Source organism: Rhagoletis zephyria, unplaced genomic scaffold (genome assembly GCF_001687245.7).
Source record: "Rhagoletis zephyria isolate East Lansing unplaced genomic scaffold, Rhagoletis_zephyria_1.1 Rzeph_scaffold_00161, whole genome shotgun sequence".
NCBI classification, from domain to species: domain Eukaryota; kingdom Metazoa; phylum Arthropoda; class Insecta; order Diptera; family Tephritidae; genus Rhagoletis; species Rhagoletis zephyria.
The window spans coordinates 359,655-431,743 of record NW_016157245.1 but is presented as its reverse complement, the minus strand read 5'-3'; the positions used below and the strand labels follow the sequence as shown (position 1 = coordinate 431,743).

Genomic DNA, 72,089 nt, shown 5'->3' with positions numbered 1-72,089 from the left:
GTTTGATGCTCTATATACCTACTTGTAGGTACATAAATATTTCAGCGGGCAACAAAAGTGATTTACTACCAATTGTTGGATGAGCGTCAAAACGGCTAGTCAGTCGCTAGTAACTTACACGTATCTATGTATAAGACCACAAGTTTCTGGTTGTCTAACAGTTGGTCTGTCTATTTGTTGATGTGTGCTACAAACCTAAGCATCAACGATCAACGATCAACGAGTTTATATCCATCGATTGCTCGTCAGATGGCATTTTGCAACTTGAACTGGAGCTGAGCAAACGTAAAACAACCGCAATTTACCGTCAATTACAAATCGCAACCAACGACTATTAAAAGCAGGTAGCCGCCTAACTATTTGCTGTGTACGTGCAGAGCGGTATCCGGCGTGCATCGCCGTACATTTTCGTAATTGTGTTTACATCCATACATATGTATGTATGCAAGCGAAACCCAACCACCACTCGACAATGGCTCATCAAATGTCTCCCTTAAAGCTGTTCCTGTCGCTGCTTCTAGTGTGGTTTACTGTCCGCCGCTCCACTGAGTCTGATTTGTGGTCCATTGTATTGGCAACGATGGCGGCTAGTGCAGGGCTTATAAAAGTGGGTGCTGCAGGTGGCCGCCATTACGGTGGTGGAGATGGTGTGGGTGTTGGCGTAACGACTAATGTAAATGATTGTTTCGAGACATATTTGCAGCAGAGTCGCAATGCGAGTAACACCTATGCAACGGCATACAGAGATTGCCATGTTTTTGATGTGGACAAACGTCTACTTTATGCCGAGGAGCAGCAACCTACGCGAGAAGGTGTAACGAAGGCAGTGGACGAGATGTGCACAGCTTTTCGCGATTGTGCGGAACGTGAAAGTGATTTGGCTTTCTTTCAATGCAATAGGAACAATGTGAGTGATTAAAAGAAAGTCTTTATACAATTTAGTGCATTCATGTGTATGTGTGGTCGAGTTTTTAGGCAAACAAAGAGAGTATCGATTAACCAAGTATGGAGCATGCAAAAGTAATTTCAGAACTCTGAGTTTACTAGAAAAAATTAGAATTTCCAAAGAAAATCAGCAGTTGATTTTCAGCCACATATTTTAAGTTTTTTAAATTAGTTTTTTAGCGTTCCTTGCTTGCTGAAAACCCGACCACCAACTAAATAATTTCAATTTTACTTACTGACACAAGTGCTGCTAAAACTGTTTCATTTTTATAATTTCCCTTTCAAAATACCATCAATAGTCGTACAAAAATATATACACACTAATGAACGTATATTTAAATTCATCGGCTGCCATTGTGGAATTGGAGAAAAAATACCAGGAAGCGGAAAAGGAAATGCTGTTGTGCTTCATTGCTGCAGACAAGCAATATCTCAATTCCACAGCAAAAGCGTATGTGCAGCTTTCGAGATGCTTGAAGGGCGGCTGAAGATTTTGTTGCTAATGTTTTAATTTCGGGTACACATAAGTGAAGTTGTTTAATTTTTAAGTAAGTTTAGCTTAGTTTTGTTTTTTAACTAGTGCCCAGCCACCCTTATATTAAGTACTAATATTATGAATGTAAAAGTTTGTATGTTTGAATGTTTGTTACTCAATCACGCAAAAACGGCTGAACGGTTTGGAATGCAACTTGGCACGCAGATAGCCTATTATTTGGATTAATATGCAGGTTACCTCCTCCGATAGCTGGAACAGAAACTGCTCTACTCGAAAAATCATAGTTATGGTCCGATTTGCTTGAAATTACTCGTTCATTAGAGTAGCCAAAAATGCAACGTGTTCAATTTGGGATAAAGAAAAAAATCTGGATATATGTAGCGTGAGAAAGCCATGCGGTTTAGACTTAAAGTCCAAAAATCTACCAAAAAATTGTAAATAGCATTAAAGACCAATATCTCTTAAGTATGTAAATATTTATTTGAAGCGCAAATTATACACATTTTTATGTTAAATGGGAGTGTTTCTCTCATATAAACTCTTGGCCTACAAGTTTCCATTCTTGGGATATTAAGTGGTCGATTTAAAATTTTTCAAAAGTGATTTTCTAATAATGGCTAAAATAAATATTTAAAAAACAGTGAATTATATAAGCTTCACAACGTTTAATAAGCTGTTTCATCCAAATAAGATTTTAGTTAATATGCCTTTTTAAAGCCGCGGGAGAATCTTAAAGTGAACAAAAGCACGAATTTATTTATTTTTTTCTTAGAAAACTATGAAAATTAACAGTTGGCGAAAATCGTCGACAGAACTCTCCGCGATAGTGCCGGCTGGTAACGGGTACTACTGAGTAATCCTATGTGATTTCAGGGGTGTCCTACTAAGATCAGGGATCAGTGCTGTATGCTAGGCTCCTCAATAGTTTTGATATACAGAAATGTTCCTTGATTGTGGTTTTGAGGTAAATTTCTTTACAGGGACTGGATCAATGTGTTAAGTGTTTCCATGCATTCTATAACCCCGACACCGGGCCACGTCGGGAAGTAAGGTGGCACGTGGGGCCCAACTGCGGAGGGCGATTTATTTCAGCAGTATGGAAAAGGTATGAAATAGGGAGTAGAAGAAAGCTATATTGTAGTACAAAGCGACATTGGGAATAAGCCGGCGTTAGATGAGCCTTGATTGATCCAATGAACTAGGAGAACGAGCGATTATAGTGGCGGGAGAGGTGGTTAGGTAAGGTCGCGTGCAGTTTGATGGCGAGCGCTTTACTGCGAGATAACAGAATTACGTCAATAGCATAGAGGAAAAGAGCGCTGGAGGCGAATTCAAGAGGCAGCGCTCCGCGAAAGATGAGAAGCCAGTCAGCACGCGGCAGAAAAGCTCTGCGCATGGAGCCAAAAAAGACCATCGACTTCACGGGCGGCTATAGAAAGAAGCAGCGAATGTTTGGTCTACTCCTTTACCGCAAGGAATTATATGCTCCAGATCAGGTATCTTGTGCTTCCTGATGAAGGGCACTTGGTCTCTTCTTTTCGGAATTCACTTCCAAACCTCGCTTGCTGCATTATAGGAATAGTTTGTCGAGAGATGTTTCGATTAAGTTAGTAAATGTTGAGAGGTATTTAACCGAGATAAGAGTAGCTACTACAATATCATCGGCGTATGCAATTATCTGCCTACCCACATTTTAAAGTTCTTGAAGTAGGCTGCCTACTGCTATGTTCCATAGACGCGTTGAGATTACAACTGAGTAGGAACTTTTTTATTGTTGATTTACCTTATGCTGCGCTTATTTCTCGTCCGATTAGCAAAAGTTAGATAAACGAGGTCAGTGAATTGCTTACAACCAGATTTAACAGCGATGTGATAATTGCCGCAGGAGATACCTTACATATGGAAAGAACCCTCAATGCCCAGAAAGGTAACGAGGGTGTATTCTTTGTACAGAATGATCTTTCAACTGTGTGAGTTAGGGAGTGGAGTGCTGCTTTAACTGACCTTTTATAATTTTAGGCATGCTGGGCCTAATTTTGCTGCCTACCTGGTCCCTAATATGCCCATCTCTAAGTCATTCTAGGGATTTGAGCAAGAAAGATGACAGACTATTCGGCCTAAAGTCTTTTGGTCTCGTATGTGAAGTTTTCCGCTTTAGGAATGAAAACTACCCTTACCGCCTACCATTGGATACCCCTCCAATTAATTCGTAACGCTGCCTCAAAAAGTGGTACGGAGACAATCATGTCAGATGTATGCTGTAGGTTAGCGGGAATGATTCCGTTTCGTGCCGGAGACTTACAGGTAATATTCGCTGGGAGGTCCCCATTGTTGCCTACGAGTCGATTGTTGACTGTGACTGTGGAAGTAACCCGGATAGTGCATTTGAATTAGAATCTCTAATGTTTCTTCTCGCTACTAGTTGTTGAATCACCATATTTCTTGAAGGCATAGCTAATATTACTAGCACTCGTTGATAGTATTTTACTTAGTCTGCTGACCTCTGAAGTAGTTTATATTTTATCACAGAAGGCTCTCCATCAGGAGCGCTTTAAATGGACCGTGTTAACCGACTTCACAAAAAGGAGAAGGTTATCAATTCGTCTAAATATAAATTTTTTTATATATGTTACCGCATAGCTTTGGACCACGTTAACCGATTTCCATAATTATTTTTTTAGCGGAAAGGTATTACCTCATAGGTGGTCTCATACTAATTTGGTTTAAATCCGATCATTCGATCAGGAAGAAATTAAGGATAATCTTAAATTTTTATATGAGAATTGAAATCGGTTTTGTTTTTTGCTTAAAAATTAATAAAATCTTTTGCCTTCGGAATGCGCCATTTATTTATGTTTTCCACCATAAAGCAATTGAACACCAAATATTAACGCTTGCTGGGTTGCACCAAGTATTATTTTCACAAGAAGAATTAAAACAATGCATACTTTTGGGAGCTTCTATATAATTTCGTGTATGTTTTTACAGCGATTTGGTAAGTTCAATTTTGTTTCGTTTATACTTTTACACATTAGCCACGCCCCTATTTCCGTTTTGTTGTAACCAATTGTTGAAGGCCGAAATCAAATTACGGCTTGTTTCACGATTGGGCTCTGCCGCCTCTGGCGCCTCTGCTTCATTAGCCAATATCCTACCAATTGGTGTGCGACGAGGTGCAGAGACAAGTTGAATATCCCTGCGTGCATCTGATGCCACCTGCGCCTGTGCGCTACTGGGTGGAGTGACTATTTCTGGTGGTCCAAATTGCAAGCAATAATTAAGTGCATCGCTAAGGCGCGCTGTGGTCTCAACCCACTTGCGTTCGGTGGCATTGCAACACTTGTATGTATTTACGTCGATGACATTCAATTGCTCACGTATTTCACCCGCCAAATCCGAAGCATTATTCGAGATAACATAAATGGGCGAGAGTGTGTTGGAGGACTAAAATTGAGAAGTGATGATAAGAAAGGTAATTAATTATAATAGCTAAAATAAAAAAAAATATCAAATTAACTTTAGTTAATAATAAGTCAACTGTTGCCTTTTGTTCAAACTCTTTTCTTGATTACCACTCACCAAATCTGCGAAACAATCAAGTGCATCCAGTGAGCTGTTGACTGCAGTACAGGTTTGCACGTAACTACAAACACTGGCCGCATCGGTTGATATCTCTTTTTGACTCTGACTTGCCGCCTCTAAGATGGCATTGCGATCAGTTTGAGCCACCTGCAGACATTCCTGATATTCTGAGGACCACTGAGCTGCTGCTTGTTGCATTAGTGGCTCGTACGTGTCGAAGCATTCCGCAGACTCTGTTGGTGAAATACGCGCCTGGCGTGCGAGTAGGAAATTTCCCAACGAAAGTTTGGCAGCACGGTCAGCAATGTGTGTGTCAAGCGGCAGGCGGTTGGCAAACTGTCAAATTGAAAAATAATAACAATAATTGAAGTATTTAAACCTAATAAAAAAAGAAAGCACAAAAGGCGATTTGTAAATCCACTAACCACTGTTGCCAGGATTGTACTTAAAATGCACACTACGATTTTCAACATAACGGAGAGGTTTTTTTTTTCTGAACTTTCTAAAATATTTATGACGACTTTGTTGGCTATTTATCCTTCAATTTTTATAGTAAGCGTTGCTTTGCTCTTTGCTGTTATGCGTTTGACTGAATTCGCAAAGAAGCGCAACGATTTTATATTATTTGCCGGCAATGCTTGTGAGGCCTCTCAAGAGTTTCTTATCATCCAAATCGAGAGCTGTGAAAAATACGTAGATAAATAAATATCCACCCACCGCCACCTTTTCTTTAAGGCATTTGAAGATAAACACTCAGGCACTGATACATTTGAATTTCGGATGTATGACTTTAGGTGTGTGTGTGTGTGCATATTTGGTTGCGTATTTCCAGTAGCCACAATCATCAATCTATGTTCTTTATAATCACAATAATACCTGGGACTAATAAACGGATTTGAACTTGGCAAAAATAACTGAGACAAGTAAATTGAATTAAAAATCGTATTTTAGCAAAACGTTTTATCTACGGCTACTCTCTGATGTCAACAAACGTGGGACGTGTGTGTAATATATTAACGCCGCAGTTTCGTATTTGTTTTGATATACATATGCACATACATAAATATTTTAGCGCTTACGACCTGTAGAAAAGTTGCTGGGACATGAGCTGGGGTATTATGTATTTATAACTAGTGAACCCGGATGGCGTTGAAACGCCCAAAATAGAATTTCAAAAATTTAAAAAATATTCCAAATTTTAGTCAGGGTTAGAAGAGAGATCATCAAAACCTTGCAGCCGTTTCTGAGTGAAGAGCAGTCTCGCATAATGCATGTTTTTATTTTCACCGCATTTCAAGTAACCCTATACCAATGACAAAAGCTCGTAATTTTTCGAATTCCTTTCCCAAGTTATTCTNTATTATGTATTTATAACTAGTGAACCCGGATGGCGTTAAAACGCCCAAAATAGAATTTCAAAAATTTAAAAAATATTCCAAATTTTAGTCAGGGTTAGAAGAGAGATCCGACTGTCATATCTCATCAAAACCTTGCAGCCGTTTCTGAGTGAAGAGCAGTCTCGCATAGTGCATGTTTTTATTTTCACCGCATTTCAAGTAACCCTATACCAATGACAAAAGCTCGTAATTTTTCGAATTCCTTTCCCAAGTTATTCTCAAACTAAAATCATCTGACATTGTGATACCCATGTATTTCAATAAACTTATGAACTAATTCGAAGTTGCTTGTTCGAGCAAATGGCAACCCTCCTAAGTAAAGGTCAGGAATCAATCCCTTTCAAACCCATTTCGATATATACACCTTCGTCTTCTTTTTTGGCGCTGTAACCGCCTAAGCTATTTTGGCCGAGTTCAGCAAAGCACACCAATCGTTTCTCCTCTGTGCCAACTGACGCCAATTAGAAACGCCAAGTGAAGCCAAGTCCTTCTCCACCTGATCTTTCCATCGCAGTGGGGGCCTCCCTCTTCCTCTGCTACCACCAGCGGGTTCCGAGTTAAATACTTTCAGAGCTGGAGCATCGGTCTCCATTCGAACGACATTACCAAGCCAGCTGAGCCGCTGTATTTTAATTCGCTGCACTATGTCCATATCGTTGTAAAGCTCGTATACATACCTTTCTCTTAATAATTCATCCAACTTACTGAATAATTTGAATGTAACTTTTTAAACAGGCGGCAAATCTGTTCAAATATTCGAAATGTCCCAACTAAAGATTTCTTAACATTCTTTCATTTGACTATGGTATTTTTATATTAAATATACCTTTTGAATTAGTTAATTGTGTTAGACCCTTCCAACAGGTGGCACCACTCTTCAAAAGTATTTTCAAGCTTAATCATTGTCAACTATCCTTCGCCGGACACTGCGAAACATATCTTAACTAACTGATGATTTGAGTAGAATTTTAATTTTCAAACATGTGGCAACCCCGTTAAATACAGTTCATAAATAAGAAAATTTCAACCCCCTTCTATTGGTACCCATATTTTAATAATTCCTTTAGCTTATAACTTTAACTCTTCAAACAGGTGGCAACCCTCCTCCAACACCTCAAAAATATTCTTAGGGTTCAAGCTAAAGATTTCTTAACACTCCTTCGCTTGACATCCATATTTTTATATTTCTTATAACTTATGAAGGTATAAGTAAACTAAATTCGACATTTCAAGCAGGTGGCAGCCCTCTTCTCAATATTATTATATACTACTTTCTGAAATCCCTTTGGTTAGGCACCCATATGGTGTTACATATTTGTCTTACCTGATATGATTTTTTAAACAGGTGGTAACCCACCTATAGTTCAGCTAAGAACCAAAGCTTTTCAAAACCATTTCGATTGGTACCCAGTTTCAAATAACTGATTTGTTTTTTTAATAATTTTAATATAAGTTTTTAAAAGATGGCAACTCTTTTCAAAAAAGTAAAACCTTATTGTGCAAGTACAAGGTTTTTAGTTTAACATTTATTATTAAATAATTTGAATTTAATTTTTCAACAGGTGGCAACTCTTTTCGAAAGAATAAAACCAGTTTGCATATCTACAAATCAAGCGCTTTAATCGGGCGAACGGTCAAAATCTTTTATCCTGAACGAAAACCCCATGAAAACTCGCTTGTGTGTATAAGTTTATTTGACGAAAAAACCCTAGTATGTCAACCCATCGAACTAGAGGAAAAGCAACAAAACGCATAGACGAGTGCTCGAGTTTCACAAGAAAAAGGAAGCTGACAGATTCTACTGAAACTATCGCCACGGGTCATCTTTCAGAAGAACTATCTATGAAATACAATAAAAATACGCGTGATGAGCCTCTGCGCCAGCATAGACCGAATCCAATTTACCAGTGCAGAATGTACTCTATGCCGTAGAGAAGATTTGCACATACTATCGAAGGTGGCATTGTTAAAAGCACCCTCAGTGCCTACAAATAAGCCCAAGGCGATTTCTGGCAACCAGATATTGCAGTCATCTCAAGGACGCCTGATAGACATGTTGATGCAAATACAGAAGATGTGATGAGAGCGCCTCCTTACGAATGCGCAACTTTACCAATCTTTCCAGACATTTAGGCATCAAGGATGTCATGCTAATAGGCCTGCAGCTTCTGGGGCTAGTACAGTTACCCTTACCAACCTGTGTTAAGTGCAAAGGCGACATCAACCAGCTTCCATGCTTGTGGTATCTAGGCAAGTGCATGTGATCCTGTGAAAATATTTTTCAAGGTCGCCAACTAAAGCTCTACATCTTCTACAATAGGTAGGATGCCAATCATACCGGGCGATTTGAGACTGTCAAAGGACTCAATATCATATCTTAGGGCATCTTCATTAGTCACAGTTCTGGCAAGAAAGTAGTTGTACCTTGACACGTGGTTCTCGCCTAACGGTGACGCCTCTTCTGTGCGGTATTTTTTGCTCCACAGCCTTGAGCCAATCCCAGTTAGCTTGAGAGAGGAAATGACGGCCCGGATCAGATGGATCTTTCAGTGCTTAATTTGCGCAGTAGTCACCTGCAGAGTATAATCCGCCCTCCCTACTGCGGCAATGAGCGGAGGGCCTTTTACGGGCTCACAATAAGCTAACCTGACCCCCCAGACCTCCAGACGTAGTAGGAAGGCTTGATAATTCAAGGGCATAGCGAGAGCAGTTCTTCCTCGACTGATCTTCCATCACTTCTACCCTTTGTTTTAGGCAAAGGTTTCGTGGCGCCAGAGGTCTGTCTGGCTGATAGGAATTGTGCAATACCACGCCAGTACCCGCCACACTAGGACTCGATGAGGCATTAGGACAGGCATTGGTGGGTGTCACCACAGTTTTCCTTATATTGCAACGTTCGCCAGCTGATTTGGATGTCAGTGCATCCACCGAAGTCCCACTGGCTTCTGGAGTAACCACCGTAGACCTGGGCAGCTTACTGAATGCAGCGACAGGAGGGGTTCGGTCAGCCACAGAAGAGGATTCCCCCTGTTTGCGTTTCGCCCTCAGATGCTTCCTCCTCCTCCTCTTCTGGGTTTGTGAAAGAGCACCAAGTCGTTGGCATCGAGCTGCTTCTCAACCCACATCCCCTGCAAGAGATTTTTTCTCTCCCAACTCTGAAGAAGAGATGATTGGCATTACCTCCCCATAAAATTGAATATATACGTTCAAAAAAATTTTTTTGATTTTCTCTGAAATCTTAATAACATGTACACAAGTGCAAATGACTCCGGTCTTGTTCCTAAGGTGTTATTTAAATTTTTGCATAAAAATCTTTTTTTTAACGATTTTATCTATGTACATTTTATAAACTTTTTAAATATTTTTCATAATTATTGCCTATTTTTTGCACACATCTTGCAATTATTTTGCACATTCAATTTGCAAAAAAATCCGAGCTATACTTATTATCTCTCTACTTCGAACGATATCATTTATCTTTTATTTTTGGATTTAATTGCAACCGAAATAGCGCTCTTCCAAATCACTCTATTTCTCATCGAAGTTGTTCGTGTGTGCTTCCCCTTTCCCTTCAAAAAAAAGAATCTACGGAAATAGTGCGATTGACGTCATATTTTACATGACGAATATTAGTTAGTTCTCGATATGCAGCAAACTAGCGCCGTTATACCGCCCGTGTGCATACTAATTAAAATTTGATTGCAGAGCAGCAACTTTTTAATTAATGAAGCCTGCCCCCTTGATAATGCGGTGAAGTCAGGGCCGGATCGTGAGCGGCGCCATACAAAAATACCGCTCAGCCACTCAGAAATGCCGCTCAGTGCGGGACCGCTTTGCCGCTCATGGCGTGGCCTCGACCTTATACTCTTTTTACCTGCAGCGGCAGCGTTCCCACTTCATCTCAAAATTAGTTTTTCGGGCCCGGCTTAGATGTTTTCTCGACTAACCCACAACTTATGAAGCTCCTTGTTCCAACTGCGAACAGGCGTACGGCTAAGAGGTGAACGAGAAGGACAAGCCTCATCGAAACTAGCACGTAGGGCAGCGGTTAAATTAGCCACCACCACCTTATCTTTTTCTAGTTGGTGTCGTGGTCTGGTTCCTAAGATCCTCCCAAAACATGGCCAGTCCGCCAAGTTGAAACTCGATTCAACTGTCAAGTTTAGGACTGACCACCCTAACCGAGAACTAGATACGGTAAGATCAATCACTTCCTGGCTTCTGCGAGTAACAAATGTTGGCTTAGTGTCCACATTCACGTAATATATATGTAAGATATAGTGCCAAGTTTGACAGAATATACATATATAAAGCCGATCTCCCTTCGCATTGCACTTGCTGTTGCCCCAGATTTTATTCTGGGTATAAGCATCGGAACAAAGGCAAACTGGTCACTTCACGTGGCACAAAGACCGGACTGTGATAGGCGTATATGACAACTCCATTTGCATATCCTGCTTTGAAGAGGATGATACGGTAGAACACCCTTTGTGCTTCTACCCCGAAATTGAGACATTTGACCGCGATGTGTTGAGAGACGAACACCAGAGCTCTTTCACACACAACAATATACCTAGGTTTAAGTCGTGCATCCCTGCAGGAAAAGCTACTAGTTGTGAACTAGAATTCTACCAGTTTGCGTTTCAGCCCAACTAGTTCACGTTCTATCCCTTTTCAATGTTAGCGACTGGTATTTTTAACATTGCGATGTCCTACGATATGTCAATTGTCAGGCTATGCATCAGCATCTCCTAGTAGAAATACTAGTAGCATCATACCAGTTGATGAGATAGTCTGCCATTTAATCCCCTATGAAAAGCATTAGTATGCCTTTTTGCTCGCGGCGCTCCAACAGTCGCAATGGCCGACAGAGCAAAGCACTCGCGTGGTATGCCTGAGGTACTAGGTTCAAGCCCGGGCGCAGGGAAATTTTTTTTTTTTATAATATTTCTTTTATTTATATTTTTTATTAAGGGTTTTTTTTGTTATTCTTAAATTTAATTAAAAAAAAAAAATATCTTTTTTGTAATCTATTTTTTTATGGCCCAAGTATTTCTTCCCATTTTTTGTTTATTTTTTTTTTGTAATGCAACTAGATTTTTAAGTTTGTTATNATATTTTTTGTAATCTATTTTTTTATGGCACAAGTATTTCTTCCCATTTTTTGTTTCTTTTTTTTTTGTAATGCAACTAGATTTTCAAGTTTGTTATTTATATTTAAATTGAAATAATTATTCCCACTTACATTGATCTAACTTTAAAAATCTTAACCACCTCCAAGCGGCCTCGAACCTGCGATCCCAGAATCAGAACCAGTAGTCTTCACGTGACGGCACAGCCGACATTTGTAAGAAAAGCAATTAATTGCGTTTTATTTTAGACTTTGGCAATTCAAAGGCAGATGTCGCTGAACGCTTAAGTTCTTCGAATATGTAGAACTGGAAGGCACATACTAGTTTATGAACTAGTATTTTTTCTAACTGGTTTGGGTTTTCACTGCAGGGATATTAAAAGGGACATGCAAATTGTACAAAAACTTGTCACATATTTCGAATATTTCTGTCTAGTTATAGAGTACGGTTTTCACCTGACTTAAAGAAATCCGAATTTTATTATTTTAAGCAAGATATTTTCTTAAACAAAATATAATCGAACATTTTTTCTTCTCATTTAAGAAATTTATTTTGAAAGTGAAAAAAGTAATTTCCAACCCTAGTGCTCAAGTGGTTCGTTCATTCTAACTGAATGCATCTGTAAATTATTCTACTGCCATAAAGTAACGACAGATGTAGTAACCTTTGGCTGGGGAAGTTCAACGAATAACAGACGCGTTCAGATACAGTTAAATTATCCCTAAAATTAAACGGAAAATGACATATGCCACTTTCAAATAAATGAAATTGATGTTAGCATAAAGTGCTTCCGATTATCGTGAAATTTTTTATTATTTTTGTAAGATTTTTCGAAATATTTTCCAGACCTGTCATCATAGTTCGGAAATTTTCGGTATTTGTTCCTGTGTATTTTTACGTTATCTTTTGAAATTTTTGTTTTATTTCTTGGTATATTTGGGAACCTTTGGTGACTTTATATAGTTTTAATTTTGCCGAATTTTGTGTGTCACTACTTTTCGGTATTTTCGGAGGCTGTTTCGATATTTTTTGAGTTTTACTTTTTGAAGCTGTTAAAGATTTTTGTGTGTGTATGGTTTTGGAAATATTCCGTTCAAGATTTTAACGCAACTTGTCTTTTGGGATATTTCAGAAATATTTCAAGCACTTTCGGGATCTGCCGGATCCTTTTTTCTTTCCTGTTTTATTTTTCAGGATTTTTTGCATGTCTTTCTGTTTAATTTTTGGTATTTTTCTACTTTGCAACCTTTTGGAATCTTCATGGAAGTTCGCAAGATTTTAGGGGGCCTTTCCTATTTCTTTTTCGGTTTTTTTTTTATAAGAGAACATACGATCTTCTAAGAAAAGCTAGCCAGACGCTAGGAAGATTGAAACTGCTTTTACTGTGAGACATTGAAATACCTTGAGGATTCATATACAACTTTATGAGGAAGTAAAAGCATTGTATCACCAAAGAAAAAACTCTGGATTTTCCACGACAAACCTTCGAGTGTCCAGATCACGTAATAAGAATATTTTTAATAAATATTTTAGCGAACTTCTTAGCAGTTCATTTTCTTTTGTGTGTAGGGAGTATGCACCCTAATGTACCTATTTTCTGCTTTGAGAAATAAGCAAATAGAATAGAAGGAAGATTTCGCTTGCCATGAAAATTTTATGTTTAAAATAATCTAAAAAAATATGATCTAGACTGATTTTTTGTAGTACATAGTTTATTTGACAATAATTCTTATCACCGAGTCTGAAGGGTCTTGTTTCTTTACAAGTTCAATAAAGGTCTTAAAAAAATATCATTTATCTGTATTTATCATTCATACGCATTCGGCTGCGGCGTCAAAACTAAGTTTGCTTTCAATGTAACATACTAGCCCATTCAACTAAGGGTTAACATATACCTCTTTGTTGAAATATTTTTAATTAGCTCAATTTTGTTAATGGTTTTGTTTAATTACCATGAGTTTTGGGAATTCTGCATACGCACATGCACATAAATACTTGTACTTATATCGCACAAAAATGCTTGATTTCAAAACCTTTGAAGTACACGTGCTTTACTTTTCACCTTATTTGATAAGTGGTAACTCATTGAAACACAAATCTATGCACTTGTCAATATAATACAAGTCAGTATCTTTGTTTATATTAAAAGGCGTGTGAAATTTCGTAATTGCAGACCAATCAATTTTCAATTATTTTTCATACTGCATATTTACTTATTTTTGTTTGCCAGACTGAAGGACCGGGGGGTTTTTCCACTTCCTGTGTCTGATTGAATGCAAGTGTCGGGTACTTAATTATCAGCTGCGCCATGGTAAATCATAAGATGTCTTAAAATCTAATAAATGGTTATTAGTTGTTTGAATTCTCGGTAATTAAGTGCTCACTATTTATATTTACTGAAGTGAGCAAATATAAGTACTAAAAAGGTTATAATTTGTTATCAGTAGATACGCTAATAAGTCTAAGTTATTAAAGCAGTACGGTTCCATTGAAAAGAATAATTGGCAGAGAGTACTTAACGAAAAAATAGAAAGTATTTCCAGCAAAAAAAAGATAAAATTTCCGATATAAAATTTAAAGCACGTGATTTAAGTTAGTTATAAATGGGCGCGTTTGATGTCATGCATACACTTAGCAGTTAAAGAAGTATTTTAATTTGGCTTTTAACTTTTAAATCTATAACCCATGTGGGAACTAAGTAGTTTTGTGGATTTAGCGTTCTGTGAATATTCTACTATTATGATGTTTAAGGTGACATGCGAACGATCTTTGGAGTAAATATATCAACGGTGTCAAATGCCTTCGCATGGTCAAGAAGGTTTAACACCATTACTTGATTTTTATGAATGTTTAGCCTAATGTCATCCGAGACTTTTATGAGGGCTGTGATACAACTTCTATTTTTTTTAAAGCCAGATTGGTATGCGCTCATAAAGGACTTTTGGATATGGAACTGTTGGCTTTATTGCTCATTATTCGTTCCAGAATCTTGGATAGGTAAGGTAGTATACCTATGGGCCTATAATCGCCATTGGGCTTTTTATAACAACTATGTATTTTGGCTCTCTCCCAGCAGCCGGGAAAGACAGACGTAGTCAGAATGGTATTAAATAAATGCGTAAATGAGTGAAGAAAGTAAAAATTTTTGGTAGTAAGCACTTAAAGAATTCAGGAAGCACGCCACCAAGGCCAACAGTATTAGATTTAATATTTAGAATGGATTGGACAACATCATAATCATCACCACCTATAAAACAGAAACTAGGTATAGAGACACTCTTATTAATATTCAAGCGATCATTGCAAATATTACAATTATTATCAACAGGCAAACGGAAAAATTTTTCATGTGCTTTATTTGCCAAAAAAAGGAGAAATAAAGCCCATGGGCGTTATTTCCATTTCGAAGGGGAAATAGCGCTTACCTATAAAAAAAAAGAGCAATAATGGCCGCGGGCTTTATTTCCCAAAGAAAAGCAAATAACGTCGCCTTGATTTATTTAATAAAAAAGGAAATAAAGCCCCTGAGTAGTATTTTCTCTAGGTTTATTTTACTGGAACATTCCAAATATGTATACCGGCATACATTTGCATAAAATGGAACGTATTTTAAACGAATTGCTCTCTATTTTTGCATTACAGTGTAGTTCATAAAATTGAACGGTATTTTTGCCAATAACTGATAGGCGAATTATTGGAAATTAAAGGTAAATTGTTACTATTTTTTAGCCTTCAATGCGATGCGCATATTTGTTCTCAGCGTCTTAGGTTTTTCAGTGTTGGCGGGAAACAGGCTCGCTATTCGAATATGGAGACAATAAAGATGAAAAACATATTTTCGATGTCGGTCAGAACATGGTATAACGTTAAAATACTTTGTATTTATAGTCTGTTTGCTCAGTAATTACGTCACATAACACATTTTCGTGTAGCATTTGGCACACTAAGTGTGGACAAAGTTCAAGTTATAAAAAATTAAAAAAACGAGTGGCGGCAGTTGCTTAAAAATATTGACTCTTTAAGCATTTGTGCTGTATCTACTAAATCAGTGACAGCTTGTAAGAAAAGTTCAATGCTAAGGAAAATGATAACAGTACATTGACTGAGTGAAACGTGTATAAGAATTGGTCATATTTATCAGAAGCACAATATCAGACAGCAAGCGAGCAATAGGTTAGTTATCAAACATGCTACCGTAAATTGCAAAGATTGTGCTATATATTATGGAATAAGAAAATGAACTGGCTTGAAGAGGTCGAACTCTTAGATGTGTATAACGACTTTGTGAAGTTGATAAATAAATAGATACAAAAATATGTATGTAAAATATCGACATATATGAAGTTAGTGATGTATATTCTAACTCAACCGAAATCTTTGTAGTTTATCTTCCTTAATTTTGACTAAGCTATATATGAAATATAAATTCTTTCTTCTTTAGCACAAAAGCTATTCAAATGCCGTCAAATTTATAAAGCATACTTTTAGGATTGCTGCCAATCTATATGGGGTTTATCTTTTCCAATGGTTGCCATGCATTATTTACTGCCGCTGTGATAGGCATACGAATTATCAATAAACTACCCTACAGGAAATTCCAAACTAGTGAAGTGAATTTCAACCCTGTGAATCTTTTTACATATTTATTAAAAAAAAAATGTTTAAACACAAAATGAAGGTGGAAAATATTAGCTTTTATTTAATGAGCAATATTTACCGAAATTTGCCAAACTGAAAATTCGTCTGCATAACACCGACGTAAGTTACATTACTTGTATATGTAATTACGAAAAAAATGTGTTTCGACACGCAGAAATGAAACAACGTCCTGGCTTTGTAGAAAAAGCGCCTGCTCGACGAACTGATTTTCGAGATTTTCACCGTCTACCATTTAGTTCGAACTTTGCCCGAGGGCCTACTCAGCGGGCATGAACTTTCGATGGCGCTCTTGTTATGAATTGAGCTTTCTGTACTTAAGCCCTTTGGGGGACCTCTGGGAGTAGGTCGCACATTTTATTTGCTAAGGAGGTCCCTATTTGTTCTCCTAAAATTTCTAAAAAGTACACTTTTAGAGCGATCTTCGTACAAAGAAAACTGAATGTAGCTATGATTTGAAGAGGAGTGCTCATCAAGAACCCTTCAGGCGGAAATAGAGGATAATACAGGAGACGTGACGAGGGTAATGTCCAGGACCTCTTGCCTGGCTGCAGAATGATTCGTTTTATCTATGATTTACAATTATTCAAGTCACCGCTCATCTCTCGCGTTGATGACTGAGCTTCCCCAGCACGAGTGCCTCACGCAGCAACAGTGGCGGTGGGTCCACCTAGTCGTGATGCGCCATATTTTCGGTTATGAGCCAGAGCTCAATGGCGCGGCCATCCAGGCTAACCGTCACAATGTCCTCATTGCTGAAATAAGGTAAAATTAGTGATTGGAATTCGTCTTTGATGAGCATGCAGGATCCTTATATATCTACTTGTTTCTGCAACATCAGCCTAAATTTAGGCAACGGCTTCTGAATTAAGACTACGGTAGCTTAAACTCGATCAAAGTGGAGGAGGAGATTTGCGGACGCCGCCTTAGAGTGTTGGAGGTTTACTTGCAGGATCCTTATCCTCCAAGGTCTTCTCTAGCTAGGCTAATTCGACGTCCTCGTTTACTAAGGTTGAGAGCCTCTCTTCCCCGGCCGCTTTCCATCCCTAGCATTTTCGACCTCTGACATGATGGATTCTACCTCATTGCCCATAGGCTTTCCTTCCGCCTCGGGCTCACCTATCACCGACACATCCGGAAATTGTGAGCCATCACACCAGATATCGGATAGGTAGACCTCTGTCTCTTGGGACCTTCGGACCCTTTTCTCCCTGTCCGGGCCCACTGGAGAATCTTGGTATATTTCTCAGATATCTGAGAAACATCCAGACCACTTTATCGCTCCAAAATCTTGGTTGCCATGCGCCTATCTAAGTTGGCCTTTCGGTCCGACGCTCTTTTGCCATTTAGGCATTCCAGAAGAGAATCAGAAAGTTTTCAAAAAAGCCGGAGTAAATACAGCAGAAGCGGACACTATCTACCCCAAGCAGGCGTGTGTTAGAAACGATAGTGAGCTAATGTGTAGGGCTGCTTTTACATGCCAGCAAAACAGATGCGCACTCTCTCTTTACATATACATATACACTAGGCGACAGATGAAAGTGTACACATTGTTCTAATATAATATTCACAATTATTTGTATCAAAAATTTTTTGCCTTGTTTATTTATAAAAATATTGTTCATTCTATAATATAAACTATATAAATCAAAGTTTAACATTTATATATAATTCACAATTTCATCAAAATTTTCAACTTTTTTATTCAGAATTTGTAGAAAATTTTCTAGTACGCAGTTTCGTAGCCCATTTAATTTTAGTCGAATAAAGTGCAAGTTTTAACCGGCTACAAATGACATTGATTTTTGAGAATTTTTTTGGGAGGATTCTCAAAAAAAAAAACTATATCAAAAATAAACGCGATTTTGTAGGCGCTTGAAAGATGAACTTCATTAGACTAAAATTGAATAGGCTACAAAACTGCACACTCAAGAAATTCTGAATAAAAAGTTCAAAACTTGGATTAAATTTTTTTGAAGTATTTTGAACTTTATAAAAGTGTGAAACTTTGATTTCTAAATAAATAAATAATAAATATTGCAAAAAAATTTTCTTGCAAATAATTCAGATAATTATATTAGAACAAGGTGTAAACTTTAATTTATCGCCTAGTGTACGTATGTAGAAATACGCAATGCGTACTCTCTCTGTTCACTCTCTGCACGATTTCATAAAAATTTTAATTTTACTATCTTCACAATGCCAACGACGCGGCGATTCTGCGCTGCGGTATAGGATATTGTTAACATGTTAACTTTTTATGTAATCATGCAGTACTAGGTAAATTGGTTGGTGTATTGATAAATGAGGCCATAAGATCCAGAGAAGCGCGGGCTTTATAGGGATTGTTGGAAAAGATTTTTTTCCGGCTTGCCGCAAATTTTTAAAGAACGTCCCCATACCGCCCATTCCACGGTTCGCGATATCCCGCGCCCATCTCTAGTAGCAACAGATAGCTGCAAGAAATTTTTTGGAGCCAATTTCACGAAAGCAATTTATGTAAGTGAAAAATTATTTTTATTTTTATTAGAATTTCATGTATGTATGTACATATATGGAAATTGAGAGCAAACAACAAATCATTTTCCATATAAAATGCTGGCGAAACCGGCTGTTAGACTTTCGCCAAAAGGTGATACCCGTTAATTGCATTATCGCTTAATATGTAAAGCTTTTGAAGATAGGCTACTTTGGCATTTATGGCTTCATATGTACATTTAAATGTTTTCATTATGCATATGTACATACATATGTATGTAGGCATGCTATTAAATATATTCCACATTCATTATCAATATTCATTGACAGTTTTTTGTTGAGTAGCGCTGACAAATTAGTTCACATGCTTCCAATTTAGAGTGATAAGAGGTAGTTTTTTTTGGGAAATTTTGGAACTTGTATCCAAACATATCTATGTAAATATGTGTGTATTGTACTACGATTTTTTATTCAGACCGTTTTTAGCTGAGTAAGATATGAGGCATTCTATGCTAACCGGTTCATGATTGCGGCGGTATCGGGAAGTACTTTAAAAAATTTGTCTACGGGACGGAACAAAAATCTAAAGATCATCGCTGACAGTTTCGTCTGAGGCAGATTTTTATATCAGAGTCTAATTTTTGAGTATACATGGTCTTCTGCAATAACTACACAACTCAAAATTAAAAATAGCTCTTACTCATGAACAGAGGCAAATGTCTCTTGCCATGTGTAAGGATTTCGTAAGTATGCTGAGGTCAGTAATGCCATGTAAAAATGAATACTTTATATTTGATTTTTGTTTAAAAATGTTGGTGTTTAAAAATAATATTTTCATTAAAAAATTTAGCACTCACGCAGAGCGCGCTAAAAGGCTTTATAACTTGGAAAACTAAAAAAGTCCCTTTTTATTAATGTTTTCTATGTCAAATAACTTGATCATTCGATTGAAATAACTGAAAACAATATTAACAAAAACAAATTATGAAGTTAAATTCTTCAATCCCGATTAAAAAACAATATCACTAGTAAGTAATTTAACTTTCAATCGTTTGTGTGACGCATACTTTATAATGGCTACGCATACTAATTCCCCGTCGCCCTCCTCATCTAATAATTTTCAGTGCATTAATGCATTGTTTTTGTAAGCTATTTATTCACGCCACTCAATCATAACTATTTGAAATTCGCGAAATCAGCTAATTATGCAAAAACAAAAGCAGCCAAAAAATTAAAAATAATCAAGAAATAAACTAATTGGTATAAAAAGACAAATTTCCAATTTTCGTGGCTCATTCGTCTTGCAGAATTTGCGAAATTACCAACGACCCATCAACATGCACACCGCCGCCGTTTTAACAATATTATCTTTGGCACTCACTGGCGCCACAATGGTAAGTGTAAAGTGAGAATTTTTGGAAATTTTTAACTAACTCACCCAATTGATATGTAAATAGGCTAGTCCTTTGGCCACCATAGCCAAGGCCAAAGCTGACAATCACATACTCAACATGCTGGCCGAAGCGAATGCTATGAGTAGTATTGCCGATCCTGAACTCACTACCGAGTGCTTCAATTATTATTTGCCGATTTTCGATGAAATTTCCACCAACTACTCGCTGCAGTATAAGCAATGCGTAACTACGGCCGACGAAGCCAGTAATAATCTTACCGCAAAAGCTGCTGCAAATCGTAGTACATTTGTTAATCAGACCACTGCTATATGCAGCGCTTTCACCGCGTGCAACAGCGACAACGATACAATGGACTTCTTCGCTTGTTATGTCACAGCCGTAAGTGTGTTTTTTTTTTTTGTTTTTTGAATGGTTCGACGCCCATTATGCCCCCCTAATGTGTGTGATTTTTCTTTGCTCCATTAGTCAACTGCTGATGTTTCGAGCATATACTCACTATCGGACAGTGCTTCGAATGCAGCTTTTGCGTTGAAGGCTGGTTTGCAGCAAATCAAAAATACTGAGGATTTGTGCACTAATGATGCCCAACATACTTATGTTATGGATACTTCAACAACCTATGAAGAGTTAAATGCATGTTTCGTTAATGGATTGCCAGCTTCAACGACCACTGAAGCTTCAACGACCACTGAAGCTTTAACGACCACAGCTACACCATCGACTACAACCCAAGCTCCACAAAGCACTGATGCCTCAACGACCACCGTAGCTCCAACCACAGCAGCCGCAGCGAACTCTACCGCCGCTGATGGTACAGCTGACGCTGCTGCCTTTCCTTCTGCTAGTAACGGAGCCTCATCTATTTTATAGTAATTTATTGATTTCTTCCGCAAAGGCACGCAAATTAGATCTTAAGTTTGCATATAAAAGTAAGATTATGTAAAAAGTAGCCACCGGTATATTTGCGTTTGTTCGTGTTGAGTAATATTTTTGTAAAATTATTGTCGCCGTACGCGACATTCGTACGTAAATCTATCAAAAATAGAAGTTACAGAAAAAAAAGATTACGGTTATGTTGCAACCCAAGGGTACTACGTTTGAGAAAAAAATAAGCAGCCTCGAAACTTTGGTGTGGAAAATATCCGTTCAAAACCAGGTGATAACGTACGCGACAAAAAAGAAGTGGTTTTAAGGCAAATATACATATATGCGAAAGTCTGCGAATCATGAGAGTTTTTCTTTTATTTAAAAATTCCTAAACTAAGCTAAATAATGTACCTTTACAATCCTTCCATTTTTTGATAGAAATTATCTCTGGTTAGTTTTTATAAAAAAAAAAAATATAATAACGTACGCGACATAACGTACGCGACAGATTTTTTCCCCATACAATATTTTTACTAGTAACACACACTAAATTAAATTTTTTCAGCCCTTCTCTCCACTGTTTCGCGTTTTCCATACCTTTTTCCGCCATCTGAATACGAAATTTAAAGTTATAAAGCCGTTTGAATTCGTTTGCTTGCATTTTCGGTTTACGTTTTAATGGAAACACGCATATATGCGAAAGTCTGCGAATCATGGGAGTTTTTCTTTTCTTTAAAAATTCCTAAACTAAGCTAAATAATGTACCTTTACAATCCTTTCATATTTTAAGAGAAATTATCTCTGGCTAGTTTTATATTAAAAAAAAAAACAATAACGTAAGTAATAAAATGTATTTATTGAGAACTCTTCTCGCCACCGTTTCATTGTTTTACAACTATTCTAAACAATTTAAATGGAAAATTTGCAATTAACATTGGTTTTGATGTATTTGATTGAAATTTTCGTACTTACAATAACGTATGCGACAAACTTTAAAGGGTAATAAAATATATTTTTACTTCGGTTGGAAAGAAAATTTTACTGTATATCTTTAACTGGAAGAATTCTCGCTTAAGAATTGTAATCTGCATTACCTGCGACTGCCAATATACAAATGACATAGACAAACAATGTTTTTGCATAACGTACGCGACATTAGAATACTATCAGAAGCAAATCAAAAAATTACCGTTATTCGAGCTCTAACTTCTCCTTTTTCTCATTTTTATAGTTAGTTGTTATTGCAAATTTGATTTTAAGATGTAATTGTAATGTTTCAAATCTCTTAATTTAGTTAATAGGAAAGAGAAAATAGTTCATTTCATTAGAGAAAACTGAGTCGAAGAGACATTCAGTTTTACTCTTCCATTTTTGAGTTTTAAAATTCCAATAAGCTGAAATACTTCTATAATATAAAAATTCGAGTATTTTTCTCTTATTAATTCGTCTTAAAAACCCTTTTCAGTTGTTTTTATTTTTTCAGTCCTGGTTGACATTTTCATGGAAACACTCATATGGGTGTTTCCTGCGTTACGGACGTTCCGTTTTTTCATTACAAAAACTATAATAGGCTCTGAATGAACACAAATTTTTTGTGATGAGTAGGCATCATCAATACCTATCTGAAATCAATAAAAATATTTTCCACAAATGTTATATGGTAAGTGTATAGCGATTAAAAGTTCCCGTTCGGACGTTCCCATAATGGAACTCGTATCGAAGATTACTGAAGATTTTGGCTAAATTCTGCGAATCCGTTAACGGTACAAAAAAATGATGTATGAATGGTCGTTAGAATAATAAGCAGCCATATCCACTGCGTCAACTTAAACTTCCTAACGATTTTTACTAGCTGCCAAAAACTCTTCGAAGTTGTTCGGACGTTCCCATTCGGACGTTCCGATTTTTTCCAATGGATAAAATTTATTGTTTAAGAATTTAAACACACTCGTTTTTTTAATGCAAATATGCGGTTTTATTGTAAATAAGTCTCCATCTATATGAAGGCCCTTATTAACGTTCGTTGAAGTCATTTCTTCGCACAAGCAGACGTATGTACATATCGCCGCCTCGAAACCATTCTATGCTAAGTTTGACTAAAGTCTAAGTTGACGTAGCATAGTATGGTTTGGAGGCGTCGATATGTACTATATCTATATACTGTTACTCACAAAATTGAGTATACGATTTGTTGTTAATATTCGCAATGTATTACGTGCTAAAGTTTTTTTTATTTTTGTTTTGGTTTGTGATATGGCTTATATATGTATGTTAGCAAACCCCATTTAAATCCAAATATGAAGCGGTGTATGCAAATTATGAAAAATCTGCAAGGCAAACTTTTTAACAAGAATTAGTATAATAATGTGCAAATTTCAAATGTATAAACAATTCTCAAAAACCATCGCGAATTTTTAGACATCTGAAATTTGCACATTATTATACTAAAACTGAACGGGCTATAAAACTACATACATACCTGATTTTTTTTGGAAATTCTTGTTAAAAAGTTTGCAATTTTGCTGAAATTTTGCAGATTTTTCATAATTTTCGGACACAGTTTCATAATAATAATAATAATAGATTGGCGCTTACACATATGTTAGTGTTTGGCCGAGCTTCTCCTCCGATTTGTGGCGTGCGCCTTGATGTTGTCACACAAAGCGGAGGGACCTACAGTTTTACGCCGACTCCGAACGGCGATTGTATTTTTATGAGAAGCTGTTTTTCATGGCAGAAATACACTCGGAGGTTTGCCATTGCCTGCCGAGGGACGACCGCTGTTAAGAAAAAACCTTTTTTCTATATTTTTGCGATGTTGCTTTGACCAGGGTTTGAACCCAGGCATTGTGGAGTGGAAGCGCGCACTGCTTACCACTACACCACAGCGGCCGACTGATACAGTTTCATACTTGGATTTAAATTGGATTTGCTAAAATATAACCCATATTTTAATACCAAATTAACAAAAATATTTTATAACTCTAACAAACAAAAACCGTATACTCAATTTTATGAGTAATAGTACCTACATAGAACAAAATGAACAAAGCTTATTTGAAGCGTTCGGACGTTCCGATTTTCAATATACTTACAATCCTATAGCTTTCCGAAAAAGATTTTATGTGACTGGCAAGAGTAACCAAAACTAGCTTTTGTATTAAAATTTTGACAGATAAAGTAAACGTTTCGACTCTTTTTTTTACATATAAATGATATTTTGCACCCGAACGCTTGAAAAAAAAGCACATTTTGTAATTTAACGCTAGACCGTTCCTAATATATTTTTAAGTTGTTTTTGTTATAAGGCTTACAGAATATAAGCTGTACTAAATTCTTTTTAGTCGTGTGCCACAATTATGAAGGATTTCTGGAACGTATGGTTTCTCCGAAAAAAAGAAAAATTTTAAGTGTATTTGGAAATCCGCTAATATCTTGAAATGAAATGGACCAATTAAACCGATATTTTGATGTATGAAACACAAAATATGTACTTATCGATTGGCATCTATAAGCTTTGTCCAGGCAAAATTCTATTTTTTTGGTCTTGGTTGACACTTTTCAGGAAACACCCAGATGTGAATGTTTTCTTTAATTTTCAATTTTACTATCGCATTTGTATATGCTTTTGTATTCATACTCTTATTATGATTCTTATCCGGTTTCATATTTGCATACAAACCTCTGCCACACATGCTTTTTCACACATTACTAAAGAACTTCAACCCAAATCTCTCAATGTTGCTTCGCAGTAAAAACCACCATCTTGAAATTACAAAATTTACTTATTTTACTACATAGTACATATACATGTACATATATTCACTACTTCACTTGACGTGTATTCATTTGTCTGAAAAAAGTCTAGTTTTATTTTTACTTATACATACATACGTATGTACATGTGTGCATAAATGCAGTGGCGGGAAAATTTTCATTTGCTTACTTAGTGCCGTTTTCCCAAATTGTTTTTAAAGTTTATTTGCCCTTCAGGCATATTTTTTCAGAACAAAATTTGTGTTTAAAGAGCAAATAAATTTTAAAACCAGCTGGAGGAAACGATCCCTAATGTTTACTATTTTTGTTTTTTTACAAAAATGTAGCTTTATATCTAAGAAACCACACGTAAGTTAAAATTTAAATTTTTTCTCAAGAAACAAATTTTAAACTTTTATAAATAAGGAAAATAAAACCTAAAATACAAAGCAATAATTTTTGGGTTTTTTTTTGTTTTTGGTACACTTGTAGGCTGGTGTGACCTATTATTTAATGGTGCAAATAAAACACTTATTCCACCTTCGTTGCCCAACGTTTCGCTGAAATTTCCAGCATCATCAGGGGCCACTATGTTTATTAAATCCAACAAAGAAATACAACGAAAAAACAAAAGATGTTCAAATGAATAATAAAAGTTGGCATCCATGTGTTTGTAAAAACAAAGACACCAATTATGGACTAATACAAAGAACATATACTCACAATAATATTAAACATTTGCCTTAAACTTAATATTAATACATATACACATAATCAGTACCACTCTCTATGGTTTTTTTGTTGCTGACAGTGTTGTGCATTTTTCTCCACATTAAGAAATCCCCTAATTTAATGGGCTGCAAAACTACCCACCAAAATTGTTTCTAAGAATTCTAATTAAAAAGTTTCAGATTTTGATGAAAGCTTGTCGAATTTTCCAGATTTTTGTGCGGAAAAAATTTGCAAAAATTTGTGAAAAGGTTGCGTTTCGATTTACATTTCCGACACTTTAAAAAATGCACGCCAAGTATAAGAACAGGCATTAATGTTTTCCATTAGAAATGCAAAAGATGCATTCGATGTGGGTAACAGTACCGCTAGAATAATTTCCTTCTGCAGCTTCGGCTTAGTTTGCCATTTCCTATTCTTTGGTGGAAACAAGTTTTAAGAGCTTGCATTAATGTATACTTTTTCGTTTACTAGTGCAGCTTTCATTATTAAGTTTAAAGCATACAATACAACAAAAAAAGACAATAAAATTCCGATTTCATCAAGGAAATGTGTTGGAGTAAAATCTGCGTAAAGCGATTACATTAATTTCGTTCATTGAGTTGAGTTGGAAATATGCATGTGTGTGTGTGTGCGTGTGTATAGAAAAACACTTCATTATTTTCACCAGCATTTGCAATCTCAGTATTTTTAGCTTCCTAGAATTTTCTCCGCGGTTTGCTCAACAGTCACAACACAGTTATTTTTGTTTTATACTGTTTGTGAAGAATTGCGGTTTTGGTGGCAGCGAGAAATAATAAAATTGACTTAGTTGCACAAATTGTTCACATAAGTATGTACGTGTACATTAGACTGTATCACCTATCAAGCAAACAAAAAGAGTTCGCCATTCAGCTCTGAATCTAAATAACTTTTGCTAGACAATTTCGAAAAACTATATTTTTTTTTGGCGGAACATAGAGGTATGCGGTTTGTGTGATAAGAATTAAAATCTGGTGAGTAAGTACTAGAACGGGGTTCTTGGGGTCAATGGATTTTGGTACGAAAAATATCTACTCCTCGAGACAAGAACAGCCGAAGATACGACAAAAATTTTATAAAGGCGGAAATTTTTTTCGAAATTGCCTTGCAAAAATATCTCAGATTCGAAGGTGTGTAGCAATATTTGTTGTCCGGTACGGCCTAGTGTACATATGTACGTGCATACGAGTATGTGGGTGCATTAGAAAATCGTTTCGCACCTATACTTCCTTGCACCACATAGGTACATATATAATTGTGGGTACATATGTAGGTACATACATACTTATGTAGCTAAGAAAATGTTTCTATTTTGTATCGCTTTTGAAATGCTTTTAAGCGATAAAGTTAGATGACTCAGGTCTAAACAATAACCAGAAAAGAGTATGCATGTATGAGCATACACATATCCTTAACGCGAAAAAGCAAATATTTTGTAAAATCCAGTAAAGTTTTTATGCAATCTAATTTATTTAACGGTAATAGCTTACTTGCGTTTTTTAGTGCGATATACAAATACAAGCTTTAGGCAGTACAAAAATTGCGTAATGGAATATAAAAAAAGCTCGAAACTAAGTGTTTTATAAACCTGCAATAATCTTGTCTAGTGTGAAGGTTGTTGACGCCCAAGGATGCATTAAATTGAGTTTGACGAGGAAAAAAGCAGGCCAAAAGTAAAATTTTTTAAGCTCATTAAAAATGTAAATAAATTATTTTTACTAAGGGTGCCAGTTACTGTCAAAATTCGACCTTGAAGCGATTTCCCAACTTAGTACGCGTCGTTCATCTTCTAAAACAAAAAACTTCTTACCAGAAAATCTCCTTTTTGGAACTAAAACTTGACTGCAATTTATTAGTTCTTTGAAGGTCTTTAGAGCACTTTGGCAGGAATTGGAAATTACCCGATACATTAAAGTTTGTCGATAATTTGATGCATATCGATTATTTAATGAATTTCAAAAAATACTAAAATCTGTTAACTCAACCAAATTCTATAATTCGACTAATTTCGATAATTTCCGATAAATTTTTATAACTGTGCTTTTCAAAGCCTCGATAAACTTCGATAAGTCAAAAATGTATATATCGATAAACCTAACCTAAGCATTCCGTCGGCTCCAGGAGCTGTATTTTCTTAAGAATACCTATTGATGTTCTTACGTGACGAGTTGAAAGTCTAAAATATAGTCGATAAAGTTTTTAATTGATTTAAGACAGTGCCAAAGGGCGCTTTCGATTTCCCTATTTTTGGAAAGTCCATTTTTCCTGCTTGCATTCCTGTCATGAAGAATGAAGCTCGCTGAAGCTAAATTTGTCAAGTTGTGCTAAAATCCGTCCTTTAATTGCCGGTTTGATTAAGTAGGTTTTGAGCGATAGTTTTGCGCTTTATGAGAGGTATTTCAGAAAGTGCCCATATATGTACCTTTATGTGCCGGAATCCAAATCCAGCTTGTATTTTATTAGAATGCCAGCTTCTTTAGAATATGCTACATTCTTAGCATCATTTCTAAGATTTAATAATGGAAACAAGATCTGAGAAAATTGTATCTTCTGTCGCCGGGTGCGCTTTGGTGAAAAAAATGAAGAAACAACGACCAACAACTTCAATTGTTTAAAAAGCGCTTTAAAACGTCAACCTGGGAAAACTGAGTAATAACTTTTCTATATACAATCCCGCTTTTCAGAAAAGTTGGGTTTCATCAATTCCCCAGAAAAAAAACTTAAAATGTCTTACAGTGTTATAATTGTAAAATTACCTACATTTGCTTATTTTTCTACTGATTTCTGACTCTTCACATCTTTTCAGAAAAATTCCTTTTCAATGCATTTCTCTTCCAGAACTTCCATTTTCTGGTCGCCACTGTGGGCATCTATGCGTATTACTGACCAAACATACATACATATAAAGTACATTAATTCGTACTAGCCATTAAAGATATTAATTCGCATAAATCAGTGTAAACTCATTTTAGTCGCTGCCAACGACGACTACTTACATATCCCTGCATTGAAAAGCTGAAGTACTTAGTATGCAGAAATTCCAGTTCATGTACTATTACTTAAGGATGGAAGTAGAAATTCTAGTTCGTAAACTGGTATTCAATGAGGACGATAATTACACCAGCTCTCCGCAGTGGAGGGCCACACCAGTCAGAAAAAATATACCAGTTCATTAACTTCTTCTTCTTCTTCTTTAATGGCGCTGCAACCGCCTAAGCGATTTTGGCCGAGTCCAAAACAGCACGCCAGTCGTTTATCTTCAGTGCCAACTGACGACAATTAGAAATACCAAGTGAATTCTTTGTCCTTCTCTGCCTGGTCTTTCAAACGCAGAGGTGGCCTTCCTTTTCCTCTGTTACCAGAATTGGGAATGCGTTGAATACTTTTAGAGCTGGAGCGTTCCTGTCCATTCGAACGACATAACCTAGCCATCGGAGCCACTGAATTTTAATTCGCTGCACTACGGCTATATCGTTGTAAAACTCTCATCTCTCTTTCGTTAAATCGTCTGCGGTATTCACCATCGCTAACGCGCAAAAGCCCATAAATCTTGCACAGAATCCTTCTCTTGAAAACTCCAAGAGCCGCTTCATCAGAGTTTTTCATTGTCCACGCCTCCGCGCCCGTGCTGGGAATGATAAGCGACTTATAGAGTGTGATTTTTGTACGAACAGAGAGGACTTTACTTCTCAATTGCCTACTCAGCCCAAAGTAGCACTTTTTGGCAAAAGTGATTCTCCGTTGGATTTCAAGGCTGACATTATTATTGGTGTTAATGTTGGTTCCCAAATAAACGAAACTTGTAACTGTCAACAGTAGCGTGGGTGCCTAGACGGGTTTGCTCTGACTGTTTGAGTGATGACAAAAGATAATTCGTTTCATCCTCGTTCACCACCAGGCCCATTCGTTTTCCTTCTCTATCAAATCCCGAGAAGGCAGAACAGACGTAGCCCTTGTTTTTACCGATAATGTCGATTTTGTTGGCTTACACCAACAATTGTACGCTCTTGTAAAGTATTGTGCCTGAGCGGTTCAGTTCAGCGCTTCTTATTATCTTCTCCAACATCAAATTAACGAAATCGCTCGAAGCCTCGTTTGGTATCTAAGGCTCGGAAAAGTCCTTTCCAATTCTGACGGAGCTGCTGGTATTGCTCAACGTCATTTTACAAAGCCGTATTAGTTTCGCGGGGATACCAAATTTTGGCATTGCGTCATAAAGACAACTTCCTTTCATGCTGTCGAAAGCGACTTTGCAATCGACAAATAGATGGAGTGTGTCGATCATATTCTCGCCGGTATTTTCCAAGATTTGACGTATTGCGAATACCTGGTGTATGGTGGATTTTCCACGTCTAAAGCCCAATCGTCTCGTTTCCTTCTTCAGTTACCTATAACGGTACCACATGGCTCGCGTTTTGCCCGAACGTAGCGTGACCCTGTAGGCGGCATATTTTTTCTCTGCAGCTTCGTGACATTCCTCATTGTACCAGTTGTTCTTTCGGGCTCGCTGAACTCCGACTACTTCTTCGGCGGCGGTACTTAATGAACGGGAAAAGTAGTGTGGTCCGAGTCGAAGTTTGGCCCTCGGAGCTTACGTACGTCTAAGACACTGGAAGCACGCCTTCCGTCTATCTCAACTATCTATTTGGTTTATCGTTTTTCGATCTGGAAAAACCCGTGTAGCTTGCTGGATCTTTGTATTGTGGAACCTAGTACTACATACTACCATGTTTCGGGCCCCGGCTAGTTTACAACTGGTAGCGTTCCCTGTAGGGTACATATATTCAATACATGCCTAACGCACCAAATACATGCACACATATTTACACATCTACTAGTTATTAGCCATGAGCAGCAGAAGTAGCGGCGGCATTATTTCCACGCCAAAAAGTGGGCATTGAAATAATGGTTTTAGAAATTGGCACCGCCAGTGTCCGGCGCTAAGTTGGGATATGTGTGGCTCTTAGGCTGTTAGCGTTGAATGTTGTTTTTGTTGCCGCAGGAGTAGCAGCAGCAGCAATGGACTTTAGTGCCGCACGATTGCACTCTTGCTACGTCGGGTGGTAACTAATCGAATGCGGTGTGAATTTGAGAGCAGTCGCCGGCTTGCCTTTCTGCCTTCCACCCGACAGTTTCATTTCCTTCATTGCATCAATACTTGCATATATACCTGTACATACATACATGCATACATAGTGACGTATTCAACAGCTATGGGCATACACTTGACTGCAGTGCATACGAAATCACTGCAGTAGAAAATTAGAAATTCACTCAAATGCTGTTTGCCGAACTGTTCCGGCTGTTGCTGCTGCTGCTGTTGCCTATATTGGCTGCCTTTGTTGCCGCAACCTGTCTTGCCAGCGGCGACTTTTGTCTTTTCAGCCATTTTGAATGCATAAAAGTGCGGCGCAGAAATCACCAAGTGCATTCGGGCGTTTCTTTTGCAAAGTTTGCTGCAATTTTCTTATAATTTGATTTGCTTTTGCTTTCGTCGTAGCAAGAATTTTCTAATGCATTTTTTCGTTTGCCTTATTTTTTCCAATTTGCTCTGTCATCGTTCGATACTGTGCTGTGCTGACTTCTTTTTTGAATATTACTACATATATAAATTTTTACATATTAGCATTTTTTTCCTCTATCTGCGCTTTTACAAGTTCATATTTGTGCTTTATTTTTTGTTCAGTTCCACTTTTGTCCATTTCATTTTGCCTTTGGCCGTTTGATTTTTTAACTTTAACTCTACACTTTTCTTTTTCTTTTTTGCAATCGGTGACCTTTGCTGTGATAAGTGCATACTCGTTGGCTGCCGCCATGCAAGTGCGTATGCCTTCAGTGAGCAGCTGACTATGCGCTGCGTGGCGATGGTGACGCTTGAGGCCACTGCGTCTGCATACGCCAGTGAACTTTTTCGACTGCTGCAGCTACTAAAGCTTCATTTGCATTATTGTTTTTTTATTATTTTTTCATAAAATTTATTTTTCTCAGTTCCCATTCAACTAACTGTGCATTTTTGTGACTTTTCGTGATTTCCTTTTCCTTTGCCCTGCCGCTGTGTTCTCCGCTGCCAAGACGACGGCTTCGGCGTGACGACCACATGCACTTTGTGCATACATAACACAATTTCATTGTAACGGGTGATTTTTTTGAGGTTAGGATTTTCATGCATTAGTATTTGACAGATCACGTGGGATTTCAGACATGGTGTCAAAGAGAAAGATGCTCAGTATGCTTTGACATTTCATCATGAATAGACTTACTAACGAGCAACGCTTGCAAATCATTGAATTTTATTACCAAAATCAGTGTTCGGTTCGCTTTACGTCCGATTTATGGTCTACATAATCGACCAAGTGAGCAAACAATTAATGCGATTGTGACCAAGTTTCGCACTCAGTTTACTTTATTGGACATTAAACCAACCACACGAATGCGTACAGTGCGTACAGAAGAGAATATTGCGTCTGTTTCTGAGAGTGTTGCTGAAGACCGTGAAATGTCGATTCGTCGCCGTTCGCAGCAATTGGGTTTGCGAAACACATTTCGAACCGAACACTGATTTTGGTAATAAAATTCAATGATTTGCAAGCGTTGCTCGTTAGTAAGTCTATTCATGATGAAATGTCAAAGCATACTGAGCATCTTTCTCTTTGACATCATGTCTGAAATCCCACGTGATCTGTCAAATACTAATGCATGAAAATCCTAACCTCAAAAAAATCACCCGTTATTTGTGCAAGCTACCTCTTTGCTCGCGTTCGCTTTTTTTTAAACTTAATATTCTGATGTCTTCCGTCTAAAGAAATATGAACCATTTTAATCTCAACGGACAGCTGTTCAAGTTGTCCACACTTTATGCGCCAAATCATTCTGTTTATATTCATTTAAGCGACGTGCTCCTCTTGGCTCGCTACTTAAGTCTTATTTGTACAGCGTTTTCTTTTTGTTTAAAAATAAATTAATTCAAGAATAAAAAAAAAAAAAACTAAAATTGGCTTAAAAATTCGTTGGCGTAAAATTGAAATCACTTGAGTGCAGCATTCTTATATTTTGTGTGCATTGCTGTTAATTTGGGGCAGCTTCATTTTGAATGGTTATGTAATTGTAAATGAGAATTAGAAGCTAATGGAAAATCCGACTTACAAAAAAAAAAAATTAAATACAACTTATACTACGTTTATACGCATGCATAAGTCGCTTTAATTCATTTCGCCGCGATTCAAAACATATGTATAAACTGAATTTCAATTCGCTTTGAAAGAGCGAAGTGTTTTGACTCGCACTCCATTTCAAATCGGTAGTTTATTTCTCCATACAGTTAGAAAGAGTGTATAAACACCGCTCTCACTCAAAGCGAATTGGAGATCAGCTGTTCCGCTCAAATTCCAAATAATCGCATCAGTATTTAAAAGCTGATTAATAATAATCGTTCTTTTCCTTTGCCATGATTTTATAATGCCGAATAAAACTAGATTTTTATCACTTTCCATTATGTTAACTTATAAAATGTCAAATGAAAACAGCTGATCTTGTTTGCTTTTGGAGACGGCTACTTTGATGCCGATATAAAGCCATAAGTATAAGCACTAGAGCGAAATGTGTACGGTGTCAATGCGCTTTCGATTGAGTAGATTATTCTGTGCGTATAAACGTAGTATTAGAGAGGTTAAACACAAAACCAGATCTCGATCTAAAAATGTCATACAAATAGTTTACTTGAAATACCTTGGAGTGATCTTGGCAAGCAAACTGCTGAGGAAGAGTAAGGGGCTGATGAACTGCTGCTACGCAGCCGTGATTACACCAAGATTACTTTTCGTGTCCAGGTGTGGTGGACAGAAACGATGGAATTGGCTTATATTAAGCGTTTAGGAAAGATAAAATGCATCGCTTTTCTGTGTACATCGGATGCGCTGAGGCCAACCCCAACGGCTGCTTTCGAATTAGTACTTAACCCACCATCAATTGATCTGAACTTAGAAAATCTTGCAGAAAGGTCAGCTGTGAAGCGAGGATCGGGTTAACGTAAAAGACCGTTGGCCCAGCTGGATAGGCAGGAGGTTTATGTTTGACACAGATTAAATTACTCCGCGTCTAAATTGGAAGAGTGGGTTCGAGACCACAATCGTAGAGAAGGATAGCGTAAGGGCATGGGACTCGGCTATTTGATCTTATTTACTGCAAATGAAAAATTTTTGAGATGAGGAAAATGCAATCAACGCAAACCACATTTCGCTCAAAAATGCTCCATAAGGCAGGGAAGTACTCGCGAGACTAACTAGTTACGAAAAGACGGCTGCATATCAACTGGGCTCTAATAATAAGCATAATTTTGCCAAAAATTTTGAGTTTACGGCCGACGGAAGACTACCAGTTAAACTTCTTTTGTTTGAACTAAGTGTAAAATTCACAATAGACGAAATCAAAATTTCCAACTTCTGCACTAAGTTTCACAAGTAGTAAACGCATTTATGTATGTGGTAAAGCTTCCATTGTTAGTTACACACAAAAAGCATGGCTGTCATGTGTGTTGTAGTCGTTAATGGAAAATCAACAAAGTTCGTATGCAAGAAACAATGAATCTCATCTCACATTTGAAAGTGAATGCATGCAGAGTGATTCGAAGAAACTTAGCAATATACATTCTTATGTTTTGGCTGAAATTCGAAGGAATTTAAGTAGACCAGACTGGTGAGCCAAATACTTATGTAAAGCAATCTGGTGCATTTAATTTAATAGATAACCAATTTGAACTCTGTACCCAAATAATTGCGGAAATATCAAGAAAACAATAGACGAAGAGGCGCTCCGCCATAGGTCTCAATCTGAGGAGGATAGTACTCCCAAAAGAATATTTTCTGGAGCGGTTATAAACTGCTGCAAATAACTACTTTCTCTCTAAAGGGGCGAGTGAGTCGGAGGCCAGAAGGTCAGCTCCGCTACCAATGGCTTGAGTTGGAGTCGATTTGTGGCGGCCGCGACTGGACTATCGGATTCGGTGTTGTAGGGATACAGTGATGGATGGTTAGCAAAAGTTGCGCCTGCAGCATTGAAAGGGGGCTATTTCCTAGAGTTTGCTTGCACCCCAAGAACAGTAATTTGGCAGATGGAGAGTGCTCAATGTCCTATAAAAATTATCCACTACTGAGGTCACTACAGTCTCAGCAGCGAACCCAGAAGGCACTCTACTTCTGGCGCCGCAAAAGTGATCCTAGTGCCCACATCTCGGACGATGGAAAAGAGCCACCATGTTGCTTTATGGGCGCATGCAAACCTCGGAGAACTTCAGGGGCACATCCCCTCGAAATGCAGGATGTATAAAACCTGCCAATCTAAAAAGTGGGGTGGAGTACAGTAGCTATGACTATCAGGTCACGGAAACTGACCCGACTCCCGACAGAAGTGACAGGGAATTTATATAGTATTGCTCTCAATGATGACGAAATACCCATTTTCATGGACGGCTCCAAACAGGATCCGGCGTCTTCTCTCCAGTGTTGTCTCTGAGAGCGTCCCATAGACTCACAGAACACTGCAGTGTAATAGTAGGTGGAAAAATCTACCTACATGCATGGTATCGTGCTCGCTATATCCACGGGTCGACGAGCGAACAACTCGGCGTTTATTAAAGCTTTCAAAGCCAAACTTTAGGCCTCTCACAGGAATATGTACTAACAGGACACTGGACCATTGTCCACAGGGCTGTCAAGTTTGGAACCCCGCATAACGATTTATGCAGAAGCTGCAGAGATGTGAAGGAGATAGAATCCATCCAGCACTTCCTATTCGAATGCCCAGCATTCCTTAGGTAAAGCTCCACTGCAGCACGTAAATTAATCTAAGACACCACCAAAAGTTGCATCTGGTATTGAGTTGTGCAAGGAATTAATTTCTTGGATTTATTTTACAAATTTTAAACCGAGAAATGAACAGACTTGGGATAAATAAAGTCTTACACCTCCCTTTCTTTGCTTTTTTTCTCGATATCTTATAGAAATTTTTCAAGGGAAATTTTCAAATGAGATAGTGTCAAATCTTTCTTCTCGCTCTAATAACTACAACTGGTATAATTTCATCATGTTTTTACATAAATAATTTTATATTTTGCACAGGCTAAGGACATTTTATTTCTTTGAATAACCTCTCAGTGCTTATCACTCTTCGTTTTAGAAGTTTTAACGACGCGCACACACATTCGCTGCGTGTGGACAAGTCCAACTGTTTGAAATAATAAAACTTGATCTTCCAGCCAGACAACCAAGCATGCATAATATTGCTTTATATTTTTCCTTTTAATTCAGATTGAAGTTTTAAATTTTAAGGAATACTTACAGCAAATTTCACGAAAGTAATTTAAGTGAAAAATTATTTTAATTTTCTAATTTTGTATGGCAATTGAAAGAAAATAAAAAATAATTTTCTTTTTAAATTGCTGGTGAAACTGGCTGTTACTTATTTTTTTTTTCTAAATATTGCACACAATTTTGAATTCAATCTGTATGATTTTTGTTAATCATTTTGAGCATCGTTTTGCAGTTCGCTAGTATATATGGTTTTTTGCGGTTCGCCGGCGAATCGTTTTTGCGGCCGGCGGTGCTTTTCATCCATCGGCGAGTTCGCCGGCGAACAAATTGTTCACCAGAATGAGTCGGAAACGACGTCGTTGCGAAGTCGTTTGGAAAACTGGGTATGTATGAGCTTGCTAATATGTGTAAGTGCTCTGAAAACTTGCTGCAATTAATTGACCGAAAAACCTCTGTTCACTGTTTTCACTATTATATTGTTTTTTTGTTGCTTCTAGTTATTCTTTGGCAGTTGGAAATCTGAAAAAAATTTAATTTTAAATTACCTTCATTTGGCCACCACACCACAGCTTAGATTTATGCTTTGCAGAAACAATGCTGTCTAGCTTTAACGATACTTTAGGTCAGCAATCGTAGATAGTAGTTGCAATCGAATGTAGTTGCATACGAAGTACATATGTACATCCTTTCATATGGCATACACACGCTGGCCTCGGAAATCAATGTCTGTCGGAGCATGCGAATACGAAAGTTGCTAATGGGAAATGTGCGATGGTCGACCACACGACAATTACGTTGTTCGTGTATTCGCTACCACCAATAACACTGAGCTACGAAATTGCTTTCCACCTCGACGCATCGATTGCCTCAACGCTGTTGCTGCTGCTGTCTAACTGCTCGAGCTCTCATCGCTGCTGTTCATTATAGTGACAGCACTTCAACGCATTTGCAGCGCAATTGATGTGGGTGGAGTGATGCCTCTGCGGTCAGTTCTATTGCATTGTGCCTGGTGCATTATACGTAATGTTGTCAGGTAGGAGAGATGGAGTAAAATGTTAGCTGTGTAGAAAAAAAAGAGAGAATAACCAGTTTGACATGCCCTCCAATAGAGCTGGCAGAGTAATAAAACCACATCAGCATTTAAAGAATTTATGACAATATACAAACATACGTACGTACCTACTTACCTGCGAGCCAACCTTCAGGATGCTCGAAATATGAAGCCTGTTGCTAATACTCAGATGTGCGCTACCCCGTTTACTCCATCAACTTTAGCTGCCGCCACTTCAAGTTTAAGTAAATAACTTGGCCATCAATCACAGTTCGCAAGATAACATTTTAGGAGCGGAGAGAAGCATTATTTCATCACTCACATACTCTGCTCGAAAACTGGCAGATAAGTATGTACATATCTACATAGCAGGCCCGGCCGCAAGGGAAAGTTTTAAAGGTTTAAACCCTTCCTGTGGAGGGAAATATGCATACAAATTTGACATCATTTAGTTTAAGATAATAATGGTAAAAAATATTTGAAGATCTCAAATATTTAAGATCTCTTTTCAGAGGTCGTAGTCGAGAGATCTAGCTTTTATAAGGAAGGTTCTATCCCCTTTGTTCTTTGCTAGAGCTTCTAAAATATTGCAAAACTGCAATTCTTCGACACTTTGACATCGTTTTTTTTTCCAAAATCTGGAGCTGTTGGAAAATTTATGCTTACGGATTCGTAATCAGCAGAAAAAATCGACCAAAATCAGCTTTAACAAAATTATTTTTATATTTTTGTTGGGCTGGGTTATCCATTAAAAAATTAGCAAAAATTCTGATTTCCCTTTTTTCTACAGAAAATTTTTCTTATGTGGTCTATAACACCCTTCGCTCCCCTATATCGTTATAGTTTTGCAAAATAATTAAATGAATATCATCATGCATGCGCAGTAGACTGCACCTTATTTTGCAACTTTGTCCTACAAAGCAAGACTCACCCAGGAAGGTTCATTTGATCATAAAAACGTGACCTGAGAATAATTTTTAAAATCGATTTTGTAAGACCACTCTAATGTTACTGTTCGTATGAATACGAAGTGTGTAAGCTCACACTAAAGATATGATTGTGAATAAACTACTGTTACCAGTTTACATGTTTCTTTTCAGGGTGAATGCTTGAATGGTTTCGGCGTGTTATGCTGGTATTAAAATTTTTCTGACAGGCGGAGAAATTGTTTAAATTTTCACTTGTGAAAAAAAAATAATTTTATTTATATTAAATTTAAAATAGTCAAGACGAAAAAAATACATTTTAGTTGGGTTCTATGTCCTCTCCCTATGGTTGAAAAATCATCGTAATCCAATTTGTATTTACAGAGAAAAAATAAGTAAATTCCGACCATTGTAAAAAAATTCAAATGCTCATAAAAAGTTTCAATTCAAAAGATTTTCAATGAAATTGACGGAGTATATTTCAGGTGATTAGAACTTCTCTTGGGCGAAAAATCACCTGGAAATTCGAACGTCGGTAAATTTGTGACCCACTTGAGTTGGCCTTACCCACATACCTACATACAAGTATATGTATTTGCCTTAATCCCAACCCTGAGTTGAGCTAAGCACGAGGTGATATTAAATTCTACATCTAAAAATACCTAACCTAATATTGGTCTACTTCAGCATAAATGTGTGTGTATGCATTGGTGTTTCCTTTATGTTATTGGTACTAGTTTTTCTCCTATGCTAGTTGGTTAGCTCTTGCTGCAATTTATGACATTTGTTATTAAACTTTGCCACCTGCAAAACTGTTTACGCACATTTGTCGCTTTAACGCACTTGCACCTGTTCAGTCCTTGCAAAAAATTGTGCGGCGATTAACCAAAGAGAATATTCCGACACTAGTCGCAATCGGGTACAATTGGGCATTAATTAGTCGTAACTAGTCTCTGACGGGTATAAGTAGAGATACATTAGTCTCCATGCAATTAGTGATTTATGTTAGGTAGGCTCTAATTTAGTTAGCTTAGACCGATAAAAGTTCATTTAAATAAAAAATTTCGAGTGAATCTGAGTAGCAACCTGACCATCCTTATCCTTGTCACAATTTGACAGACTGTTTGTATAGAAAGGTGTTCGGAAAAGTGCTGTTTACGGTTTCTATTGCATTAAAAAAATATATATATATGAACCTCGCGAAATCTAAGCCATTTCCTAACAGGAAACAGTGCACTGAACATACATACGAACAAGTGTGTTTACATTTATTATTCTAGTGTGGTCACGTACTTAATGGGATTGTAAAATGACAAATATAAACAGATTTGTTTAGATCAGTGATTGCCAAAGTTGTCCAGGTAGACTTCCAGGGCGTAAAAAAGAAAAGAAGTACACAAATTTTAAGTAGGTGTCCACGAGAATTTTCTGGTTCTGATAGTAAGGAAAAAAAATGTTGGCTTGGCTTTACCTGTCGAAGTAAGCACATAATACACAACTCAAAAGCATATAATACACTACTCAAAGAAAGCGAAACAATTCCTAATTTTGATGTGATTTTTGATAGGCTGTATTTCGCTAAAAACTGTCATATTGAGACTTTGAGGTTTTAAGATTATAATTTTAAGATTTTTCGTAGGTACGGTTCACATACAATCCTAACAGATGGAGCGGAAAATAATTTTGCAAACTTATTGCTTTTTTTTAGGCCACAGAGTGGCAAAATATTTAAGTAAGGCGGGAATATGGATCATATAACCTGTTTATTAAGCCCTCGTTTCCTTTTTTCAAAGCCTCCTTTAAAATTTTTGAGAAGTAGATATTAGGAAAGAGTTTGCAAAAATTCTCACTGAAGAATAGAATTTCCATTTTCTCACTACAAATCATTCAAGAGCAATCAGTTTAGATTTCCTTTTTGTTAGTTAAAAAGATAGAGTGCTCTTCAATCTATCTTCAATATAACGGTTAACGAAAATGCATAATTTTTTGTTTTTCGGTCCAGTATTTATATATGTATTAAGCCTAGCGTATTTTCTCACGCTCAGTGTTGCGTGCCTGATGAAATCCGACTTAATCCATTATTGGTTGTTCTTACGTATTTAGATGTAGAATATTCCGACCTATAGCAAATATTCCCGTACGGATTTTTATGTCTTTTACTGCAATATTTTTATGCATGTAAAGCTTTGAGTATTTCGATACATCTTGAATACGGGTTTGGACATGGTTTACGGATATATTACGAGGCTTCTGTGAAAAGGAAGGACTAAGTGCAGAACTGCAAATGATATAGGCAACTGGCGAAGCTTTTTGGTATCGGCTCAAACTGACAAACGCTTATAGTATCAAGAAAAAGAAGAAGTAAGAAATAAAAAGAAAGGGAAGAAGAAAAATAAAACTATGATATGCGAATGCATTTTCGCATTTGGTATAAAGTGCATAAGAATAATGGAAGAGGTACAAGCGCACATACAGTGGCGGTCAAAAATGGATGAATGGGGTCTCGTTTTAATATTTACTACATTTTTCAAGCTAAAATTTTTCTGATATTTTTTATAAAATATGGTTCACCTTATACAGAACTTAGAAAAATTCCACAAATTTTTATGATAATTTCGAGCTTTTAACCAGAATTTTTAGAAATTTTTTTGGGTCTAAAGTAAATGTTAGCATGAACCATTTTATATAAAAAAATATTAAAAAAAATTTTACTTCGAAAAATATTGTAAATTTAAAAACCGAAACACCATTCATCCATTTTTGACGCCACTGTACATATATATTTTATTCATTGCAGCAAGCACAATTGTACGATAAAAGATACACCTAAATAACAAATTGTTGCTTGGCGAGCAACATATGAAAATAGGGGTTACAGTCGCTACACCTGTCTGTGTGTATATTTAGTAAATAAAAGTGTTGCAAAAATTACTTTTCATTGCAGCATGGGTACGTATTTACCCATATGCATTTGTATGCATGATTGTGTATACATATAGAGTATATATTGTTTTGTATTTATATAAATATAAATTCTATATGGGGCCATGAGAGACAGAAGAGCCTAACTACAAAATAAATTTTTTAGTAAATAATATGGGAAATGAGAGAGAATGACAGGATCATTGCAACTGTTCTACCTATTACATATATGTAGTAAAAGAAAACAATAGGGCCGCGCCCCGGGCTATACCAGTACTAATCTAGTAATACATTTTAAGATGTGCCTCAATTTTATTTTAAATGCCATTTAGGCTCCTCTAGCTCTGAAGGCTTCATGTGTATGTATTTATGTATACGCATTTCATTAGTGCGTGTGCTGGTAAAGGAGCTAGTGAAATTGCTTTTATAACTCACATTTGTAGATAAAATTGAAAAAGCAATTTAGAGCTGGATATTTGTATGCACGTAGTTACTTTTGTCTGTTTGTGGGTACATTACTACTAAAAATATGCAACGGCTCTGTGCATATGTATGTACGTACATTAGATGGTGTCACGACATAACTTTTTGCAATTACACCTCTAGTTTGACAACTTAATTTGATAGAAATTTTGTGTCATACAAATTTTCGGACTTGTCGTGTCTTCAAAATAGCCCCAAAATTCAAATATCGTAATTTTCTTCTTATTATTTACTTGAGTTAAAAATGTGATACCTACATATTTATATCGTTAGAAGATATTTTGAGTACTAATATCTGAACAAATATTCGGATATCCGAATATACGGATAGTCCAGCCTTACTTAACATCCTTCTAAGATACTGTCGTCCCAGAGTACCTAGTTCTATCCCACTTAATAAAATTTTGGTTTTTAATAAAGCGATGACTTTTTTTGCATACTTGGGACCGTAGCAAAAAAATTTTTAAACAAAAAATGTTGCAGCGACTATTTCCACGGACTACATATGTATGTATGTGCTCGTACATTCTGAAGTTGATATGGGACATTGTTGTCACTCATACGCCTTGGCATGCGAGAAGCTTAGGCTGTAAAATTGGGTATTATTATTGGCAGTCTCCTGAAGAGGAGCAAAGATCTCCGTTCGAAAAATATTGATTTTCAAGAATTCTATACCATTTCTACGAATATAACAAGATTCTGACAACGGATTCTGGTAGAGAGGACCAAAAAATGTACATTTGCCAGCGTTTTAAACGCTTACTTCTCAGTTTTGTATATATGTTATTTTTAGATTTTATAATCAAAACGATATTTATGCAACTAATATCACCCAGTGCCTAAAAGTATGCTACACTCCCAATCAAATGGTGGCACACGCATCTTTGCGCTATAAACCGTAGACTTACGACCCTGCAGAGGTGCTAGCTGAGGGCTACCATTTGCTACAGTGCCTACCCACCAATTTTTAACTTCACTGCGTTAATAAAGTCATTAACGGTAAAAAAATGTTGTACCGATTTTCACAAGCCACTTTAGAATCCTCTTCCATTGACGAATGTGATTTCGGTATAACTTTAAAAAATTGTATCTTTATTATTGAAGTATGCTATTTTTCCACAAAAATTTTCCATAATAACCTCCTCAAGCTCAATAAAAAAAAATCAGTTAATAAATTTACTTAAATTATTGTTTTTTTGACACTGAAAACAATCGTGTTAAATAAATTTCCCTATTAAATTTTTTTTAATTTTCATTTGGATGCAGAAGTGTTTCTAGAGCATCTAGATACTTTTCTGCATCAAAAAGAAAATTTTCAAAAAAATGTCGCCTAAATTTTTTTGGCGGTTAAAGCTCGATATATAAAAAAATAAAAATAAAAATATTGGGAGCGGGAGTGGAGCAAGAGCGGAGCTCGGAGCGAAATGAAATACCGGAGCGAAGAAAAAAAACCTTCGCTTCGAAGCCCTGGCATTACACTTTGGAATTTACGAACAACTAGCATTTGAAAGCAATTACTTATAATTTTCTTATTTTATAGTATAAAAATACAAATATTTAACTAAATGCATATACCCGTGATAAAAAACTCTAAAGTATTTAAAAAAAAACAGTTAAACAGTTAAGACATTAAATTAATAAAAAACTTCCTCAAGCTTACTTGCCATTCAGAGTATATAAAGGAAAAGCAGTAATTGGTTTATCCATCTTTGGTAAACAGTAATGTTTTTCTTTTCCTCATTTCAATAACCATTTTCGTGGCTACATAAATTGAATTAAATTGGCTCACAAGCAAATTTCCAAAAGAAAATTGCAACAATGCTGAGAGAAAATATAAGTCCATAAATTCAAATTAAAACTACTGAAGCCGAGCAATGATAAAATGGCAAAAAATATACAGACATTCAGCCTTCAGGCCCAGGCGGTTCTTTTTGTCGTCTAATGGATGGCTCAAAAAAGAGAAAAATCAATAAAACAGGAGAATAAACCAAAATGAAGCAATGAGCAGTTGAAGCGAAAAAATTTCTAGCGCAACGGAAAGGCAATAAATAAAGCCGAAAATTGTATAGCGAATATAAATAAAAGCAAGCGAAGTCCGATATAAAAGCGCAAGAGCGAGGAAAGGGCAATCGTCCGCTCATTAAGTGTTGGCAACTGCTGAAGTGTGTAGAAGATATGCCACAGCGCCGGCCTTCCTATACACACATGCATATTTAGGGCATTCACAAGACGTGATAAGAGTCGTAATATCATAAAATCTTAAAATTGTTTAACGTTAACCCCCCTTTAAGGAGATTTGTAAATGCACCAATATGTTTTTAAACTTACATGAAATATATTACTGGCTCTTAGATATTATACCCTCCGAATCTCTTAGAACGCTTTTTACCGTTAAATTACGACGTTTGGCACGTTTTGTGAACGCCTTTATTGTATGTACGTGAGTATGCATGTGGGAAAATTCTGACAGTTTTCAAGTATTACAGTGGTTTTGAATGTATGTATGTATGTACATTAGGGTGGTCCTTAAAAACCACAACATAACGGGATACACTTTATATTATTATATGTAGAAAATAAACTAATGTAAAGGATTTAAAAAAAAGAAGGCAAAAATATCGGGGTTCGATTTTTTTAATTGCAAATATTCGACACAATTTTAACTTTGATCAGCTATAAATCAGCGAGCTTTTCAAATGCATCAGATTTCAAGTGAAATTTCTTCTATTTTTCTTTTGCGATTGGGAAAATATAACATTTTTTCAAACCCTGTCAGCGATCCTTTAAAATTCGCTTAAAACATGTCAAAATAAAATAAAGTGTACCAAATAGCAAATATGTACATTCCATTTTTTACTCTTATTTGATATTTATTTATAACAAATGTTTCTTTGACTTGACCTTGGGTGAGGATTTATGTAATTTTATGATTTGAGAAAAAAAAATTTACGAAAAATGCCAAGAAATTCTTACCGCTTGTGCACTAGGGTGGTCCAAAACAAGTAAAGTCGGAATTTTAATGCTCTCACCCCCTAGGATTGTTTTATATCGAAAAAAATATACCCATATTTTATATCTTGAAAACAAAACAATTGTCCGTGTATTTTATATGGAAAAGAAAACAAGTTTTCGTAGAAATGGTTTCAAATTCTTGAAAACTCTGTTTCTCACTGACTTTCAATAACAATACCCAATTGTTTATTTAACCAATTTTTAATACTAAATATTTATTATTTATTCCCCCATTGAATTTTCTGGCATTTTCAGAGGGTTTTGGCGGACCTTTATGATACAGTTACTACGAAAAAATTGTCAATTAAATAATTCGTATTATTATTGGGAATCTCCTGAAGAGAAACAGAGGCTTACGATCGAACTAAAGATATTGCTTTTCAATAATTCAATACCATTTCCACGGAAAGTGTTTTTTCCTCTTACGCACTTTTTGGATCACCCTGTTTTACACACTTGGCGTTGTAGTCCTGCTATTTTCAGTCACGAAAGATGAGGATCTGAGCCTAAATGAGACAGAGGTAATTATGCAACAAACTCAACAAAATTTAGATGTTGTTATTTTTAAGGACCAGCCTAATATATATACATACTTTTGTATATGTTTTGACTTCGGCATTATCAACACATACATACATGTTCGGTACACGTAAGTGGCCACATTTTCGCGATAATTCAAATTGATGACACATTAGCACGTTCGATGGCGCAGTCATATACATACATATATAGATATCTATATAGTGTGCACGAGCGTCTTCCCAAAAAATTTATGTGAATAAACGCGTATTGTTGTGTGTTGAAATACTTGGCTACTTTGTGAGCTTGAAAAAAAGACTTTTTTGTACCATGTACATTATACAAACATTATGCTACAAATTTACTACTCACAGAAATATTTCTCTATCTACTTTTCTACATATTTATTTACATTAGCGACAAGCAATCTGAGTAAGTTTATTGTCAATATGAACAAATTGAAGTGGTCTTAACTCACACATTTATAAATCAAAATGGCTGTGTAAATGAACCGAAGAGAAAGCTAACTAAGACCCTTAAAGGACAATTTGTCAAGGCTACTTTCCTTTGCGTATCTATGAGTTCAACATATCTGGATAGGAGCAGCGGAGAAAGCAATGAAGCTTTAGTACCTTTCAACTGTGATTAGCTTATGGCTTTTTTCATGAAAGTATGTAAGGCCATGGGCGTAGCCAGGTAGGGGCAGGGGGTGCTCGTATCATTGCTTATACAATAGGGTGATCCAAAAATACATAAATGGTATAGAATTCTTGAAAATAAATTTTTAAAGATCTGCTTGTCTTATGGAAACTTAAAATAATAATAACCAATTGCTTATTTATCCAGTTTTTTATTCTAACTATTTTATAGGTCCCCCAAAAACCCCAAAAAATCTTTAGTATTATTATTATTAAAAAAATATCAAACGAACAATTGGATATTATTACTTATCTATTGACGAGAAGCAGAGTTTTCCGATCGAAAAATATTGATTTTCAGGAATATATATTGCATGGAAAATTTCACGGGCTTTGTTAAGAGCTGAGGTAAGTACTAATTTTAACATGGATTATTTATGACTTTAGTTTGCTTGTACTTATACGTGTAATTACCCCCTTCGAGCAATAATCTCCGTTTTCCAATAGGCATAAACTTCAGTTAAGTCTTGGTGGGAATTAAATATATTAAGTATCATTTTCCTTTAAAACAAATAATACAGGTATTATTTTTTCCAATTAGAAAAATCTTAAGGACTGAGAATTTAACATTTTAAACTTATTTTTGATTCACCCTACTCTACAATAACAACTAGGATTGTAAATATTAAACAAATCTTGGGATTTAATTATATTACTTACTTATATTAATTTTTGTTTATACATGGATATCTATAGTATTTATAAACAATTGATTCTTGATCATTTTCATACGATTTGAGTTAAGAGATTTGAGTTTATGCTAAGCTAACACATAACAGAAAATAATGCCGAAATTTTTCATAGTTACATCAAGGAAGGCTGAACTTTGGCGAAAAGTATACAAATCTACTCAAATTTCCAGACGAATTTCGGTAATATTGCCTTTTAAATAATATGATTTGATTTGACAAAAAAAAATATATGCAGAGCGCAAGGTATTATTTTTACTAGTAGTAACCCCCGAATTCGGTATTGTCCGCGGTCTAAAAAACCTGCATATTTATATTTTTTAATATATATGTAAGTTTGCTTATGTACTTAAGAATTTCATGCATACTAAATGTATTTGCAGTAAATTTCTTTTGGCCGTTAATTTAACCATTGATATGATATGTTCGCAAGACCGGTCTCTACTCAAAGCCGCGAATACCTGGTCATGCGTAAAGCAATCGTTTTTTAGGAAAACACCAGCTCTTTCTAGGGTCTGACTTATTTCTTGTTCACAATAACGCTAAAATAGTCAACGGAGAATTGGCGAAGCTTTAATAAAAAGAAAGTGTGAATCACTGGGCTGTTTATGCATACGGGATAGTAAAACTTGTTTCCCTTGTGATTCGCCTGTTAAAATTTCGGTGTCCAAACGATTAAAATATAATCGAATCGACTAAATTTCTATAACTCAAAATTATCTCTTCTGGTACTTTACCTTTGAAGTTGGGGAGAAAATTGCAATAATCAAGTTTTCTGGAACGCATATCAACACTACAAACAGAGTGCTAACTGTACTTCTCCTCATTAAGTGAGTAGCCAATTTGTTTAGCAAATAAGTATGCCCTAAAAAGCCATTAATTCCTTTTAAAAAAATAAGTGCGTTTGAACGACTGTAAGAAATTGGAATTCAACTGAACATTTCGATGGCCCTCTGCAATAAACACACAATTGAAAATTCATAAAACAAAATCCCTTCCTAAATACTTTCAACTGGCTCATTTCTCTAATCCTAATTTTTAATTTTTGATTTTTGTTTTGGGTTTTTATTAATTTCGAAAAAGCTTCTGTGAATTGAATATTGAAATCGCATTCAAATAAAAAAGTTACGCATAAAAATAAGTCCCTCCATGAGCTGTTCTCCCGAAAGCTTAGTATATATATGTAAGTGCAAGCTTTAAGCGATTGCAAAACTGGCGCTAACTTTTTTTTTTAATTTTGTTTGAAAACGGTTTTGTGCATGTTCTTCCATAAGAAAACAGTGCAAAAAGCCATCAGCATACAAAATATTAAAAATCAACGCAATTTTGCAGCAGCTTTAAAACTTGCACTTCATTATACGCAAAAAAATTTTAGAAACAATTAAAAAAAATTGTAAATTTGTAATGTACTCATTTTGCTTACTCAACTTCGGTGTAAAAAAATTCATAACTCAAATTTTTGTAGAGTGCACCCCATAATACTATACTTAAATATTGCGCAATATTAAAAGTTAGCATTGTGACTTTTTTATTTTTTTTTTTTTAGATGGCGTATTTTCAAAAATTAATCTTTTTTATAAAAAACTGTATCTATGTAAAAAATTTTTCAAGAAAAAATAATTTAAAAAATATATCTTTTCATAGAGAATTTTAATGTGTGCATGAGCGATTTTTTTCAAATTTTTCCCTCGCCCCGTTCATGAGATATTTGGAAAACTATTAAATCGATTTGTTTTTGTTTTTGTGCTATAAAGTTTTCAAAAAATTATTAATCAAGCTCAAATTTCATATTTATTTATTATTTATGTATATGCATCAACGCTAAAAATTTTAACCAAATCAAACACATGAAGTGTGAACCCCGTTCGTTTTGGTATGGAATGTCCCATTTGTTGTTTGTACTCCTTATTTTCTATGACATACAGTGCGTATACGCAACATCTTAGCTCGTTCATCCAATCAATGCGGTTGAGCAACCAAAGCTGACCAGCTACATACATATCATTTGCTGTAAGATTTGCGTCATGCATAAACTTTATTATCCACACATAATGTGCCAGTTAAGTTGACCAGCAGTCACAAAGCTAGTCGATATGATAATAAACGACAATTTTTAGACGCTTACCCAAAATGTGCTTCAAGTCTACATACTATGTATATGCTTACATACATATGTATGTACATATGTAGATACTTAGATACTTAAATATGTATCTGTTTTGCAAGCTTATGAATACAAAATAGGTTAACACTTATGTCTTTGTATATCTACATACGAGTACTTTATAACTATATTTGGAAGCTTTGTCCATTTACCCATAATTTGTTTTGATTTTCTTCGCCTCTTTCAACAAAGCTCCTGCCCTTTGGTTCGCACACTGGCGCTAATGCAAGTTTGATGTTTTTGCCAATTCCTTACCCTACTCACAGTTCAAATTTTGTTCATGATCATCGGCGTAAGTAGTATGTGTGTAAAAGTTCTACTTTCTCGCATTAATTTAGCCATTAACCCTAACTACTTATATATGTACATATGTATGCTTTTTTGTTGTACACACATGCGTAAATATCAGAAAGTTTAGTAGATAGCAATTTTATTGCTGCTGGCATCTAATGAACGATAGTAATAATTTAATAAACTGATGTTTATAGGTATCTATGTATGTACATATGTATGTATGTAGCTGCTTGTTTGAATATGGATATTGGTAACTACATACGCACTTATACATACATATTTATACGGGTGGTATTGGTATTTAGTGTATTTTCATTATTCATTGTTATTTTGCCCTCATATTTTCCCCTACATTTGTGGTAACTTTGTTATAAAAATTATGGTTAACCATAATGGCGTATAGACTTTGACCATATTTTGACCTATTGTTTAGAAGGATTATTGCACAATTTGTAGTAAGCATATGGACGTACGAGGGTATGTGTATAAATATGGAGCATTTGTTTGTGTTTTGTTGTATGTATTACTGTATGCAAATAATGAATATAATTTATGAATAGAAAAAGTGATAGCATTAGACGGGTTTCTCTGCAGCTTCACGACATTCCTCATCGTTGTAGTTGTTATTTCGAGCCCGCAGTACTATTTAAGACCAAAAGAAGCTAGCTCATCAATAAATTGATAGGCAAAACCCCAATAAAATAAAGTGCTTGGAATATTTAGGTAATAAAAATTTTTGTAAAGCTAACATAACATTTTAATAGACTTGTATGTTTAACGTATCATCTCCTCTGTTTGCTAACCGTAGAAGGTGCTAAATTCAGAAAATTGTTGAGGTGCAACTGTTGAACGGTAAAACGACTTTTACTGTGCTACAAAAAAAAAAGTAATATATTAATTTTTTTAGTCTAGTATTTTGAAACTTAAGAGTTTTGTTTACTGGTACACGTACCAAAAATATAAATAACACAGGTTTATAAAAAAAAAAAAAAAAAATTGTCTGCATATTAATCCAACCCACTTTATCCCCCATCACGTAGATTCGAGGCCATTTAAAGGTGAAGTAGGCAAAAACTCATTGAATAAACTTCCAAATTCATAAATGTGGGGTTTTAGACTAGCCGAACCTGAATCCAAGGTCCGTTAATCTCCATAATGTCAGGTTCGAGGTCATTTGAGGGTTAAGTAAAACAAAAAATGTATTCAATAAAATTATATATTTTTTTTTGTATTTTTTGTCGCTAAATCCGAATATGGGGGTACCTTGAATCTTCAAGGTCATCTAGAGGTCATGCCAAGGTCATCCCAAGGTCAAGAGAGAGAAAATTCTGTAGAATTTGAAAAACAATAAAGTTTTTTGGTTTACAACTACAAGTAGGTATACGCTTTTTATAAATTTAATATTTTTAAGTAAATAAAGTTTGCAGGACGAAATTCGATGATGAGACCGTGCGTATTTTAGTCCCCAAAAAAATTAAATTTTCAGAAAAAAATATTAAAAAACTTTCAAGGATATTTAGGACCAAATTTCTGAAGAACATTTTCCATACCCATTCGTCCGAATGCACCAAAAATGTATTCTGTGTAAATCTACAGAATTTTTTATTTTATATGATACCCTCAATAAATTTTTTGAAGTAAACATATTTTTAAATTTCAAAGTCCTTTTAAAAAAAATCTTGACGTCAGAGTGAAAAACTAAGTACGCACTTTTATTATAATTTACCCATAGTTTCGCGAAATTTATTCATTTTTTTGTGTGTAAAATTTACTGTCGCACGGTGTGAAAATTCTGTACATTTTTAAGCCATTTTTCATAGGAATCAGAAAAAGTTATAAAGGGCTACATTTATATACATAAATCCGTTAACCAGCGCAGATAGTACAAGTTTGTTCACATTAAAAAAATGTGCAAAATTAACAAATTTGGCTTCTAAATTCACCACTTAACTTAGAAGTTAGTGCCCTTTTAATCAGAGTATTTTTATTCTATACTTTTCACAAATAAAAATAACACATTTTCCTCTGGCTTTGGAGGCCATTAAGAGTTTATGACACCCGCATTTATATAAAAAAAGTATATACTTGCATACATAGATTTTAAATTCTTACACAGTTTACACTTTCAATATATACTTAACTTGATTTATTTTTCAATTCAACATGTTTATCTCTGTTCTTTATTTCCACACTATTTTGCCGTCGTTTATCTGTTTTTAATTCCATTTGCCTACACAAAAATTTTTTTTTGTATGCTTACAATACACTTTGTTCTTGGGCTATTTTCATTTGCAAGCACTTTTATTTTAATGCCAACAATGTGGTGGTTGTTGTTGTTAGCATCCTCACTGAACCGGATAACTGCCGTTGGCAAGAGTGGGCTCATACGGCGTCAGCGGTTGCAGCGGCTGCATTGGTGCTTATGCGCATTCAAAATTTGCATCCGAAAGCCGGAAGCTTTGGTAAGCCAGCAAGCAGTCAAACAGACAGGCAGTCAGTCGGGTGGACCAACTATTAAAGTACTATATACATACTACATACATAGGTACATAGGTGGTTGGCCAAAAACAATACTAAATACAATGATAATGCTTGCTATCTATCTGCAAACTGGTAACTGGTGAGCCCAGCAGCGCTGTGATTTGCTCAATAGCTGAAGCTTCGCTGCTTTATGTAAATTAAAGATTATATCAATGTTTGTGTACGTGGATTTGTGTGTGTAAAGTTACATTGCTTTAGCTGTGTTTTTGAATTTTTATAGCTTGCCACTCGTTTGCTTCGTACGTTCGTAATGTAAAATTCAAAAATCTCAAAATCTCAGTTTTATGTACGTGACGTTGAGCTGCTTTTTGTTTTTTTTGTTTTGTTTTTAGAAATGCATTCCGGCGCAGTGTAAAGATTATGCGCACGTACTTGTACTTTTTGACTGCGGCAGTTTGTAGCCAGCCGTTGCTAGTCGGTGGCTAATGCGGGCTTTTGTTTTGTCTTTCGCTTGATTATTTTTCATTTTTGTTTGATTTTTTTTTTTTTTTTAGTTGCGTCGGAAATTTTGTCCCGAATTTTATTTTATTTGATTATTTTGCGGTTTTATTCTGTGTTTAATAAAGCAAAAGAAAATGTATTCAGACGATGGTCAAAAGAAGGAATAGGAAATAGCCGCATAAAAGAACTGGGTGAAGTTGGTTGTTGACAGAGTGAAAAAAGGACATCTAGTGGTCTGTAAATGAGAAAACTTAGGTAAATATTTATGCAATTTTTGTTAGGTAGTGAGCCAGATATTTACTTAAGCATAATTATGAAGTGGATTTGCTTAATTAATTTTAAGGTATTTCTGGCAAGTTTAGAGTGTCCCGGGTTAAGTACCTGGTTATATATACATAGGTACGGTGACCATATTTATGGAAGCCGTATATGGGAAAAAAATAATTTGTTAATTTTTCCACAAAAGCTTAGAAATTGCAAAAGCTTCTTCAATGATCGTAGATGTATTTGTAAGATATTTTTCTAAAAATTTTTACACCGCAAAATTTGTAAAAAAATTCGTTAAATTTTAGTATAATAAACTGCAAGTACAATCAATGGTTAGCAGCGCCCGCTACCATTCCGCAGGCCCTGGGGTCAAACCCGGTAAAAAATAAATAAAATAGAATAACGGAAAAAATAAAAGTGAGTGACAGATTTATATTGATGACTTTTATAAATAAAAGTCTTCAATCAAAAATAATTGTTATTTTGGATTTATAAAATAAAAATCAAAAAATAATTGTTATGTTTTTTTTTTATTTTTCACCAGAATTACAAAAAAAAGGTATTTTGAAATTAGATTCTCGGTGAAAAATGAAATCGAGTGGTATGTACCACTTAGTTGTAGAACATTTCCTTAATAGTGAATTTTTCAATGACAGTTTTCATCAATAACTGTTATGTTCGATACCTGATTCGGCGTCTTCAATAACGTCATTTATGCAGAAGATGCTGTAAATTCGGATTCACCGTTCGTGTCCGGACACTTTTTGTTAGTAATTTTATGCATTCCTTTCCCAACTGTGCCTTAGACGACCCAAAGCCCGATTTGAGAAAACAAGGGGAAGTCAGGGGGCTTTGGTATTGCCAGGGTACGGGATTCACAACCCCGGCTACCCCAGTTAAAGGCTACCAATCCTGAGTTAGTTGGAGCCTCAATTGGAAGAAGAGTGTTCTGCTTTCGAAACTCATACGAAAGACGTTGGTGCCACGGGGAGTAGGAGCCCCTTAGTATCCTATATTTACTATGGCCTACTCTTTGGTTGCGGCCCTTCGGGGAGTAATTCGTGGTGGCTGTAGAGTTGCATTGCAACCGGGTGCCGGGATCCCAAAGAACGGCAGAAATTTTAGGTAGGTTTCGGCCTCACCAAGGTGGTAAGTGTGTCCGCCCCACACTGCCACTGGAACTGAAATGCTTGCATTTCAGGGCAATGATTAAGGTATGAATTAATCCGTTGAGCTTTAGGGACTCCGTGGAGTCAAAATTGCTTAAATGCTGTAGGTTCCCACGTTAAACCTAAATCGTACATGTTTCTTTCCCATCTTGTCTCACTGAGAGCGCGACAAAAATGTGCTGAACACTCTTTGTTCGAATCAAATTGATTTAGATTTTTTGTCCGAACGACTTGATGATTCGGGTTGCCGCGTTCTCCTTTATGTGGGTTTGCATCGAATTACATGTGTTATTTGCCCTCCAACAACATCATCAGCTGTTTGATTCAGAACTAAATAGAATGTGCCGAACTGAACGGTAAACCTTACTTGAGCACCCTCTCCGGCAAAAATGTTTTGAGAGCAAATAAAAAGTTGTCCGGAAATGAACGGTGAAACCACCTTAAGTATCGTATTTGTGTTTATGCATACGATTTGAAACAACCATATCATATCAGTGTTTGGGTTAGGTGGAATTCCACTTGACCGTGTCGTCTTTCTAGCAAGCTTAGTAAAGGAGTAGTTAGGCGATATGTACAGCGTCTCTTGTCCGAAGTGCTCCATCGACTCTGCCATCTCTGCTACGACACTTCACGGTCGCCTTACTTACTGGGGTTGCCAAGCCAAAAATGTCTATTAATCAGAGCCTACCGATCCACCAACTTTATTCGGAATGCGCTACATACTCTAATAGCGTAGAGTTAGTACAATGATTTGGACTCTCATAAAGAGTTAAAGCATCAGAGTTATTGCATTAATTTTTTGACTTACTGTATATGTATTGCATTCAGCTTTTGAACATGTTTTGACAGGATAAAATTATAAATAATTTATTGAGCTAGTAATCGATAAGGAGTACCTGAAATCAGTAGTTAACTTCATTGTTCTGTCAGCTTTGTAAGGCAATGAGAAATCTGTTTCATTTCATATTCATGTAGAATATGACTGCTCAATTTTGTTCTTATAATTAGTTAGTACCAGGTTGACCGAGCTTTGCCCGGAGAGCATATACTTTTTAAAGATTTAAAAATTTGGATAGCTTTAAAAAATATTTTGGAAGTAAAAAAAATGGACTTCGATATCTACTAAATAAGTTTCTTACTCCAAAATTTAGGTGGCAATACACTGGAATGAATGGTACATATCTTGAGCGTATATGTACTGTGTATACTTAAAAAAATGCTGATTGAAATTAACAAAATAAAAATTCGTATTACACAGAAGCATGGCAACCCTGAAGGAAAATATTTTCTGACCAAAGTTCTCAACAATAGCTTTTATTTGATACACATACTGCGATGTTTTAAATAAATTCTGTAGAATCGGAAATAAGTGTCTAAACAAAAATTAAATAAATATGCGTTTCAAATAGGTGGTGTGATTTAGGGATCTTTAAAATACCTTCCAATTGATAGAAATATTATGACGTTTTAATTAATTTGTAACTAATTTCGTATAGGTGGCGACCTTATATGAGTATTCTCTTAGATAGTGCCTATTCAGATAACCTTAAAATCCAAAACTTTATCTGTTTGCAAAATTTCATCAAAATCGTAAGAGCCGTTTCCGAGAACTCTATGGATAGAATTGCTCGTTTAATGCAATAAGATTGTTAATTTTTCCGAAAGGTTTAACATTACCAAATATAAGGGATGTGAAGCAGCGTGAGAAAGAAGCTGGTTGCTTTAAATTTTTTAGCTTTCTTGTATGAATTAAAAATTTCTTTCTCTCTCCGCGTAGTATTAATAAATTCAATTCCAAAACATGCTTACTTCACTAAACCTGGAAAGTTACGTTACCAATCATGGGCGTGGCTACGTAGGGGCAGGGGGGGACGGCGGTCTCGGGCCTCCCCCCGCTAGACTTTGAAGTTTACCTTATATTTAGGGATACAATCTTCGATTATTAGCGCAGCGACCGCAGTTGCCAATATAGCAACTCAGTTGCCATCTGTAAAACCATTTCAGCCAGTGGCCACCCAACTGAAGTTCGGTTGCCATATGCCTAAGTCGGCTCAGCTCGATGTTCTGGTCACATACATAAGTACACATTTTCATGAATCTATCTCTTCTTATTCCGGTACTTACAAATATCAAGCAAGCTGCAAAGTCGATAGTGAGTAATATAATCTATTGAAAAATATTAACCATTTTTCCGTGGAATTGAGATTCGGAAAAGTTATTAGGTAATTTTAATATTTTTATTGAGCTTTGTACCACGATTGTTTATTAGGAAAAATTGAAAAAGCAACAAAGTCTAAGCGGTAGAGGGTATGTCATAGTTTTGACATATATTTCACGAACGCAAAAAATAAAAATAGCTGAGATCCCTTTCTTTTTTTTACCATTAAAAAGGACGCTCAATGACCGCAAACCTCAAAGCTTTACACAATTTTGTATGTGATTTTTAAAATGGACGATCCAAAGTTAGCCGGTATACATATTTAAAATTTTTTAGAACCAGTGGTTGCATTTTTGTACTGAAAGGGTTAACCCCAAAAATATAATCTACGTCTGCGAGGCGTATACGGAATGGGTATTTTTTTAATATTAACACAAAATTGACTTTTTATTTTGTTGTTTTAAATAAATGTGGTTATAGTTTTTTTTTTTAATAAAACTATGATTTATTATTAGTCAAACTCACAACTTCAATATTCTTTACAAAGTAAGGCAGGACTATTTTAACTCACAGGTTATCTCCAATTTTCAATCATTATTGCGTTTCAGATTAAGACTAATACCAGATATTGTGAAAGGTTGGACTATACCTTAAAGATGACGGGTTTCTCATGGCCCACTGCACGAAGCTTCGAGTGGAGTAATGTCTTTTAAGAACTTCAAAATTATCCTGGGTTATCAGGTGTCTAGCAATACAAGATTCATTGTTGTTTTTCACGAAGTTCTTTAAATAAACTTTGAGCTAAGTACTCACCCGTATTTCGGGGGTTACTCCCCTAAATTCGATCCTGGCGACGCCCATGTTACCAATTCCAGACACTGTTCATTGCCTTTTCGCACATTACTTACCCAAAGTGATTTGTGTACTATGGTCACCGGGCCTTTGCTGTTTAGTTTCCTCTATTCATTTATATCACTTTCAAGCCATTAAACCTGAAGGCTGCAGGTGATATTACATCGTGCGATACTTAAAACTTCAACGCTTTACGCTGTAATACATAGTTTGCAGAGGCTTCTGCTAGGCCATTTACTCTTGGGAATCATTAAAATGCAACAAATTTTTAATAAGAAAATGAATGTACAGCGACAGTAGGAGTGCAACTGTTGCATATATGTATGTATATCTACATAGATATTTATGTATCCTACATCTAACGACAATAATCGCACACTTTTGCTGTAACAGTAGAAACGCAATAAAACGGGCACTAACGCCGGCTCTAGCTTGGGTAACTAAAATGAGGTGGCGGCTATATGCAACAGCAATTGCGACATTCGCTATTTCCGTTTCATTTAGTCGCGAGTAACATAAATTTCTACAATGTAGTAGTTGTTGGTTGTGCGTATATCAGCTGGAAAGCGTCGATGAGATTGCTGCGAGAATTGCGTAAACGTGTTTTTTTTTATTATATTAAATTTGAGTGCAATGTTTTTAAATAGGTAAAGCAATAATGCATCCAAACAGCATATCAAATTTTAATAAACTAGTATTCAAAAGATGGCCATGTCTATATCTTTGGTAGCAGGTAATCAGGGACGGTAATCATTACAGCTAAAATGAGCTTTTAATTATGATTTTATCTTGAAATTTTGCAATTTAGCATATTAAAATTTAATGGGCTATAAAAATGCACACCTAAAATGTTTCTAAATAAAGTGTTTTAAATGTGTTCGTGTAATTGTTAAAGTTAGAAAAATTTTTACAATTTTTGTACGAAGTTTGAAGTGTGGATTTAAGTGATGCTTGTTATGTAATGTGCTAGACTTTTATAAAAAAAAAATATAAACATTAAACAAACAAAAGAAAAATAGCCGAAGCTGCTCGAAATGTCACTTATATAAGGGCACAAAGGTGGAGGGACATAGTAGATGAAGAAAATAAAAAGCGTAAAGGTAAAAATTAAGATTATTATCAAGAAATGGATGAGGATGAGGATACCGATAAGCACACTTCACCTAAACTGAGCACACCTTACCTCGATTTGGAAACTATTTATGGATTTTAGAGACTTTCGGATATCTCGGTACTAAATCAGGATTCTCAGGACTATTTCGGGATTTTCAAGGCTATTTCGAGATTTAGGGGACTATTTCGGAATTTTAGTTATATTTACGTTATTGTTATCGATATAGTAATCGCTATTGTTATCGACATAATAATCGATATTGTTGACGACATAATAATCGATACTGTTATCGACATAATAGTCCATATTTTTATAGTAATAAAAATCGATATTGTTATCGGTATAACAATCAATATTCTTACTCATATATTTATCGATATTGCCATAGATATAGTAATCGATATTATTATCTATATGTACATATATTTTTAAAATATACTTATCGATATTGAAGTCAATAAATTTATATAATAATCCGTATTTTTATATACACACTAATCGATATTGATATCGGTATAACAATGGATATTATTATCGATATATTTATCGCTACAGTTATCGATATTTTTATCGATTTATTAATTGGCACATGAAATGTTTTCAGATGACAATATGTTAGTGTTTGGTCGAGCTTCTACTCCGATTTGTGGCGTGCGCCTTGATTTTGTCACACAAAAGGGAGAGACCTACAGATTGACGCCATCTCCGAATGGTGATTATACACTCGGAGGTTTGTCATTTCTTGCGGAGGGGAGACCGCTTGTTATAAAAAAAAAATTTTGCATTATTTTTCCACTTAAAAACAATTTAAATCTATGCCAAAAAAAGAAAAGAAAAGTAGGTATATGTACGTCAACTATACAGTAGCTAAATCTTAAAGAATTCGTCAAGAAATTATTATTTCCCTTTCCAATTTCATGCACAATTTTCTACAACAAAATGTATTTAGCACACTTCGATTCTTCCACGAAATTTGGAAAGTGAAAAAGAAATGAAAGTTATGCCAGAATTTTTCAGAGTTTTCTTTAAAAAATCGTTCACAAACTTTCTTTGCGAGTTCGATTTGCAGGGTATGTACTTAAAACCATTCAAATAATTTCCAAGCATTTGATTCCTTTGCCCATACTAAATATTTTCAACTAGTTTATGTTCTGCGTTTAGCCTTCCTATACATAATTTTTGTTTTTCTTATTTCAATGTTTGTTTAGTGTTTTTGTGTGTACATAAATATGTATAGTATATTTTTTTTTACATTTAATTTATATACCCAACATATTTCTGATAAAAACAAATAAGCTTGCATGCATAAATGCTGAACTTACATTTTTCCAAATACTTGAATATTACAGTCCATTTTTCCTTTCCACTTATTCATTGATTTCTCTTTCATACTGCCCTCTCTCCATTTTAACGCTGTGCATTTATTTTTTCAACCATTCAGCCAGGTCTCACTGTTGTTATTTTCCGATTGTTGACCATATTCGCCATCAGCGCTACACTTACTTGGCCCTCTCCAAGCTACAAAATACACACATATGTATATGTATTTGTATGTAGTATATTTGTTTGTATATTCGTAAAAACTTTTGCTTCCGGTTTTTGTTCTCATGAATTACACAAATAAATCTAACATTCAATTGAGTGAACACGAGGCGGATTTTTGCCGGTTTGTAAGGCCGGACGTTCACACTTTCTACACGCCACGCCTCAATGGCTGCACTCTGCTTCTTAACGCCAATCCTCCTATCATCACCACCTCCAGCACCAGCACCAGCACCACCGCATGGCCAATCGGTTCACATAGTCAGCAAATGTTGAGTTGTTTGTGATGTTGAGATTGTTTAGTTATATGTATGTAAGTATGTTTGCATGTATGTATGTATGCTTTTATGTTTGTAGGTGTACATATATGCCTAAGCTATTTAACGATAGTGTTAAAATACACAAATCCACCCATCTGTAGGACCCACCCAGCTGTCTATGTTGGCAAGCATGTAAATACATACATACAAACATATGTACATATGTACGCGGCGTTTGGGCTGGGTGGTTGTTGTTGGCGTTTGCCTTCCACACTTCAGTCGAGTTGCATTATGGTTGTGGTTGATTTTGTTGCTGTTGATCAACTTAATACCTTGCACCCAATAATCAGATACATATGTATGTACGTACATATTTTTCTCAATTGGTATTTATTTATGTTTATCGTCGGGTTAACCTAACCATTTCGCCCGTAAGTAATGATGGTGAATTTATACTGGTGTAGACCAGCAAGTAATTCTTGTTCTACCTATGATGTGAATTGAAGAGAATTGGGGTTATGGGTTATATGCACTGAATTGCATTAGCATCACTTCAAAAACTATTACCAGTTTCCCTTTAGTTTTTTTTTTTTTTTTTGAAAGAATTGTAGCGATGAAAAAAGAAGACTATGTAGTGTTAAATTTGTTCAATGTTTCGGAATTTCGGAAGCAATTTGGAGTATGGCTTATAGCTGAAAATTTCTACTTTAAAATTTATTTTTGATTTTTGATAGTATGAGTTATTAGCTATGTACATACATGCATACATACACACGTTTATGCATGGTTTTGCTTCAATAACTATTTATGCTTGCTGTTTTCCTCTACTTTTCAAGCTTGTATGTGTCTGCATTTATTCATTCTTTCGATATGCTGGACGTAGCTTGTGCCCAACGAAGCGCGAAGCGTGGAATATGAGAAACCACAACTGATGCAACATTTGCTTTTGATAATTTATTTAGGCAAGCTATTTATTGGAGAAATTCAAAATTTATGTACGATTATTTCGATAGTACTAAGTGGATACATTTCTAACCAAAGTGTTACAGATGTTAACTTAAAACAAATTTTATTGGCACTGCATTGTGTTGTGTATCTATGTATGTAAATTAAATAAATATTTACATTTATGTATGTAATAAATACTTGTCGTATTTTATCGATTTATTTCGAATAAATTAATATAGACTAAATTTTTTCATAGAAATATAATAAAAATACCAGAAGGGCAAAAGCAGAGACAAAATAGTGGTACGTTGAAAGAACGTAAAGTATGCTGAAAACACATGCGTCAATTTTTCGCAGGTTATCTTTTCATGGTTAATACAAAAAGGCCCTATCTAAAATTTTTTGTTTTTTTCTGTGTAGCTATTAAACTGCAAATTTTATCAAATCCCTCGTGTTTAATAAGCTCTGAAACCAACTTAACCAATTAGTTGTTTTCAAACTCTTTTGGTCAATGGTGAGTAATCTGCTTACTTTTGTACAAAGCATTCCTGGACGCCATGTCGTATGACGTTTGTTGAATGGGCACATTTCATTTCTCTGCAGGGAAACCGCAGACTAGTGAATCAAATTTCTAGTCGAAGATCGAATTACTGGGTAACCGCCTTACATCCCTCATTTGGCACCTAATTATTATTTTTTGTTCCCGAACATAGAAAATAAAATGCGAGCTCAACGTTTTTCTACGCCTGAAGAGGATGCTGAAGCTCGTTTTGAAGGTGTCCACTTCTGAGTGGCAAAAGTGCTTTGAAAATTGCTTCAAGCAAATGTCGAAGTGTTTTGACTCCCAAGGAGAATATCTAAGAAAAAGAATAAAGCCATTTCCATTACAATTTTATTGTGTTTTCAATATAAGGCGCAAAATATAAAAGGCAACCGTAAACATCTCCATCAGGAGCGTGCTCAAGTGCTTTCTATCAAAATAGATTTTCATCATAAAATTCAGCAAGGGAGCGGTTTTTGTAAGGCATAAAACATAAGATAAATTTCCATATAATAACTTGTAAATTGAGTCCACAACTAACTCAGCTATCGAGTTTGATAAAAAACAATACAATATTTATTTCCATACGTCGCATACGTGACAGTCGTACGTTTCAATGTGATACAAACAAGGAATACCATTTGTTTTCTTTAACTTTTTTGGGCCATTGTGTAGCACATAATTAGCTCTATATTTAACCGAAAAATTAAAACAATCGAACAGCTTAGTCCTGAAATATAAGTTTTTAAAGAGAGTGTCCTTACGTAACAAAAAATGGAAGTAGATTTTTTCTTTTCTTACAAAATCGCAAAACTCTGCGAATTGTGGATGGCTTTTTTCATGAAACTTATTTTACTATGATTTGGAGCAATTCTAGTTGTTTTTAGAGTTTTTTGAATTAATGCAACTTGTTTCAATTTTCTTTTACAACCCCAAGTGAGAAACGCGACGTGACGTAGCGTCACGTGACATAAATTTCCATCGTTATATTTTTGTTAATATTGCTTTTAAATGAATTTTTAACGCAAATAAAACATGTATTTTTTGTAGAATTTACTTTATGTTTTGACTTCAGCGCCAATACGGGGTGAATTTGTTGGAAATCTATGACCTATTATGTTTCAACTACATACGCCAAATTCGAGCCAAATCGGACCATAAATAGGGCTTTTCGAAATATCTCAACCTTGGCGCCACCTAGGAAGACCATTTTACGCAAACATGATTCTACTTACATAGCCAGTATATATTTTAAAAAGCAGACAAATCGGCCCGTAATTACGTCAGATATAAGATTTTTATTTTTTTTTGTCGTGGTGGACCTTCCGATGGAAACACCCATATACTAAACATAGAAAAATATGTGCTTAGCCTAACGAAATCAACCACTCGTACTTATAAAAAAATCTGGAAAATGTATAAATACGATTTCATAAATTTAAATTTTCCCCAATGTCAAGCTAATTACATGCGCATTAGGGTGGTCCTTAAATGTAGGAAGGAAATTTTTACATCAGATTCCCCAAGCTTCAACCCCTACGTCGATGGAGGCGGTTAAGTCATGTCGCACAGGGGGGGAGGGGGGGAAAGTTCCGATTCCTCTATGGAAACTCAAAAAATTTAAATAAATTTTTTTTTATCTAATACCTAAAATCGATACTACTTTAGTCGAAGATATCACATAGAAATTTTGGGCCCGATTGGAGTCGGCTAAGGCGTGTCGCACAGGGTCAAAGTTCAAATTACTATATGAAAATGTCTTAACCGACTGCAATTTTGATAAAAATTTATATGTGATAACTGTGACCGTAATATTACCGATTGAGGGGTGAGACTGAAAAACTCGTTCATTTGATTTTTTAAGGATCACCCTAATGTACATACAATACAATAAATAGATGCATATATTGTGGTGAGAAAAGTAGAAACTAAGCTTATACAAATATGGGGTTTGTATAATTTCAAGAAGAAAAGAATATTGTGAAATAAAGAGAACGACTACATCAGTCGACCCGGATGACTTGAAACTAAAGTGTGAATTGCTGCTGGCGGGCGTGCAAAAAATGGCTAAGCTCAAATTTACTGTCAAACGGAAGATAACAAAGAACAAAATGATGTTGCACCTTTTTGGACAACAACAAAAATGAGGTCGACCAGAATGAGGGCGCATGTAAACTAAGACAAAGTAAGCTGCTACGGTGGCGGCATCGCTTTTGAAATGTTGAACTTCTTTTAAAAGAAACAGCCACCTTAAATCCAGTCTAGACAAAATAAATCATTGCCATACATACATATATACATACATAGAGCGATATACATACATACTTATGTGTCTTCGCTTGTATGTAGCTACATATGAACACCGGTGAGTATTTATGATTTTGAAAGAGTGCGCTGGGCGCATATGGCATCTGTGCCTTGATCGAAATTTTTGCCTTTCATGAAAATGTTCTATGTAGCTCGAATTTTGTGTGCGTCATGTCATAATCATGGGTGTGGTGGAGAAGTGAAAATCTAAAATTGCAAAGTAAAATTTTGGAAAAGTATGGCAAGCAAACTGACGCAGGCATAATTTAAATTTGTTAAGCGTGGTGTTGCCAAACTGTTCTAATGACTCATCACTTTCAAAGTTGTTTCAAATAAAAATTTTAATTTTTTTTCAGAATTTGTAAGTCATTGCTCATCACTTTTAGTTTTCTTTTGAAAAATGTGTGATTAATGACGGTGTTATACAATTTTGTAAGCAGAAATATAATGTGCGCATATTACGGCGCTCGAATGAATATATTTCAGCAGCTGACCTTTTCGATCTTAGTTGAACTGTAAATAATTCGATTGTTTCGGTGACTATGGCTGCTAACTAAACATATTTATACGCATAATGGATTTAATGCGTTATATGAATTTATATCAAGAGCATTTAAAGGCCATTCACATTTGGGGAATGAATTATCGCCAGATCTGTAGTACCATAGATGCACGAATTCACGTTTGTGAGGCTCAGTTTTATATGAATGTAAACTAGCTGGACTCGGTTGCTATTAAAATAATTTACCGCCTTTGGAGTTTGGGAAGTACCTATAAATATCCATGAGAGATTAGAAATTCAAGATTTCAAGAAAACATTTTTAAGTTTTTCATTGTCTTTTTATTAGTAATAAAAGTCAAAAAATAGGAATATGCAGTTCATGTCGAAAGAATATCCCCCCTGATTTTTCCCGATTTATGTGCCTAAGTAAACTAATTTTATTTTTTTTATAGAAACACAGGTAGGTTTATAGCGGAACTCATAAAAGTAAAACAAAAAATTTAAATTTTGCGCCAAGCCAGCAATATTATATTAAAATTAAAGTATTCAGAAGTGCGAAAAACTCAGTACAGTTCTTGAATAATGTATCTGGCTCGTTTTGATCGATCATGTTTAATAATTATTTTATTTTTATTTTATTACAAAATAAGAAAAAAATTCCAGCTTACTTTTAAATATATGGAAAAAATCTAATTTATTTCTTCGGCCACGGGTGGGACAAAAAAAGGAACCTGTTTTTTGGAGCAGATATATTTTATGGAAACTCTGCGAACTTGTTTCCCTTTTCTGTGTGAACTTGATGTCTTATAATAAAACATAGAACCAGAAACACAAACAAAGCAAAAACTAAAAAAAATGATGGCTTTATTATACAAAAAATCCTAAATTTCTCTGTCACGGGTGGGACAACGTTTTGTCACCAAGAAGACAAGTAGGGGTTCAAGCCACTCACGTTTTATCTTAGGATGGAGCCTTTTATATAGAAGAAAATTCTTAGAACCGTCAGCCAAAAAAATTATTAAAGATGAATGCGATTTCCAAGCGTCTTGAAATTTTCACTTTTACCTACTTAAATTTAATGGACTACAAAGCTGCATACCTAAAAATTCTAAACAAAAAGTTTAAAATTTTTGGGTGTAATTGTTCAAGTTTGTTCAATTTTTATAATTATTGTTTCCGTCTTCGTATAAGACTCGGTCTTCCTTTTGATCCTGGTCTTGGTATTCCCTTCCGTACTAGTTTTTGCCGCCATATTTTTTTCCGTATTCGTCTTCATATTTACTTTTAATTGTATTTTTCTAACGATTTTTTAGTTCAATTATGCTCCACAAGGAACATACAAGAAAAAAAAGAAAACCCTAAAAGTAACGATTATTTTTTGAGCAATAAATAAAGCTCAGTAGATAGTCATAAAAAAAGTGATTTATATAATAAAAGTTATAACCGTTACGGCCACTGTTGAAAATAATTTTTTTTACAATTAGTTCCAGCAGTTATTTTCTTGTCTTTAAAGAGCACTTATGAACTGCTAAGTGATTACGCTACTTATATTCACTCTACTGTTAATGCCCACATATTTATATGTACATACATACTACAGCGTACATATGTACATATCTTCGGCTAATGAGTATATTAGAGCCATATGCTGCCGAAAATATCTAAGCAACCAAACTACCGTAGTCCAGCCAAGTATGTAGTGCCTCTCATTCTACAAAAACATTTTAAGTAGACACATTGTAGTTGTAGTTAACAATGTGGAATGCAAATGCTGAATAGCAGTGGTCGGTGATAACATTTAATAGTCTGACTGTAGTAAATTCGTACACATTCAGTAACTAAATGGCATGGAATGTTTAACTGTCAGACCGGCACTAACCTAACACTAATGAGTATGAGTATATCTGCGTGCAATTGTATGCATGTATTTAATTTTGTAAATACGGATGTACTCGATTTTAATTTGCTCAAATGTAAATACTAGGGATGTGCCGGATAGAGATTTTGCCGGATAACCGGATTCCGGATATAATGTTAAAAAAAAAGATCCGGATTCGGATATCCGATCCTTTATAAATTTCGCAATATTGTTATATTATGTTTTTTTTTGTGTTTAGCGACATATGTACATACTCATGACCAGGTTATCTGCTTTTTCGAGCTGAGCTATCCAATACGGAATTAAGAATACAAAATTTCTCCCCAGAAATCCAAGTTACGAAATAATCCTGTACTAAAAACATAACTTTTTTGTCTGCAACCGATTATCTGGTTTATCGATTATTTTTGATAAATAGAGGAGAAACGTCAAAGACAAAAGATAAAAAATAATGAATTTGCTTCACTGCGGCTTAAGAATATTTTTGTGTTGTTCCTCCCTCCAAAAACTCCTATCTCATAAACTCATTCATAAAAAATAAAATAGAATTAAAGAGTTTTATGAAGTGAGAATTTCGAACAAATTTTCGATTTATGAAAAATTTTTTATGAATGTAGGTGTTAGGTAGTACGTTTTCGAAGGTATTTAGAAAGAAGGTATTGTATTGGTTTTCTCCTGCAAATTTAATTTATAATCTTGTAACTCGGGTCTACATATCGAGCACATTGTTCAAATGTGTACTATTCAATATTTACATTTATATATAGGTGGCAACCCGCTTCAAACATTTTTTCGACAGTAAACCTTCTTAAGCCTCTTTAGCTTAATACCACTATTGTAATATTTAATTTATTTTATCAATTTAAATGAATACAATTTTTCAAACAGGTGGTAACCCCCTCAAAAGTACATTCAGCAGTAAAATTTTCCAACGCCTTTACTTTGATACCCATATTTAACTTATTTATTTATTTCACCTATTTATTCACTTGTCAAATACGGTAAAATACGAGATCTTTTCAGTGTGCAAATAATCCAGAAAAATTACAAAATTAACTTTAACTAAAATCAAATTAAATAAAATACAGAATAATATAGTAATAGGTAATAGTAAAAATCAATTAAATTAAATTAAAATTTTCAGACAGGTGGCAACCTTCGACAAAAATATTTTGGCCTGTAAGCCTTCTTAAACCTCTCTCTTTTGACACTCATACTGTATTATTTTCTTTATCGTATCAACTTACTAAAACAGCGATTTTCGAACAAAAGTATTTTCTGAAGTAAGCATTCCTAAGCCTCTTCAGCTTGATATCCATATTACATTATTCACTTTATCTCATCAATTAAAAAAAATTCAAACAGGTGGCAACCTTCCTCAAAAATATTTCCACATGCAAGCCTTCGTAAACCTCTTTCTCTTGACGCCCATATTGTATGATTTTATTAATTTTAGCAATTTTCTTGCACAGCAATTTTCAAACGGGTGGCAACTTTTAAATTTTTTTCTTTTTATATTTTAAGTTAGACCTCTAGTCTGAATTTGGTTCAAAATGATATGTCCAACTTTGACTTTTAAAGACATACCATAGCATTATATATTTTTTTTTAATAAAGTTTTTCTTTATTTGTTTATGTGTTTAAATAATGCTACGATCTTGGTTTTAAACTAAGTATACTTCATTAAATGTTCATGTGTTATTCAGGTTTTACATATTTATATAAGTTAACAAGAAGATGTGACTACATCAATAATTATGACTTAAGCGATTTCTTTTAAGTACCCAACCCGCCTAAGTACCTCAAAAAGCTGAAAATTTTCAGGAGGTACTTAAACGAATTTTACTGTATGTGAAAAATAGAAATAGTTTGTTGCCCTATAATTGGGAAAGGCTCCCTTTCAAAAAGTAAAGTATCAAAATGTTTAACTTTAATTACTAATTAGGTACTATGTATTAAATTTGATAATAAAAAAAAAATAAAAATAAAAAATTGTGAACTAGATTTTCAAATTGAATCTTCTATAATCGAAATCCCGAAGTCGTATAACAAAAAAACGGTCGGATAAGCCGGATTCCCGATATCTAGTGGATACCCGGCACATCCCTAGTGTAAATACTTACCATTAACTGAGGAATGATACAATTGGTGCGAATGTTGTGAATGCCACCAAATGTGGCGGACGATAAGCAACAAATGTTTAACTACATATTACAAAGGGTAATATTATTCGAAATTATTATGTGTAGCAGAATTTAATTGCACTTTAGAACGATTCGTTGAGTGTAAATGTGATTATGAGTGCGTAAGCATGCAGGAAATGTACTGGAAATTTGTAATTATTGCGGCTATATTTTATTTGTATTCATATGTATGTATGATAAAATGTGTAAGTTTCCTAGTAGACAAATAACAAATCAAAGCCATCTGAGGACAAAGCCGGCAAGTCGTAAATGAAACAAGTTAAATACTCTGCAAATTTCGAAGCAGCCACTGACGTTCGTAAGCAAATTATTAACAAAGTAGTATAAATTTACTGGATGCTAACAGAAATAATAATAATTATTTGAGTGCGTGCTAAATGCCGCATGCCTTTCACTTAAAGCTTTTTACTGCATGCTGTGCGCAGTATGATGAAAGGATATTTTATGCACAATGAAGAATCGGAAATTACAACAGTATAATAAAATATTGTATTCATTTCCCAGTAGTGTGAGGTAAAAAATATTCATGCTTTATATGAAAATTGTCAAAGTTTCTGCTGTACTAAATTTGTAATTTGCATATATTTTTAACTGGTACCAGGACACAGGGGCTCGAAACTGCCACTTGCTATTCATAATTAACTGGCGTCTTTATTTTTTTTAACAATTAGTTTAATTTTTTTAAAAATTAGCAACAGATCAGTGGAACTTGGTATTTAAATTTTTACTTATTTACTAGCAGTTTTGAAGAAAATCGATTCCCTTACTCCAGCTAATAAATGTTGCATAATAAAATTGTGGGGCTCCGAAACAAATTTCACAAAAAAGATTTGAAATTTTATAATTTTTTTTTTTTACCGAAATTGTATTATATATGCATATACTATTTAATACGAACGTAAATTACACGAGACAAAGTGATCGCTTTTATTTCTTATTTAGTATGCAGTTGTGCACGAAATGATAGAAAAAAAATATGATTAAAAATTAGAAACTTGCAACTTGACTTTATTATACTCAAATTTAATGGTATACAACTACATACGTAGATACCTAAATTTTTTATAAAAACTCTAAAAAAAATTGAATTTTGGTGAAAAATTTTTTTAAAACATTTAAAATTTTTCTTGTGAAATTTTTTGTTTCGTTTTGGGGGAACTTTACCATTGTTTTGAACTAATTTTTATTGTGTAGCATGTATTAACTGCAACAGAAGAATCGATTTTCTTTAAAATTGCTGCAATTTGCTCTAAAAACTTTAATATATCTAAACAAGTAAAAGTTCAAATGTCGTGCTCAATTGGCTTCTTGCTATTTTTATAATCCTTCATAAAAAAAAACTAATCAAATTGGTTGAAAAGTGAAGGCTCCAGGGAATTATGAATAGTAAATTCCAGTTTTGAACCACTGTGCAGGGTGCCCAAGCTTTGCTCGAATTGCGTATACATTTAGATTTAAAAATAAAATACAAGATCAATGTTTGGGCATCAAGTAATGGTCATTTAAAAAGCTTTATAGCCTTATTTATAAAAAAATAAATTAAGTTTAAAAAAGGATTATAAATTGGAAATTTCAATTTATAAATCTATGTAAACCTACATTATTTTTATGTAAAGTTGTTAAGGGATTTTTTTTTTTAAATACGTTGTATGTATATTGGTGTGGAGTAATTTGTTCCGAGCAAAATTTTCGAAGAAAGTGGTTAGCAAGTTCAAATTCTACGATTAATTCTAAGCAAAAATGGTGAGCAAACTATATACCAAAAATTAAGTTTTACCCTCCCAATTTTCAAAAGGAAAAGCAGTATATTTTACGTTTTTGGTCGAAATTTATTTTCCATTGAACCACAAAATTGTGTACGAAATAAACAAGCATAACTTGATGAAGTTTGCGGAGGAACACAAAAAAAAAATTCATTTCGTTCAGAAAAAATTATAATACATTGATTTTTCTTTTAAAAATTGAGTGGGTCAAACGTTATTTTTGGTATATAGTTTGTTAAAAATTTTTGCTTAGATTCAAACGCAGAATTCGAATATGCCATACACTTTTTTCGAAATTAAATTACTCCACCCTAATGTAAATACATATGTATACTTATGCATGTAAGGGTGTCAAGGGTGTTTGAGGACTTTATTCACAAGCAGACAAGTTTTTAGTTTTTTTTTTGGTTAATGTTTCATTATGTAAATTCACGCATTTTGTATGAAAACAATTCGACCATCGAAAAATGTTGGCCAATTGTAACTCGGTTGGGAAAATATTTCGATTAGTTTAGCGAGTTTCATGTATTGCTTAGCTTAAAAGAAATATTTAATACCAAATGAAACATTTTCAAAAATGACCTGTAGACGAAAAAATCGCCAACCAAAAGTTTGATTCATGTAAACAAAAATGTGGTTAATATTACCAAATCATTGTTGAAAATATCAACCAAGGTGTTGTCAATATTTAGCAAAAATCACGCTGATTCCTTTTCAAGTTTGAATTTGGTAATATTAACAAATTTTTGGTTGACTTTTTCCTCAGTGTATGTAAATGCTACAAGAACCCAAATTTTCAACTTCAAACTGCATTTACAGTGAAAGTAAGCAAGTTATCCAAAAATAAATTGTATTTTTGAATTTAGCATCCTGAATTTTACTAAGAAGCTAGTTTTCATTTAAATCCGCCCATATTTCCATTTTTAACCACATTTCATATGGAAGAGAAGCACTGTGCGCCATTCCATTTGTAAGTTTCTACACAACACGCACGCTAAATTACGAGGCCATTGACCTGAGGACGTGCTCTCTCATCTTAACTACATATCAGCTAAGCAGCATAGGAATTTCACATTGATTTCCAAACTGAACTATGATTATGTTGACACTTTGCGGAAGTATTTAACATAACCATTCAAAATGATGTACTTCATATTGCGTTTCCTTTGAATTCCTAATACAAACAAAAACCCTTCTAATTTCCAAAGCAGATTCAATTCAAAGCCATTTAATGGCTCACAGTTCCTTAACAATGGTGTTATTGTCATTGATGACTCCACTGCCGCCGCCGCCGCCGCCGCTACCGGTGCCAGCACCACCACCTTAAAGCACTTAGCAGCTGTAAGCGTTATCATCACCATTGAATCTTACATTCGCACGCATAGCAGTTACTATTTATAATTATATTTCTAATTAAGTTATGTTCATGAGGTCATTTTATAGCTTCGAATCAAGCAATAAAGCCAATGTGCAACTAAACAATTGCTGTTGTTATTGTTGCTTTGATATGAGCTTGCTCATATTATTCTAGGTGCATAGTAGAAACATACATACATACATACATATGTGTATATATTGAACATATCTTTGGGTAATAATGTGCACGATTTCAGCTGAGACTGCCACCGCTGCTGCTATTGTATTACGTCTGTGACCGCTCGCTCATTACGCTTGTGTATTTCAATCGTGCGTGTGCAATTGTTGCGCGTATGTATGTATGCGCTTGTGTGTGTATATTTGTTCCGATGTTCCCTAAAGATAGTTGGCGCAAATTGGTCAATTGTTGTTGTTTTTCCTTCTGCAATTTTCTTCCTTACTACCCCTTACTCACTCTCGCACCGCTGACATTTCGAATGCAATGGCCGCAGCTGCAACGGTAACTGGAATGATATTTTACAATACGTTATCACAGTTATAATGGATATTGTTGTTATTGTTCATGTAAGAGCTGTCACTGATGTTGTTAGCATTGTTGTTGTTGTTGTGATTGTTATTGCTGCGTGCGCTGATATTTGTGGCGTTATTGCTGGAATGAAATAGCATGTGTATAGTTGGTGGAGTATAACGGGAAAATAATAATATCCTAACAGCACACAGTGGGATTTGGGCCGAAAAAATTCGGTGTTTTGAGCATTAAAGCCTTATAAATATGTGGATGTTTGTAACTTTTGTTTTGATTATTTTGATTGCCTTTATTGGTTGTTCATATGAAAACATAGCATTTACTTGTTAAAATTAGAAAAAAAAAAAATCAGGCCAATCGACCAAATATTTTAATAAATAACTAGGATATACTTTATAAATACCGACTTTGACACTTTTTATGGACAAATAATTTATTCCCTCGGTCTTTCCCCGTTTTTTAGCTACAAAAAATTTAAGATCGGAATATTTTCTTTCGATTTTGAAAAAAGTCGTATGGCATTTTTAACGCGTTTTTGAGGTTAGGTTTATATGGGAAATATGCTATAAAATAAACTAGTTATCCCAATTTTTCGTTTCTTCCTTCAATTATATCCATGAATATGGCACATGGAAAATTAAGGTGCTACGTCGACTACTTCAAAATTTTTCCAAAAATGTATGAAGCCTTACCACTGTGCTACGTAGAAGTACGAAAACGTTGCAGTGCATAGTGTACATTTATATGTATGTATGTATGAACGTCTGTTCATAGTTGAGCATGAGGTTCATGCTGCTGGATGAACAGAGAAGTAGTTCTACGGTTGTATCTACACACAATCGTTTCAATAGTATGTACATTAGGATGCCTCACCAAAAAATTTCCACTTTCCAAAATGGCTCGTGAGTGTACCCCGTAAAGATATTTCTACATTCTTTCATTATACAAAAAAAAATAAAAATTTTCAAAACCAATTTTTTTCAAAACGCGCTTTTCATAGGTTGAGCCCTATAATTGTTCGTAACTTAATTTCTGTTTATCCGATGAAAAATATTTACAGTGCGTACACGGTAACCGCAACTCTCAATACGTGCAATTCCTTGATTAAAGCAAGTCTCTGAGCAAAACATTGAAACCTTTACAAAACCACCTTGAAAACACG

The 72,089-nt window shown here is 35.2% G+C and overlaps 3 protein-coding genes across 3 annotated transcripts; 2 read left to right on the top strand and 1 right to left on the bottom strand.

Annotated features, from left to right (window-relative positions):
* The first annotated feature begins 472 nt into the window (after window positions 1-472).
* On the top strand, window positions 473-1,433 carry LOC108355276 (uncharacterized). Its single transcript, XM_017606443.1, has 2 exons — window positions 473-907; window positions 1,245-1,433. Exons 1-2 carry the CDS (start codon window positions 473-475, stop codon window positions 1,431-1,433), a joined length of 624 nt encoding a protein of 207 aa, XP_017461932.1.
* Window positions 1,434-4,465: 3,032 nt separating this feature from the next.
* LOC108355266 (protein TsetseEP-like) lies at window positions 4,466-5,614 on the bottom strand. The gene is made up of 3 exons (XM_017606434.1): window positions 5,449-5,614; window positions 5,021-5,359; window positions 4,466-4,885 (listed from the first exon to the last, which is right to left on the bottom strand). Exons 1-3 carry the CDS (start codon window positions 5,494-5,496, stop codon window positions 4,466-4,468), a joined length of 807 nt encoding a protein of 268 aa, XP_017461923.1. The 5' UTR covers window positions 5,497-5,614.
* A 14,409-nt stretch (window positions 5,615-20,023) lies between these two features.
* On the top strand, window positions 20,024-20,971 carry LOC108355255 (threonine-rich protein-like). The gene is made up of 3 exons (XM_017606423.1): window positions 20,024-20,080; window positions 20,144-20,479; window positions 20,567-20,971. Exons 1-3 carry the CDS (start codon window positions 20,024-20,026, stop codon window positions 20,969-20,971), a joined length of 798 nt encoding a protein of 265 aa, XP_017461912.1.
* Window positions 20,972-72,089: the final 51,118 nt, after the last annotated feature.

What these genes read in the sequence shown, in the direction of transcription:
- LOC108355255 (XM_017606423.1), top strand. Translation starts at nt 20,024, where the DNA reads ATGCACACCGCCGCCGTTTTAACAATATTATCTTTGGCACTCACTGGC. An exon ending in CACTCACTGGCGCCACAATG is followed by an intron (nt 20,081 to 20,143) that starts GTAAGTGTAAAG and finishes ATATGTAAATAG; the next exon opens with GCTAGTCCTTTGGCCACCAT. An exon ending in TCGCTTGTTATGTCACAGCC is followed by an intron (nt 20,480 to 20,566) that starts GTAAGTGTGTTT and finishes TTGCTCCATTAG; the next exon opens with TCAACTGCTGATGTTTCGAG.
- LOC108355266 (XM_017606434.1), bottom strand. Translation starts at nt 5,496, where the DNA reads ATGTTGAAAATCGTAGTGTGCATTTTAAGTACAATCCTGGCAACAGTG. An exon ending in GTACAATCCTGGCAACAGTG is followed by an intron (nt 5,360 to 5,448) that starts GTTAGTGGATTT and finishes TCAATTTGACAG; the next exon opens with TTTGCCAACCGCCTGCCGCT. An exon ending in TTGATTGTTTCGCAGATTTG is followed by an intron (nt 4,886 to 5,020) that starts GTGAGTGGTAAT and finishes TCTCAATTTTAG; the next exon opens with TCCTCCAACACACTCTCGCC.
- LOC108355276 (XM_017606443.1), top strand. Translation starts at nt 473, where the DNA reads ATGGCTCATCAAATGTCTCCCTTAAAGCTGTTCCTGTCGCTGCTTCTA. An exon ending in TTCAATGCAATAGGAACAAT is followed by an intron (nt 908 to 1,244) that starts GTGAGTGATTAA and finishes TACCATCAATAG; the next exon opens with TCGTACAAAAATATATACAC.